The 72,089-nt window shown below is 45.1% G+C and overlaps 2 protein-coding genes across 2 annotated transcripts in view; one reads left to right on the forward strand and one right to left on the reverse strand.

Annotated features, from left to right (window-relative positions):
- Positions 1-4,769: 4,769 nt before the first annotated feature.
- Positions 4,770-37,085, reverse strand: snta1 (syntrophin, alpha 1). The gene is made up of 8 exons (XM_079748679.1): positions 36,704-37,085; positions 28,702-28,887; positions 11,174-11,369; positions 10,399-10,588; positions 9,396-9,526; positions 8,327-8,523; positions 7,076-7,263; positions 4,770-6,763 (listed from the first exon to the last, which is right to left on the reverse strand). The coding sequence occupies exons 1-8, from the start codon at positions 36,984-36,986 to the stop codon at positions 6,671-6,673; spliced, it is 1,464 nt and encodes a 487-aa protein (XP_079604805.1). The 5' UTR covers positions 36,987-37,085; the 3' UTR covers positions 4,770-6,670.
- Positions 37,086-59,915: 22,830 nt separating this feature from the next.
- Positions 59,916-72,089, forward strand: part of cbfa2t2 (CBFA2/RUNX1 partner transcriptional co-repressor 2) — a 22,486-nt gene continuing 10,312 nt past the window's right edge. The window contains exons 1-4 of the mRNA XM_079748673.1: positions 59,916-60,488; positions 71,024-71,173; positions 71,537-71,778; positions 72,076-72,089. The exon at positions 72,076-72,089 is cut by the window's right edge and continues 76 nt beyond it. Coding sequence (XP_079604799.1) covers positions 71,050-71,173; positions 71,537-71,778; positions 72,076-72,089 — 380 coding nt within the window. The 5' untranslated portion in view covers positions 59,916-60,488; positions 71,024-71,049. The remainder of the gene's footprint in view (positions 60,489-71,023; positions 71,174-71,536; positions 71,779-72,075) is intronic.

A 72,089-nucleotide genomic window follows, 5' to 3' on the forward strand; every position in this document is an offset into this window, starting at 1 on the left:
ACACACACACACATGCAGGCACCCACACAAGCAGCCTTTCTTAGATGTATTTTCTCCTAACCATTGATGCACTGAGAACAGAATGTATTCCCTCCTATTCAGCTCCCTAGATCATGGGGGCACATGGGCACATTTTCTCTTTAAGGATGTGTCAAGAGTCAAGTCAAACTTTCAAATTTCAAGTCATTAGAGCCACATGGAATTCCACTTGTTCCTATGGTAATAAGACTTGTCAAGGATAAAAACAGTAAACAAACTTAGTCCGCTGTTCGCACACCAGTGAAAGACAGTTCAAAGGTTCACATGCGGGCCTATGTTGTGGCACAAATCAGGTCTAAAATGTCTGTCAGTGGCGGGGATTTTACCTTCAATTAAATAAACAAGAAGGAATAGACAGGACATTTCCATGACTTTTAGGCAACTGGATCAACTTAAGAACACTATTCCATTTTGGGGAATATAGTACTGTGTTTGTGTAGTTGCAAAGCTGGAGTGAATTTAAATGGGCAGGAAAACCATATGGTTCTACAAGATATGTATTTCATCTCACACGAGAACAATGTGCTTAGATAGTTATTAAAGCACTGAACACATATTAAACAGAATAATATCCCATCCCAGAATAATAATAATGCGTAATATAAGCAAATACATATTTTCTTTGCTTATATTTAATTTAGCAATGAATTAACCCTAATGGAAACACTATTGTTCATCATGTATTGATTTGTATAATTCCATCTGTTAACCATGAAAAGAAAATGACTTCAATCCTATTCCCTCCTCTCTCACACACCCACATACACACTGCTACTATCAAACCCCATTCCCTGCTTTTCTTTCAGCAAATAAAAGAAACACAGGATATAGCATTCATTCCACACAGAAGCAATTTTCATACATTTCCTTACTGGATTATCAAATTAATGGAAACTGCTCAATAAGTGGTGAGAAATGCTTTCCACCTAATTCAATTAGTTTCGTTTTTTTTGCATTTTTGTCGTTTTTTCTTCATTTTTCTATCTGTGTTTGTGTTTGGCAGGCGCCATCTGTTTGCCTGCGACCAGCTCTATTAATAAGCTATTCTGATTGAGATGGGGCTCTATTCCAGCAATGCTTTCTCACCTCCTTCTCTCTCTCTCTCTCCCTCTGTTTCTCCCTCTCTCTCTCCATCTCTCTCTCCCTCCTTCGCTCCACTCACTTGATTGTCATGAAAATCATCAGTAGTGCCAGAACAGAGACAAAAGAAGAAGCGTTTGCGTACACCTGAGCCAAAATGAACAGAACTGTAGTCTAATTATGAAGGGAACAATTAAGACTGTGCATATTTATTGACAAGGGAATCCACACAGTAGCATATGCTCATGAATAACAAAAATGGGAGACAGAATGGCAGAGGAGGAAAGAGAAATATATGTGTGACTATTTGATGTCCTCCAGCAATCCATCCACAGAAAAACATGTAAACTCTTTGTCAGTTATGTGGAGGGTGATATTCTCAGGAAACTGGTGGTGGACACTGACTAAATGTTAAAATGTTTGCACACGTTAATTGTTTTAACATTTATCCACGGTAGGCTAGTTTTCCCAATAATAAGACACCACTTTGGGTCTGATTGATGTCTGTGTGCATACAAGTGGAGGCTTTTCCACCGGCTACTGTAGACAGTGCTTTCCCAGATCCTTAAGAACAAGGAATTCCAATCCAGGCTTTGCTCAGTATTCTGATCACACCCCTCTCTACTCCAGTAATACAAGTCTACTTTAAAATTCATAACTACATTTGGAAAGAATAAAAGGCTGCCCTGATGGAATATTTCCAAGGAGCTTACTTGAGCGAAAATACAATTTGCTTTGGCATATTTAATAACCCTAACCTGGCTCTTTAAGACATACAGTAGTAATAACAATACAAAAAAAATGTAGGCATGAAAGAAAGAAAAAACGTCTAAGCCATGCCTTGGCATGAAATGACTAGCTATAATTTCTGCCTCTGGGAGAAGGACTGAGAAAGGGGGATGGAGGAGGATACAGAGAGAGAGAGCGAGAGAGAGAGAGAGAGAGAGAGAGAGAAAGAGAGTAGAAAAGAGAGTGAAAGAGGCATCGTCAAACTTAGAGCAAGACAGTTAAAGCTCTCTCATTCTCCCACCTTTTTGATTTTTCTGTTTGATTTTCTTTTTCCCATCATGCCTGGAAGGCGGTTTGAATTGGATCAAACATCCCTGATTGATTAAGCCCCGGGATGAATGACTGTTCTCCAATGACACAGGATTCTGTGGAAGTACCCCCCCCGCGTCAGCGTGTACATATTTGACATGGCTATTGAGGGGCTGATGTGGAGGTGATTGGATAGGTTGCTTCTTCATAAGGTAATGCTTCTGGCTGGTGTGTTGGGGGGGGGGGGGGGGGGGGGGGGGGCTCGGAGCGCGCCTGTCTACCTTGACTAACCGTCGCCCATTGTTCCGTCTGCTCTCAAAGTCAAGTTTGAATCCTAGAATGCCTCTCTTTAGGAAGAGGAACACAATGGGGGAAGAGAGGGTGAGAAAATAGGCAACATGGGCTTTTCCAATTGGAATAGGAATTGCGTATAGCTCAGGCCTCGGTCTTAATCTCTTGCCCTCTTTTTCTCAGTTGTCCTATTGTGTGTGTGTGCCGAGAGAGAGAGAGAGAGAGAGAGAGAGAGAGAGAGAGAGAGAGAGAGAGAGAGAGAGCTCGTAAAGATTGTGCATGTGTGAAATAAAGAGGGAGAAAGTGAGGGTCAGTGTGATAGCGTGAGAGAGAAAGAGAGAGAGAGAACTATTGTGGGACGTCCTGTTCAGAATTAGGTCATCTTCAATCAAAGCTTGACTGCTCTCTTAACACTCTCATACTAATTCTTCCTCTCTCTCATATTCTCTCTCCCTCTCGGAGTCTCACTCACATATTCTCTCTGTGGCTCAGTTTCTCTCCCTCTCTTTTTTCTCCATTCCACCCTCTGTATCTCATCTCTTTCTCTCCCAAGCACCATTCTCCTCATTAAGAGGAGATGAAGTAGTACAGGGAGACAGAGACCCCTACTGCTCAAGGCGAGAAATCAATATACAGAAAGGCCTAGTTTCCAGTAAACCCTAATGCTGTACTGCCACCTATATGTGTTAAGACACACTGCCAAAATAATAGGCGTTCTCAAATTAAATGACAATGAATTGTTGAGAAACGGTAACAATGCAAAAAGAAACATTTGAATATACGAGCAGAAATTCGATTATAGATGACGGCCCCTGACATCATTGTATTAATATATATGATGTTCCATATGCAGCTTCTGTAATTGATGCACCAGGACTACCTCCAGTCGCTCTAGTTCTATAATGGAGGAACTGCTACTACTCTAACCACCTCCAAGTAACACTGAGGGGGCGAGGGTCAATCAATGTGGATAAACCAATTAGTGAATAAAGGGTATAAATATTGAAGGATAAGGGGGAAGCAGGCATTACATGTGGTCTATAAACCGTCTCTAAGGATTGGATGAAAAGGTTTAAAGAGAAGGATAGAAACATATTTAGATTTAGAAACACATATATAGTTCCACAAACAAAAGAGAGAGAGAGGGAGAGAGAGAGAGAGAGAGAGAGAGAGAGAGAGAGAGAGAGAGAGAGAGAGAGAGAGAGAGAGAGAGAGAGAGGAACTGCTACTACTCTTACCACCACCAAGTAACACTTAGGGGCCGAGGGTCAATCAGAGGATAAAGATGCAATAGTAGAATCAATAATAATAGTAATGCCCCCCTAATTAAATTTGTTGAAGCGATGTTTTGGACCAAACGAAGGACAATGATGTTTGCTGCTCATTGGCTTAACTAGTTGGAGGGCAGGGTCGAAGGTTTGGGTAGCTTGCCACACAACCACCTTGCTCATGTCACAATACTCGACAATACTTGTCTCTACAGGAAATCCCCTCAAAATCTTGCATGCAACAAAATGTAGCTAATTTAGTTTACTAAGCTCAATTTAGTACTGCAATTCAAGTAATGTCGATAAACAAATTAGTGAATAAAGGGTATAAATATTGAAGGATAAGGGGGAAGCAGGCATTACATGTGGTCTATAAACCGTTTTAGGATTGGATGAAAAGGTTTAAAGAGAAGGATAGAAACACATTTAGATTTAGAAACACATATATAGTTCCACAAACAAAAGAGAGAGAGAGAGAGGTAGAGCGAGAGAGAAAGAGAGAGAGCGGTAGAGCGAGAGAGAGAGAGAGGTAGAGCGATAGAGAGAGAAAGAGAGAGAGAGGTAGAGCGAGAGAGAAAGAGAGAGAGAGGTAGAGCGAAAGAGAGAGAGAGAGAGGTAGAGCGATAGAGAAAGAGAGAGAGAGAGGTAGAGCGAGAGAGAGAGAGAGGTAGAGCGAGAGAGAGAGAGAGAGAGAGAGATGCAGAGTGAGAGAGAGAAATACAGTAAGATTAAGGGAATTCAGGCCCTTGCTCAGACCATTTGAGTCAGTTACTTGTTGACAAATGGATAAGGGTATTGATTTGAATTGATTTTCTGAGTCCCTAGTATTTCCCATTGGAGAATTTATGTTTATTGGCTCATTATACTGAGCGCAAAACTCAAGAATCAATTATTTCAGAATAAAGCAGAATAATTGATGCTTAGTCAACCTAGCTGGTCATTGAAGCATTCACATATTTAATATTTTGATTAGGGTCAGGGGATAGGGATAAGACAAAGTCAAGCTGTCATTTCATTGCCTTGAATTAACGAAGCATATGAACAAGTTAACAATCAAAGTTTATTACACTTTTTTTTATATACAAACAACCCTGCAAGGCACACCTTTGTTTAAATAAGAATATACAATACATTATATTCTTGAAAACAAACACTTTCTTTTCTTTGAAATATATATTTATATGTATATATTAATATAAGTGAGATAAGTGTAATACAGAGAGAAGGCCTCAAGTTGTGGCTGTTCGATTGAAAATAAAAGCGTAAAATGATCACTTAAAGGGCAAATTAACACTTTAAAATGTAAAAAAATAATCAAAAAATTGTAAGGTGTTACAATTCTCATCATCCGATTTTGACAATACTGTATAAAAATTCATCAGCTTTTAAAGCTGACTCGTGGCAAAACCTCACATGATAATATCGTCATCTGGTAATTGATGAAAGCATCAATAACAACTTATACTTTTACCCTTACAGTACAGAGTATCTTGTATGTCTCATCTCACGTTCAAAATGAGAGCTTCTGTTCGGTCAGGAGGTGAAAAGATGTACCTCTTTTTACGAAACTTCTGATCGGCTGCCTCACATAAAATCTGAACTTCAGTCTCCTCAGTGGCCAAAGTAGACATGTCACCAGCTTTAAGGTTAAAGGTGTAGTGTGTTGGATTTAGTGGCGTCTAGTGGTGAGGTTGCAGATTGCATCCAACTGACCCACCCCCCCCCGCCCAGCTATGGGGGCATGTAGTGGCTTGAAGGGGGCTAGTTGGTACTTCAAGAATTATGTTATTGTCTATGACAGCACCGAGTAGCCAAGTGGTAACCTTCCTTGATATTTTTATATTTATTTAACGATTATGATTTTCTCTGTAAAAAGCTCTCTATGTAGATATAAAGGGCTCTTTCTAAGGTAACAAAAACACAACAATTCTTAATCTCATGAGATTATACACTAATTAAAACCTACTTAATTAGATTATTATATTTAATTTCTACCAAATCCGTTTCATTTGATACCTCTAAATTCCACACACTGCACCGGGGAGAATAGTATGTGTTTGTTAAGAAAGGAGCAATCGTTTTAGCTACCTGTCTATTTAACTATCTTGTATCTCAATCTGTATGTCAGTATTGTCTGTCTTTTCATCTTGTTTTTCTTGCAGGTGATTTAGAATGAGTAAGACCACATATTAAGGAGAAAAGGGAAATAAAAAAAATAAGAATCAATTCACAGAAAGACAAAACAGTTGAATACAAAAATAATAATTAGAAACCATGGTACAACATGAACATCCATTCGCTGTTATAAACTGACAGACGTTCAACATTGACAGATGAAAAAGTGGTAAAAACGACAGACTTTGACAAACTGTCGCATGTCACTCAATACTAATAAAAATAAAGAACAATTGCTTCCGCCTCATCAAGCCAAAGCAACTGTTGTGACTCTGTCGCAAATAGAGAAAAGACCGAACATAAAAGATACAAAGATGTTAAAAGTTGAGCGTTATGACTCACTTAACAAAGCAGGGCTAAATAACGGGGCATGTGGATGGAGCTTTGAGATTAGTAACAGTGCCATGCACTGCTTCAACGTGTTCCCCCAATCCTTTAACATGTATGACGCTACACTGGATTGTCTAAATGTCCCACACAGACCGTCCATGCTAACTGCTGGCTAACTGTTAGGTCTACCTGCTCCACTAAATGACCCGAATAAGGTCCAAACCATTTTTGCATTTCTCCTCGACTCCCCGTTGGTAAGTTGCATTCAAGAGGCGCAGGCGGAAAACATCCTCACACCTCTTTCGTCCTATGAGTCTTCAAAACTGTACGTGCGTGCGTGTGTGTGTGGTGTCAGAGAGAGAGAGAAAGATAGAGAAAGACTGAATGTGTTTTCACACGTGTGTTATGCATATATGTGTGTGTGTGTGTGTGTATACTCCTGTCTATTATCATGCCATCAGACCCAGTCGCTTGACCTTAGCAGAGAGGAACGAGTGGATGATGAAGACGATGGTCTTGGGACAACAGTGAAGGTCAAGTTGCTGCAGCAGGAGAGGAATGGACAAGGGGAAGGGGACACATAAAACAAAACTAAATGAGAAAGGTTTTCAAATAGGATACATCATATTAAAACGTGTATTTGTCAGGGTTCTGTATGTTTCATATTTTATATTTAAATACATGACGATAATGAGCGACAGACAATAATGAGCGAAACTGTAACCATCATGTTTTAACATTTAAGGACGGGTCCCTGAAAAATCAATCTGACATTTTATAAAAAGAAGAAGAATAGTAGGAGTATTTTTGTGACGAGTTGAAAGCCAAAGTTTAACGCGTCTATAAGAACCCACGATCTCAGACTCGGAGCCTCCGAAGTCGAGGAAGATCATGCGCACGCCGTCGTCAGAGGACATCCGCAGGCGCTCGAAGGGCTGCTGCAGCAGGACGCTCTTCCTCACGCCCATGTCCTCGGTGAACAGCGTGAAGCCCTCGTCGATGTGGACTCCCAGAGTGCACTCTTTCCCGTTCCAGCTGCAGGCTGTCCCGGATCAGGGACAAAAACAAGCACAGGTGATGCATTATAAACAATCGGTTTCAAAGGAAAACATCTGTGAAGGAGCCGAGAATTTGTATCATTCCCCGCTTCTTTTACACTGCTTTGATATAGGCCTATTGTTTTGTAATACTCCAAAATACCCCAAGAAAGATTTTATTTTGTTGGTAGTTGCAATATTTTACACTACCACCAGGGGCCAGTGTCAAAGCATCCAAACCAGGTTATATATCACACTTTCCATTACCATTTAATATCCATTAGGTTTTATGGTAGTATTTTACAGTAGTAGTGATCAGCTTTTAACGGGCCCTATCATCAGTAATTGGTATCCGTTTCTGACAATAAATAAATAAATATCTCACATGTATCACACAAATTCTTAACCGACAGCTCGCATTCTGTAGAGATTTTCATGGGGAATGCAGAAAAGTTGCATATTTAATCTATATAGTCCTGTATCCATTGTAGTATGTGGACCCGTCCCTGTTTTAGTTTGACTTTTTGCCACTAGGGTTTCTCCACTGTTTAGTGTGAGTACTCCTTTTTAGGGAAGAGTTCTGGTTTGTCCTTTTCGTGAGCATATTGATAGGAAAAAAGACGACACCATTAAGGGCCGGCTCTCCAAGCTGAGTGAGTGACGCATTTCATTTGTTGTTGTTTTTAGTAAAAGGATTTACGTTTAAATCCGAAATGGATAAAGGAGTATGCTATGAGCTACCGTCAAAAACATTTACTTTTTGATAGGAGTACAGAAACAAATGATTCTGCTATTCATTTTTTTTGGACATCTTACAACCAATGCCAAGTAACATTCTGTAGTAAAGTGCAGCTAGTAGTAAAAGGCTGCATCTCATGCTGGTTTTAAAAAACTGTTATCTTCATCTCCTGTTTGCACCTGCTTCGACAAGGAAAGCACCGCCCTTGCAATGCAGTCCTGCGACTGTTTTCAATTCATTTCAGAACCGAAGATCGTTCGCTTGAAAGGGGCCATTGTATTTGCGTCCGTACTTCTGGGGTGTTTGACGGGGCGGGGGGGTGACGGTACCTGTGGTGACCTCCTGGACTAGCTCAGCGGCGTTGTGGCAGCCCTCCACCAGCTGGTGGGTCCAGGTGGAGAGGTCCCGGGTGGAGTCCACCCTGAACACGTGGGTCTCCACTCCCTGCTTGGTGCCCGTGCGCAGGCCGAACGACAGCTCCGACTCCAGCAGAGGGGAGGTCTTCCCTGGTCCCGAGTGGACCAGGCTGGGCACACGGGGTGGGAGGATAAACAGTGAAGGTTTTAACAGGACGCCAGGGCAGTGCGATGACACTCAATGTATGAACGTGAATTTAAAGGAGAACAATTATTGATATGGACGCATGCAAAACAGAAGAAAACAACAGCCTCGGACGGGGTGGGGAAACAGGGAATGTGAGTGGGAGAGAGAGACAGAGAGTAAATGAGGGAAGGAGAGAGAGAGAGAGAGAGAGAGAGAGAGAGACAGAGAGAAAGACAGAAAGTCAAAGAGAGAGACAGAAGGTTAGAGAGAGAGACAGAAAGGAGGGAGGCGAGGGAGGAGACGTAAGAAGAGTAGAGTGGAGAGAAGAGGAGAACGGTGAGGAGAGGAGCGGACAGGAGGGGAGAGGAGATGAGAGGAAAAGGGAGGAAGGAAGAAAGGTTTTGGGGGAACAACACATGAGTCATATGTTCTGGTCCTACTAATCGAGTACAGATGAAGGGATGAGTTTGGTTGGACTTCCACTAGCCATAGTATGGAAATAGTGAGAGTATCCTCTTTTCCTGGGCCAACACCAAGCAATACACATAACTATTACCTCCCAGCCAGGCTGCAACAAACATTACAGCGGGGGACTTTGTCTTATATAACAAATACTTACTCTGACATAGAGTTCAACGCAATCCATCTCATGCTATTGTCATTCTCTGAATATAACAACCAATAATACATAAATCTTGCATGTACGTCTGTTGTACATTTCTCTATGATCATAGTCGAAACAAATACCTCCAGGACCTTCAGACCTATCGGTCATTTAAAAGATTGTGTGTGTGTGTGTGTGTGTGTGTGTGTGTGTGTGTGTGTGTGTGTGTGTGTGTGTGAGAGTGTGTTTACCGTGTAGTGATGAGTGGATGGCTCTTGGTGGGGTTGCTGAGGGACTCTTTGCTGTCTGGCAGGGAGGGGTAGAGGAGCAGATCTCTATCAGTCAACACCGCAAGCACCGGCTTCTCTGGACCCTGGCTGACCTGCACACAGAAAAACACACACACACACACACACACACACACACACACACACACACACACACACACAAGCATGCAACACACACACACACACACACACACACACACACACACATACCCACATGAGCCACCAATATTCAACACACAGAGACACACAGAGACACACACACACACACACACACACACACACACACAAACACACACACTATGAAGACACTTCAACCCGCTCTGGATAATGGAAAAGGCTTTTTCATTATGGAAATGGAAAAAAAGACCTGTGGAAAAAGGGAAATTCTAAGCAGCCTCATGTTCTGTATGGATCCAGGACCCATTGTCTGAAGTACGTAGTATTGTCTATTGTCTAAATGTATGAAACTAAACATAAGAAATTCAGTGAGAGGCAGGCATTGTAAATATATGATGGAAAACGTTAACAGAGGTCAATTCAACACAGTATGATTCCACGGTATAGGCTATCATGGATATATACCATCCAATCGTGGAGCATGGTTATATATGGTTTATGGACAGTCTAACACGACATCGCCCATAGTTATAGAGAAGCAGTGTCGTTCATTGTATGGCTTACTCTCCTATGCATCAGATACCAATTTACGTTTTAAAACAATGTGTCACACACAGAGGTACACACACACACACACACACACACACACACACACACACACACACACACACACACACACACACACACACACACACACACACACACACACACACAATCCGTAATCTAATATCTCAATAAAAAGCGTTAGCTGTGAGCTTCTTTTAAGAAACACTCTCTTACTAAATACACCTCAGCAGTATAAACCCTGAGCATGTTTAACGCGTCTTCTTCTATTCCTGCTTTTGCGCACCTGCTCTGTGATCCAGCCCACGTGCTTGACCTCCAGGGAGCTCTGCATGTCCTTCATGTCCTCCTTGACCTGGGGCAGCAGGTTGGCAGAGCCCGCCTGGATCCCGTTGTACCAGGACTGGGCCATGGCCGGGTCTTTGGCTCTCAGGAACACCGAGTTCTTTCTGCTGGCTGAGATTACCTCAAAATACCTGGGAACACAGATCAGACAGACACAGCTTCAGAGTGGGAGGGATGGGGCCGAGGTGCAGTCAGACAGTATGGTAATGTCAGAAGACGAGAATGGCGAAAGAAGATCAAAATTGCAAGCGAACAATTTGTTGGAAGGGAGGAGATGGTGAGAGACAAGGCCACCACGGTGATTAGGCTGTGGAACAAAGTGCGGTGGAAGGCAGAGCTTCCTCATTTTCTCCTTGAAGGGTAATTTGTGTCATTTGTTTTCCATTTTGGGTTTAAACCTGCTGTTTAACATTTTCACTGCAGCCATCAATTTTGAGTGTCTGGAAAAAAACATTAGTTCTACTCTTAATTTGTATCTCTCAAGAAAACTTTAGTAGAATACAAATATAATCCAAAGGTAAAAAAAAAAAAAGGAAAACGTATATTAGTGTTATTCGATTATATGCAATAATTATTATTTTCTTATATCCGTCTTATTTTCTCATTTATTATTCTTTCCCAAAATACATCCATATTTAATACATACATGGGGATTCAGGTTACGACAGTATGCAACACTAAAATCAAAATAATTAATCCTCTGTATGATGCAGTACCTATTTTCGGTGTCTGGGGGGCACTGTTTCCGTGTAACTTGGCACATCTTGAGTGGGATAGTGCAGGGTTCCCTCAGCGCTGCAGGAGGGGTGTCAGCTCCCCTCTGAGGCGTGGAGGGAGGAGAGTCCCACGGGAGAGGGGCCCCTGGGGACCCCGCGTTCTTAAAGAAGGCCGACATCTCTTTGATGTACTTCACTGGAGAGAGAGAGAGCGAGAGCGAGAGAGCGAGAGAGCGAGAGAGAGAGAGAGAGAGAGAGAGAAGGGGGAGGGGGGGGTTAATGAAAAACAGGGCAACATAAAAAGAGAGATGCAGAGATGATAGATTGGACAGGAATACGAAGAAAGAGACAAAGAAACGTGAGGAAATACGAGAAGAGGGAGAAGAGCGGCAGCCGGAGAGATGTAAGACTTGGGGGGGGGGATGATTTGAGCTGTCGAGCATCTTGCATGATCAGCATCTCCAGTCAAACTGTTCAAAGTCTGCGATTCCACTTTCGGAAATCTCTCAAGACAAGATTCTTGTCACCGTAAGAGGATCACTGCGCTTAAAAAGTGTGACATGTTGCTGTTGTCTCGCCGAGCAAAACCAGTCTCTGATAAAGACACCAGACCACAATCACAGGGGACATTTCAGCAGGCAGGCTTTTGATCATTGAAATGTAGTTCTGTGTTCCCGTCAAGCGGTACGCTGTAGCTCCGTGTCGGGGAGAAGAGCGGTTCAACAAAAAGACTCGCAGGAAGAAAAAATGGCTGTTGGTATGTTGTGGATTTTAATTTAAAGCCCGACATTTAGCAACACACACACACACACACACACCCACACGCACACATACACACACACACACCCACACAAACACACACACACACACACACACACACACACACACACACACACACACACACACACACACACACACACACACACACACACACACACACACACAGCCACCCACAGACCGAGGAGCCAAGAGCTGGGTAAAAATAGCCCTGAGGAAACTGCAAAGCAGGAGGCTTGAGGCGAAAGGCCTAGCTCTGGTTTCACCAGTGGAGCGGAGAAGAACGGCTCTCTCTCCGTCTCAAGCAGCGCAAAGCCCTGGGACCGCAAGACTCAAGCAGGAAGAGCAGCTCCGGCTACCTCCAGTCACCTCACCGTGAACACACACCCCCCCAGTCAGCCCACCGAGGCCCCGGTCATTTGACCCCATAAGTCGGTCAATAAGGCAGGTGACCGGCAGGTCAGTCGGTCAGCCTCGTTCAGTTAGTGGGGCAGTCAGTCAGCAAGTCAGTCGGTCAGTGAGTCAGTCTGTCAGTAGCTCTGGCTCCAGCTCAGACTGCAAGAAGTCCTTCAGACACCCACTTCGATTTTCCATGCGCTCTCACAAGAACGTGTGGTCAAGGCGTAGTTTTCAATAAAACCTATTTTATACCAGACGTGAATTAACATGGGACGGACAGTAACACACAGTACACACGATTCCCTCTGGGATCAGGGGGGCCATCTGTATCTGGGCGCTGTATGCTTTGAACGTTTATCAGTTACACGGCGAGGACATGTCAATGACGTCCGCAATACTTTCCAGTTGTTATCTGACCCAAACCGGTTTACTTTCATACAGCGATGACGTCATCAGGGGCGAAAACGTGGCTGGCTGAGATAAGCTTTGTTTTCCAAACCTCTGCCTTTACCCTATACCTCAGCAAAATCTGTGTGTGCGTGTGGGTCGGTATCGGTATCTGTGTGTAAGTGTCTATGTGGAGGGGGGGGTTTTGGGGTAAGGGTTTGGGGAGGGTAATGATTATTATGCAGCAGAATTATCGCCAAACCCTGGTTAAACAAAATTTGTTGTGTTCTGTTTTGAACTCCCTGACTGCTCACACACAGGCTTGCCCTCCCTGACATTAGATATAATAATGTTATATATCTTCATCTGTCTTCCACTGCAATTACATCATCCCTGCTGAAAGCCCCAAACTCTCTCTTGAGATAGATATATGTTCTCTTTCTTTTCAATTCTCCTTTTTACTCTTCACTCACATTTTCCCCATCTCTGATTTAAACTTCAGTACCATCCAATTTAATCCCTGCAATTCTAAACAAATTTTACCGTTACCAACCAACCAACCAACCAACCAACATCTGTCTCCGTGCACATGCATGTATGTGAATCAGCTGCAAATCTGTGTCTTTCTCTCCTTGGTGAAATTCACTTCAGCTTAACGCTAACATTTAAACATCCACCATGATGGTTGCCTTAGCAACTGGTCCACAAACTCCCAGGGTCTTCACACAGGAAAAAAACACAGTTCACAGCAAGCCAGCCAGCCAGCCAGCCAGTCAGCCAGCCAGCCAGCCAGACACACACACACACACACACACACACACACACACCCGCTGGGTCTGGGGCATTTAAGGCCTCAATGACCTTTAGTTCTGTCTGTGTAATAGATTACCTACGGACATCTTTATTAGCCATGTCAAGTATCCCAGAATTAAGCTAGATATATTTTCCTGTTTTTGCCAGAACATGATTTCACCAAAACTGTGTCCAAACAGGTAATTTATTTGCCCAATCAACCAAAAGAAACATCAACATTATAATTGTTTTAGTTGAGAAGAAAATCTGTTAACTTTTAAGGCTTAATTTATGCAAATCGTGTATATTATATTATGTAACATGCTTGACATTGTTCCTGGCCCTAACCTATCCCTGGTTGCAGCTACGACTTTGAAGCAACATTGAACGTTCCCGTCTAAATGTTTATGTCTATAATTCGTTGGTAGGCCAAGCTATCCCTGTCCTGGCACCAGCGGGTCACACAGGTAGCCCCCCAGGTCTGGACTCAAGCCAGGGTCCTGATGGACAGGGTGGCTTTGGGGGTCTGAGCCATGCGTCCTTGGGTGTGTACCTGGAATCCGTGAGAGATTCTTTCTTCCCCTTGTATTGATAGCAAGAGGACATCCTGTTCCTCCCATCGACTCATGTTTCCATCTCTATCATGGAAGAGGTGTTACAAAGCAGTCTGGCAACACAAGGTATCTCCAATATAGCACCCAGTCCACATATTCCTCACATCAGAGAAAGGAGACTGATGGGAAGTTGTACACGTCACAATTTGAAACTTTGAATGTATTATGATCAATAGAGCTTTAAGGTAAAGATGAACTGAAATTAAGACTGTGTTACATAGCGCACAAATCCACGTTTAACAATGGGAAAATGGGTAATTTTGCTGAAAGAAAATACCCCAAATTTCCCAGTTGAAAGAATCCCACACACCGGTTAACCTAAAGGGTTTTCCCCCCCTGGGAAGGTGGTTATTACGGTCTGTCTCACGTATCACCAACATGAACTGATGTGTCCTTGAATCCTGTTGGTGTGTGACAAGGCTACAATATTAAGTACAGCCTGGGCTGATCCTTTCAATCTTAATGGCGAGGGCCTAGAACTTTTTGGTTGGGTATGCCTGTTTTAAATCAAATGCATGCTAATCAATGCTAGCCTGTTATTTAAACGGCACCAGCGAATACTGACCATGGGAATGGGCCAAGATGATAGAGCCTGCAGTAGTGCAGAGTCATTGCTTTTTGCAGTGCAGTTCATAATAGAAAACGTGGAATCAACAAACGGGGTGGGGTTGATTGAGGACTGGTGATGGTTACATCTGAACATGGGAGAGAGAGAGAGAGCGGGGAGGGTCAAACGACTCTTATTTACCAGCTAATATAACTCAAAAACGTGAAGTGTTCTGCTTCAAAGGAGAGCAACTTAATCCCACAGGACAAATGCTTCTCCACTGAAGAAAAGTAGGCTACATTTCCCCAATTACAGTCATCAATGTGTGTCTATGTGTACGTGCATGCATGCGTGTCTGTATTTATGCGTTTGTGTGTGGGCGGGTGTGTGTGTGTGCATGTGTGTGTTTTTGTGTGTGTGGGCAGGTGTGTGCGTGTGGGTTTGGGTTTGCGCGTGCGTACGTGTGTGTGTGTTTCTCTGCATTTATTCTTGCATTAAAAATCAAATCAAACAGAGCAGTAAGGAATATAATAAAACATCAATTCAATAGCATGAGTTTCATATTCTAAATAGGACATACAGAACACAACGTCTGCCTGTTCGGATCCTGTTGGTGTTTTCCAGATTACAGTTGCCAGGTCTACACTGATCCACGTATTAACAATCATAGGCCATTGCTTTCAACCTCCCTAGTATATGGAGGGGAGGGAGCAAGAACGAGAGTATCGGAAAAAGGAGAAAAAGGCAAGAGAGAGAGAGAAAGAGAGAGAGAGAGAAGGAGAGAGTGAGGGAAAGAAAGAGTGATGGAACGAGAGAGAGAGAAAGCGAGAGAGAGAAGGAAAGAGAAAGAAAGAGTGAGGGAAAGAGAGAGAGAGAGAGAGAGAGAAAAGAGGGAAGGAAAGAGTGAGGGAGAGAGAGAGAAAACAGCTAAGCTCAATTCAACCAGAAACGCTGTCATGATTACTGGTGGCGGCACATTCAATGCAGAGCTAAAATTAGACCAAGATGCCACTGTTATTACTTTAGCTTATCTGGCTGCCAGTGGAACTATTTTTCACATATCGTTTGTGTGTGTACACATTTATCTGTTTGTTTGTGTGAGAGAGAGAGAGAGAGAGAGAGAGAGAGAGAGAGAGAGAGAGAGAGAGAGAGAGAGAGAGAGAGAGAGAGAGAGAGAGAGAGAGAGAGAATGAGTCAGAGTGCGAGGACATGTGAAGAGTTTCTTTGCCTTGGCTGCAGAATCCCCAGCTAAGCTTTTCTCACTAAAGCCTTTTCACTGAAACTCACAACTCATGACCTTACATTTCAGGCCAATTCAGTTTTATTCGATTCACTTAGCTCAGCTTTTAAAAGCCTTGTAAATTAAACAGCATTGAAACTGTTGCTCTTGTGTTTGGAGGTTAAGCACCCAATACCGGGTCAACCATACCAATAAACAACAGTGTAAAGCCACATGTTTCCTCGTAAAACAGTATAATCCCTGCTGCATACATCTGCACACATCCTAGCACACTTGGCTTCTTCCTCACACATGCGTGAACGGGCACAGACACACACAAGTAAAGGTAGGAAGAAAGAAGGAAAGGAAGGAAGAAAGACGAAAAGAAAGAAAAACTGAAAGACAAGAAACAAAGGGGAAACGGGATGAAAAAAGGATGGAATATCGAAAAAAGTAAATAAATGGCCGCTCGGATAGAACCGGAGTCATCCACTGTTGCCCATCTATGCTGCATGCAGAACAGCCTAACAGGCAGAGACGCATGCGAACACACACACTAATGCACACCCACACAGAGAAATCTCTCTCCATCTTGCATACACACGCCCTAGTGCACACACGCAAACACACACATACGCACACACACGCCACCGAAGTGAATACCCTCTTGGTAACTGTGGGAGCCCGTGGAATGTCCTTTCATTGGCCGGCCAGTGACCTGGAAAGCATGCTGTTGGCTCTGGGAACCAAGTCGGCCCTGAAGGCTAAAGCAGCCCCCGCACACTCACTCAGCAAGACACACAGTGGCACACACGACAGACGGTGTACCTAGCGATGTATCCACATGTAGATACACTGCGCCCTAGACCGCGGTGTCCCATCTCTGAAAGGTGGACCGACTCCCGGCTTGAGAAATCAAGTGCGATGGGGGGCATTATGACCCCTGGGGACATTCGGAATTAAATAGCATGCCTAAATGCGGTGCGGTGCGCGTGTGTGTGTGTGTGTGTGTGTGTGTGTGTGTGTGTGTGTGTGTGTGTGTGTGTGTGTGTGTGTGTGTGTGTGTGTGTGTGTGTGTGTGTGTGTGTGTGTGTGTGTGTGTGATGCATTCTGATGTTTGTGTAGGTGAATTGCATTTGAATTATTGATTCACGTGTGTTGCATGTGCTGCCAGTACGTACGTCTGTTTTGTGCGTGTGCGTGTGCATGCGTGTGTGTGTGTGTGTCAACGTGGGCGATGCACTATCCTATTCAAAGTTTCTGTTGTGACCTCTGGGATTATTAAACCCCTAGATCTCCATCCCCTCTGTGTTCCACTGATTAATGTCTGCATCAATCTCTGGCTAAGAGGGTATGGGGGGAGAGAGAGAGAGAGAGAGAGAGAGAGAGAGAGAGAGAGAGAGAGAGAGAGAGAGAGAGAGAGAGAGAGAGAGAGAGAGAGAGAGAGAGAGAATATATAAAGGAAAGACTTACTACACATTTACAATGGGTTTTGTTAGGTTCATCATCCCTATGGCCCATCTCATTAAAAATGTGGACAAATGCCAACCCAAGGGGATAACGGAGAGGATGGACAGGAGCGAGAGAGGGAGAGTGCAAGAGAGAGAAATAAAGGAAATAGCTGGCAAGGTTGTGTATGAGAGAGACAATGGGAGTTAGTGAGCGAGTGAGAGACAGAGCAGATGAGAGAGAGAGAGAGAGAGAGAGAGAGAGAGAGAGAGAGAGAGAGAGAGAGAGAGAGAGAGAGAGAGAGAGAGAGAGAGAGAGAGAGAGAGAGATGGTGGTGATCGGAGGACACTGATTCAGACACATAGTGCCATTGCAGCCATTTGAATACTTTGCATATCAGGATTTACACGTATGTCTGAAAGCATCTAATGTCTCAAAAGAGTAAATTATCCTAATCCAACAAAGTGAAAGACAGCTGATCAAGATCTGGTAGAGGGGTGTGGAATGAACATAACCTTCCAACACAAAGATTGCCACATTGTTTCAACAACCCACCTCCGATTGCGAGGGAGAGAGAGAGAGAGAGAGAGAGAGAGAGAGAGAATTAGAGGGAGAGGGAGATGAACAGGTATGTATAAAGATATTTATTTCTGTAATCCGCTGTGCAACTTGTGAATTTCATTTTGAGGTCATTTTCAGACGCAGCGGTATGCAAATTAAAGTGATGGAGCAATCTGCCCTGCATTCTAAAGAAGTTGCTGTTGCCACTGTTGCAGAAGCCAATGTTATAAAGTTTTCACAGCTAGCCTTAAACACATAAATAATTGCACGGGAAGTCAATTGCTTGTTGGAACCGCTTACATTAGCAGACACACAAACACAAAAACACAAACACACACACACACACACAATATCACCTGCACTCTGTTTGAGTTAGACATGAACACAATTGGGAAAATGGATGCATCTAACTACAAAGTATGCTCACTATTTCCCCCTGACAAATAGCAAATTGTGCTAGACCTCTGTAGTTTTAGGTACAACAGCTATTTTGTTGAACAATCTCTGAACCAGGGGCCCCTGATGGGGGGCCGCGGGGAGCGGAGAGGCCCCCGGGTTAAGCAAACCTGACAGCATGGAGCCTTAACCATGGTTCACTAGAGCCAGAGTGTTATTTTACTAGAGCAGGGGTTGAGGGACTGGGCTAATCTGCTCCCCACGCTCAGCCACCGCACAATATCTTCACAGACCAACAACTCCCATTAGACAAACAACAACAACAACATAGAACTAAAAAAAAAACGCCAAATAGAAACCACATCCCACAAAAGAGAGACAGGCAGACAGGAAGGAATGTCAGGCCCTCCATAGAATAGATCAGCATAAAGAAAGTAGCATCAAGTACAAAGCCCTAATAGCCCTGCTTTGTGAACATGCTACATGGCTACATAGATGCTAGTATGTTATCGGTCCTCTGTGATTTTACTGCTGCTTACTGGCGGTGCAGCCCAGAAAGTTTCATCAAGCTAAATCTGAAATTCATACCCGATACATAAAAAGTCAACTTTGACAGGCAGCAATGTAGTGCAGTGTTTGGACCAGGGCGGGGGAGTGGTAATGTTACTGCTATCATTACAGCTGACATCAACAAATTGGCCGGTGGACTGATGGTTGTGGTACACGAATGATGTGTGTGTAGCTTACAAACATTAGGAATGGGTTTCTTTCAATGCATATTAAATGGCATGCAAAATGGAAGCAGCCAAACACTCACACCCACATGCACCCGGCCACATGCACACATGCGCACGCACAAACACAGACACACACACACTCACACACACACAGGCGGAAAATGTGAAAGACAGCCAGGCAGGGGAAAAGAGAGCGAGAAGCAGAGAGAGAACATGAGGGTGAGAAAGTTCGAGCTCCCACTCTATGATAGTTTATTGTAATGTACTTGGACTAACACGGGAGTCATTCAAAGGATGGGAATAAAGCAAAGCATGGGCGGTTGTCAATCACAGCAGTATATTAAACCCCCATTCCCCTTCTTCCTTATAATATACTGTAATAAAAAGCCAGTGCCAATTTTCCCCCGTCTTGATTTGAATAATGATTGAAAAAAGACCAGCATTATCTGCTGTTTTTGAGTGGGTATATCAAAAGAGTGCTTTATTCAGTGATTTCAAAGTGCTGCAGTCGAAACAAAATGACTAATAATGGGATGAATTAAACAGCTGGGGGATACTTATTTATACTTACTTACTGGTGCAGAGGCAGAGGAAAACGACGTGGGGGGCTTTTGCTATGGCGGCCCTCCCACTGCTCGGGTCAGACATCATACTTATTTTTTATCTACAGCAGGCTCTATCGGCTTATGAAATGCACCCCAGATGATATGCCTCTAAAACAGATCAGAGAAAAATCACTGGAAAGTTAATAAGATGAGTATTCTAGGGTTATGGTATAAACTCAGCGATTACAAGAGGTGTTGGGGATAAATCAGTGATGGTATTTCACAATTTTTTACCACTTCTGTCCACCTCACTCCATATCGGCTAGACTTTATTGTGTAACCAAAACATTATGGAAGCCTCAATATATGGTCAAAACAAATGACAGTAAAGCACACCACCAGTTGATAACAAAATTGCTTATGACATCATTTGTGTTAAGGTAAAGGATGCACACTAGGATGATTGCATGTACTGTTGGCTACAATAAGGGACCATAATAATGATAATGGAGCCTGACCAGTGCAGGCACTGCCTCATTACAATAAGCCAGAACAGTAATGCCCCTCATCTGAACGTCCAGAGGTCGGAGGATTTTTCAATTTGTTCCAAACTGACCCGGGCGAGATCACCCACACTCTCGCCTTATTCTCTGCTTCGGACAAACTGATTTCCATCCTGCTACCCTTCCCTCACCTCCTCAACCCCTTCACACTATACTCCGTCTCAGATAGAAACATAAAAGAGGAGCCTCTGAAAATAATGAGAATCTGTACGGAAGGAGATGTCTGGAGGTGGCTGAAACATGGCGAGGTGGAGGGAGGCTGGTGCAGTGGGCGGGGCCACGGGGGCCATCCAGGAGGTGAGAAGGTTTCATTGGTCATCATGCTGCCATGAGAATTGGGTTGGAGGAGTTTTAATAAAGCGGGCGGTGGGGTAAAGCAATGAGGCCGAGTTATCATGATGTAACTCATTTCACTACTCCACCCAAAACGTAGCATAGCCCACTCCACTACCATGCCCTATTATATTCGAGGAGGACACATTTCAACATGAAAACACTTAGACTAAACAGTTGAATTAAGGTGAAGGCAGGGTTTATTCATTTCATACGTCCTGCATAGTTGCTGTCATCGCTGCTGCAAAGCCAGTGTCTTCTGTGTTTTGTAGACCATGCCAGAATAAAGACATGCACACACATATACACACACGCGCCTGTTGCATGCACACACACACACACACACACACACACACCGAAACAAACACCCACATACACACACACACACACACACATTAACACATTCAACCTCACACACACACACACACACACACACACACATACACACACAGAGGCAATTAAATGTGACAGGCAAGACATATCCAGAACAATTGAAGAAGAGGAATGATAAAGAGACCTATACTCCTACTGTTTGCGTTTCAACTGCTCTGACCGGGTTACGTTCACTGTGGTTTTGTCTCAGCAGGACTATTCCCCACAGAACAATGTAATTTAATTATCCAGCAATTAAATAAAGTACAGTCAGTGTGGGAAAATATGTAAAATAAATGAATAATGAAAGTAAAGTGATAGATATAAATATATATGTATTAGCGATGAAAGATTGCAGCTGAGCGTAGAAGAATAAGCCTGACATATCAGACCCACTTCCCCAGTGCAATATTAATACACATGTAACCACTCTCATCATGGGGGCCCTCAGAGGGGGGGTGACAGGAGAAACACACACGCACACACACATACACGCACGCACACACACACACACACACACGCACGCACGCACGCACACAGACACACACACAGACACAGACACGCACGCACGCACGCACACACAGACACACACACACACAGACACACACACACACACACACACACACACAAACAGACACACACTCAATGAGCAAATTTGAATCAGAGAGCGTTGTGGAGGATGCCAGCGAGCAGGGTTGGCAGACGAGCAGATGGATTAGGGGAACCTCTTGAGCCCGTTACACCGCAGCAACACGCTCTTCATGGCACTGAGAAGATGTGTGGTGATGGTGCCGGGAGAAAAAACAAGCCAGCCGGCACCCTGCTGGGCTCTTAATCACCCCCTCACCGCAGCCGCTAGGCTACATAGCCGCTGGGCCATATAGCTCCAGGCCCTAAATGGGGGAGGGGGGGGGGGGGGGGGGGGGGGGGGGGGGAGTCAGAGCCAGACAATAAGGGGGCTCCAAGATGGGCAGGGACTCGAAAACTTTTTATAGTAATCAAATACAGCAGGGGAGGAGGATCTGTGTGTGTGTGTGTGTGTGTGTGTGTGTGTGTGTGTGTGTGTGTGTGTGTGTGTGTGTGTGTGTGTGTGTGTGTGTGTGTGTGTGTGTGTGTGTGTGTGTGTGTGTGTGTGTGTGTGCATGCATGTGTGCGCGTATGTTTGTGCAAAGACAGATAATTAATAAAAAAAGCGATTTCAATAATAAATAGCATCAACGGAAAACTTTTAAACTATGACATTTTTTCTTTATACAAACCACAAGTGAACCATTAAACCTCAAGGATGACCGCCATCTGGTTAGCTGTAGCCTCAATTACTTCAGGATGTGAAATGTGGTGGAATGTTTTATTTATAAGAGAGATTCATAGCATGGTGTGAATCATGAGGCAGCCATCCGATTGGCTGATCATTTGAATATTGCACGCCTCCGGTAAAGTGAACCTCAGTTCGTGCCTGAATACATTTTAATGGTTATCAGCATGACGAGCAATTCACTGTGTTGTTGACATTGTTGAACTTCACCACAACTACCCGAGCTATCCATCAAGAAGGATATTGAATTACTGGTTCCCTGACTTGAAAGACATCAATGAATAGTCCAAAATGAAAAGCGATTTGAGTGCCTCGTCCACTCATTGACAGTGATCAATACTTTTAAATGGAGTAAGATGATAGTCTGCATTATGCCATTGACTCAAGCCCAATAATGTTTTCAAACAGGTGTGAAGGCATTGGATGTTTAACAGGGTAGCCTTGCTGTATTTGTAATCTTAAAGTGTATTCAATCAAGAGCAACTTGAGAGCCCTAAGATGATGCAAATGGTCAAACAGACATGATATGTTTTAATGCTGCAACTTTTCCACAGAGCTTTTAAGTTCTGCATCGAGCTAATACCCTATGGCGAATACCTCAATCTATCTGACCCAGAAAAAAATTAAAAAGAGAGAGAGAAAGCAGGAGAGAGGCAAAGAAAGAGAAGGAGAGTTGGTGCTAGCTGTGGGGGTTACCTCATTTGGGGTGCTGACAAATCATTTCACTGCTCAGATTTAGTGCAGCTCAAACCTCATATCACCCTAAACATTACCGAAACACGCAATGCTGCTGGTACTTGAAATGTATTCATATTTGGACACAGAGCTTGATATTCCAGGGAGTTATGGGAGTGCAATCTACCAGGAAAGTTTCCCTCATTCGACTCAATGGAATTTCCCCAAGTTATCTATAGTATGTAAGTAGATATATAATACATATGTATTTTTTTTAATGTTTTAAGTGGTCACGCACACACTTTTAGACTTTGTACATGTCAATAAATCCCCTGTTGGATCGTTGCACAACAGTCCAATTATTGGTAACGGAAAAACTCAGTGGAGGGACTCTGGCTAGCATGCCATAATGTCGCAACGCAAAGCACACAATGTACAATCACCACTCACTCAAAGAACCCTTTATTTCTAGACAAGGGAATGTCTACAACCCACACGGCTCCGCGGTTAAGCCCTGCCTAATCTCATGTGTCTGTTCATGGGGCAGGGGCCAAAGCGACCCTAATGAAAAGGACAGAGCCAGGGCACAGAGAGAGCGAGAGTCCGAGAGAGAGACACACAGAGGGACAGAGAGAGAGAGAAAGAGAAGGAGAATAGTGATAGCCTGGCTCATTAGATGCTTTGGGTTCTTGGCTGAGGGCACTGGAACACTTTAATACTCCCAGCAACCAGCCCTCCCTGTCTTGCTCTTTCAAAGTATCTCTTTCAGTCACACACTGATGCAAGCACACGCACACACACACACACACAGACACACACACACACACACACACAAACGTATATGTACATATTCCTATTATGACCCCTACATAAAGTAGTGAAATTATCATTGGATTCAGGCTGACATTCAGCCTGATAATAAGCCTCGTTATACAGAGATGGACCCAGCCACCGTGGGTCCCCTGCCCTCCTAATCAAACTAACACATACATGCCCTTATATATGCCCTTATAGGGCTCTGAATGCTTAGTTTCTTAGACACCAACTGAACGGTTTGGAAGCTAACATTTTCGCTAACACAATAGCATGAGAGCTAGTCATCGCATAACACTGATGATGAGACTAAAATGCTAAATAACAAAACAGTTTGTCTTAGGTTTTATGTTCTGTGGAATCTGAAGAGAAGTCAAAGAGAGGGGATCATGCATAATAACACCATCTTTCAAGGGTGGAGAAGGTGTGGTTAACGTCCATCACAGAGGCCCAAAAACCCCTTCCTTCTTTGGCCTCCATGCCAAACAGCACACAGTGTACCAGCATTATTAATCCAACAGCGAAAGTAACAGACACATACACTCACTCACAGAGGAAGACAGGCAAATACTTGCAAAAAAAACCTTTTTTTCTCTCTCTCACACTCCCTTCCCATGCACTAACAGCCCGATATATACACCCATGGCAGCAGTATTGAATTGACTAGCATTTTGAAAAGTACAATTCGCCCAGCTACTGACACATGCACCCATGTATGCACTTATGACCACGTGCACGTCTTTCTAATGTCATCCCTGTATGCTTACATCCCATCCTGAGCACCAAGTGTATGTTTGCGCAGGCCTGCTGTGCAAGTTTGTGTTTGTGTGTGTGATAAATATTTATGCGCATGAGTGTGTGCATGTGCGTGCGTGTGTGCGTGCGTGCGTGCGTGCGTGCGTGTGTGTGTGTGTGTGTGTGTGTGTGTGTGTGTGTGTGTGTGTGTGTGTGTGTGTGTGTGTGTGTGTGTGTGTGTGTGTGTGTGTGTGTGTGTGTGTGTGTGTGTGTGTGCATGACCATCAGACTGGTGGTTGTCCAGGGAACGGTTCAACCATTCAGCCAGCCAACTGGTCAGCCAGCCCTCTGCAGTAATGGAACGGGTCCGGTGTGCTTGACTGGCTGGCTAACTGGTGGCAGTGATGAATGGTGTTTCACTCCGGGGTAGAATTCCAAATGGGACCCAAGAAAGCACACTTGGCTAGTTCAAAGGTCACACAAGACATGTTCCCGTCCCTGCAGACATTTATGAGTTTGTGAGACATTTATGTGTGTGTGAGAGAGAGACATTTATGTGTGTGTGAGACAGAGAGAGACAGAGACAGAGACAGAGACAGAGAGAGAGAGAGAGAAATGCAATTTATGAGTTTTGTAGTTTAGAAATTGGTGGATCACCACACTTTGTACTCATATACAATATTATGCATTACATGTTTTGGCTTATTAATCTGAAAGCATTAACATATAATAGGCTGCGCTCATGTTCAGCATGTGATTTGCCAGCAGGAGATTGGGGGACAACATTTTATTATAGCGGGTTGGGAAGCAAATACCGGTGTAATTTTCATAAATTTCCCTTCTCGGACTACGGATTAGGGTGAGAAAATACCTTAACCTTGCATCACTGCTATGGTGGTATCCAAATAATAGTATTTACAGACTCTGAGGGTATTGGTTATTGTGCACAGACTGAGACACACTGTATATCACAATTACAACTCTCTCATGACCTCACTAGGTGTGGCATTTCTTTGGAAAATAATAACCAACAAGTCCCCACTGTCATTTTTTTCTTGACTACACACCCACCATGTGCACAGAAACACACATTGACTCATCCACACACACAAACAAACATAGACACACTAATGTACACACATGACTACGGATACATTTACAAACACACACACAAATACATACAAACACAAACATATTCACCCATAAATAGAAAGAGAGAGAGAGATGGGAGAGAGAGAGAGAGAGAGAGAGAGAGAGAGAGAGAGAGAGAGAGAGAGAGAGAGAGAGAGAGAGAGAGAGAGAGAGAGAGAGAGAGAGACAAGTATGCACTTGGGCAGAAGCACACATTTTTTTCAAAAGCACAATCACACACACAGACACACAAACAGACGCACACATTGTAAATGTCAGTGGCCGGAAATGAGGGTGGCTGTGGCTTTACGTTTTCATCTTCCCTGTTATATTTATCTGACCCCATTAGGTGTTTACAGTGTCTCTTCATCTCGCACCCATTGATTATTCCATCTCCATGTTGATAGAGTAGGGTGTGCAGAGGAATACAGACGGGACGAGGACGAGGTGTATTCATAGTGCGGCCGGCTGATTGAACCCCACCCCGCCCATGGAGGGGAAATGCAGAGAGAGCTGGGAGACGTACCTGAGGTCACAGCCATGTCGCATGACCCCCAACGCTCACTGCTGATTGGTTCGGTTCTGTTCCATGATCAATGCCGATGTCCAGGGCATGCTTGTGAAGGATGTGGTGCATATACACTGGTTTTTGGTTTCTCTGTATGATGTTTGATGTGAACAGTAAGTCTTATCCAGCGGCAGCGCTTTGGATCATTATTTAGACTTTGCTGAGCTCTGTGTGAGACAACAAGATGGTTCCAGTGCAGTGACAAGTGCTGTTGCGACCGCACATCTTGTGTCAGCCCGCTGTTTATAAATAGATCTTTGGTTGATCATTGCATCTTGACATCTTCATTCTTCACACGTGGACATTTTTTAATTGGTCAAAATATCATTAAAAACCATACACTGAAGGACTTGGAAGGTAACATCCTGATGGTATCTGTGTGTGTATGTTCGCATGTCAGGAATGCGTCTGATCAATTACGAGTTCATTCATTTGTACAAATTTACATGGAAACATAATCCTCAGCACTCAAAGTTACACGTGCAGGTACTTGCAGCCTATATTGTTTGAGTTGCCAATCCTTTATGATAAAGAAAGTACAAAGACGCTTCTATGCAACTCTGTGGCGCCTCACCCTGACTGACTCAATCAAAACAAGAGCACACACTCCCACGCACACACGCATGGGTGTGTGTGCACGGGCATGCACGTCTCTTAAGGAAGATTGCACTCCCTGAGGTCATGGTGGAGGGAGCGGTTAGAGGTTGGAGTTTTGGTGAGTTGAGGGTGCGAGAATGAAGCCGTGAAACGGTTTCAGAGACGGTGGATCACTGCACACCGCCGGTGGAGCTGTCTTGATATCAAACATTGTGTGTCAGAGTGTGGGGATGGTGCAGTGATTTCCCCTGACTGTACGGCACACATTGCATCTGCAGCACCAGGCCGGCATTACCCAGGCACCACCCAAAACCACCCCAACCTTGGAACCGTGGTTTCATCACAACCATGCGGTAATAAAAGCATTCGGCGTTTTCCGCAAAGGGTTTTAATTGATGAACCAGCAGCCTTCATGGCGTATAGAATGTGTGAGCATGCAGACCAAAGGGTCCCATCGGGTAGGAGTGAACTTAGATAGACATAACCCAGATGCACATTGTGTGTGTGCTTGTGTTTGTGTGTGTCTGAGTGTGTGTGTATGTCATTGTGTGTTTGAGTGCATGTGGGTGTGTGTGCATGTGTGTGTGTGTGTGTGTGTGTGTGAAAATAAGATGGAACTTTGGTCTGTCCGTTAGAGACTGAACATACAGATCATAAATAGAAAGATTGAGCAAATTGTGTAAAAGCAGAATTTTTTTTGCTTTAGTGCAGCCTACTTTAATAATTCCCACAAAAGAAGTAATCTTCCATTCTTTGTGAAGTTGTACAAATGGCTATGATGCAATCCGTTGGCAAGCAATCTTCATCTTTAATCTGTGTAGGCCGCCAAGTTAGATTTACTAAAAGCCACACACCTGACTTCATCATTCATACACACACATACACACATGCTAACACACACAAAGACGCACTAATACATTATACATTACTCTAAAGCTAATACCAGGGAGAAGAAAAGAGAACAGGAAAAAGGGCGGTGAATAAGTGAGATCTGAAGGGTGAGATATTAGATCGCAGTGGGTGAATGTAAGCGTTTGAGAGGGACCTTGGGGCGCGAGACAGGGATCAGACCTCCCTCTCGGTGAGCTCTCTCTCCCACGCCTCTCTGTTCCGACACAGAACGGAGAGAGGTATTCACGTCAGACGTGTTGGATGCCCGGAAAGGAATCATAAGCATGTTCAAAGATCTGTGTGTGTGTGTGTGTGTGTGTGTGTGTGTGTGTGTGTGTGTGTGTGTGTGTGTGTGTGTGTGTGTGTGTGTGTGTGTGTGTGTGTGTGTGTGTGTGTGTGTGTGTGTGTGAGTGTGTGTGTGTGTGTGTGTGCATGCATACGTGTGTGTACCAGAACAATATATATATATTATTTTTTTATCACTTTCTAAAAAAGTATGGTTTATGCTTGCTGTTTGAAATTAACTCATTATTTGCATGATTCAAGGTAGTTTAGAGATCAAAGATCTGACCAAAGCTCTCCAGCTCATCATATTGGACCCAAAAGGATAAGATAGAGACCCTAAGAGTGAATTTAGCAGTACACAGCAGTAGTAGTATTTATCCTGAATATGCTTCTCTCTGTCTTTCTGTCTAGTCACCTCTATGCAAGTAGCTCTGGAGCTGTGTGTTTCTTGTTGGTCGAGACGGGATTATTCGTCCCACTTTGGATTTTACATTTCCCAAGTGATTCAAGTGCTTAATTCTCACTTCAAGTCTGAACATCGTGCTCTGGGACCTTCTTCCAATGGCACGCCAGCACAAACAATACAAACCCGAGTCACGGTACGACGTAGAAGTCAATAATAACTCTACAATTATGTTTGTATATATAGACGGGTAAAGGACATCTCTGACAATTAGTTATTCGCCCTGGTATCCGGTTAGTCCACGGTTTACAAACAGAACAAATCACATCACTGTACCACAGTACCCCTCGTAGCCCTGGGGGATCCGGCTGGTGCACACACATCCCTGTGCAGTACCACTCGTGACCATAGTGGGGGGGCTTACCTTCGAGGATGACCTCCTTGCCAGTCTTCTTCAAGGCCTGCACGGCCTCGTCGTGCGTGGCCTCCCTCAGGTCATAGCCGTTGACGGACAGGATGGCGTCGCCGACATACAGGGCCTCCGTCTGGTCGGCCGCCAGACCCTTGAAGATCTTGGAGATGAGGATTGGCATCTTGTTCTCTTTGCCCCCTGCAAGGTGACAATATGCGTTTCACGGTGAATATGCAGTGAATGTTGGTTGGTTGGTCTTCAAGCACATTTCCAAGCAAACGCATTGAGTAAACAAATGTATTGGATAAGATTGGTATATTGCCCTTAAAATGTATGATGACAAATGATGTCCTGAAGCAGAAATCGCATTTGAAACATGAGTAAGCATATTGTGACATAATCAGACATTTGTTTGTAATGTTGGCCCCATTTTCTTAATCAGATCTCTACGAAGCTTGGATACATGTGAAATTGAAGTTTTAATCATAGCAAATAAATACCCTTTGATTTTCAAAAAAAAAGTAGCTTAAAATCACAACTAATTTAAACATTTCACCGAGGACTGAGCAAGAAAACCAATAACACCAATCAACCGCAAACAGTCTGGCCAGAAACCAAAGTTTTGTATTTCAACCAACAATGCAGCTCCACACCAGGGCCTCTTTGTGTTCAAGCACAGCCTTCTACTGTTGGCCGGGCGGGTCGGTGGGACCCAGCAGAGGTGAAAAGACATTGATTCGATGCTGTGATGGTAGTTATGGAGAGAGGACAATTGAAATGGGCCGACTAACAACCAGCATCTGAGCACACTCAGATGCTCAGATGCTGAATTTAATATGGATGTGATTACAATCAAAAAAGCCTTCTTCACAATACCTAATAACCTTTGATGTAACATTTTGTTTAGGTTTATGTTTAAGTTTAAATTTAAGTGAACTGATCTCTTTCTCCCCATTTGGCCATTATGAGGAACTGTGTCATTTAAAGTAGAAGTGGACTCGTAATAACATAATCCTCTACATTTGTTAGATCTACCTGTATCATGTCTAACCTGCTCAAAGTGTAGATTAGGATGGAGGCAGACTGCTGCTCCTGTCTTACCCTCACAGAGATTCTTGCAGTTTCTTCTTTCAACTTTTTCTCCTCTCCTCTGTACCTCCCTCTCCCAGTCTCTCTCTACCTCCCTCTCCCTCAGTCTAATCAGGTCAGATAGCATGCTGATGGATATGTATTGCTTTGGGCTTCCACCACTCTTCAGCAGATATATATTGTCAATAATGTCTACTGCCAGTTGGACTCTGCCCTCAGGCCACTGAGGAATCGTCCAAAAGGGGTTTCAATCACATTCATTTTGAATACATTTTCAAGAGGTTGCCACCTCCTATTTTATTCCTTTTTGCTTTAATTCATGTATTCTCCTTTAGAGACCAGAGCGAAATAAAAGGGTAGAAAATGAAAATCTTGGACTGAAATACTATTTCCACTGCATTTTAATCATCTAGCCCCCATCAGGTTAAGATGCACCGAGCCAGAGGTGGCTCCCACTCCTCCCCCAATGCTTGTGAAGGGACGCGTATGAGAACATTTCTGCTGGTCATTTCCCTTAATGCATTTGGAATAATTAAGTGCACTATACGATTTAGGATGCAGAGTTTAGAGTTTGAAATAGTGGCCTTTATGGGTACAAAGCTAGGCATAAGGTTACGTTTAGCTAAAGGGTTTGGTCTAGTTAATGTCAGGGTAAGGAAAGCAATGCATCATGGAAACTGACCACACGGATAAGTGTGTTTGGTTACATCCTTGCTACTGACTTGATGAAGGAGGCCCATGGGCACATTGGGTCCTCCTCTAGTCTGTAAGGTCTTCATGGTGGATCAGAGCTCCATGTCATCATACCTCATACAACAGCTACATCACTAACTGCAGTGTTGCAAAAGTGTGTGTGTGTGTGTGTGTGTGTGTGTGTGTGTGTGTGTGTGTGTGTGTGTGTGTGTGTGTGTGTGTGTGTGTGTGTGTGGTCGGTAATATGGTTCCTTTCTTAACCGATTTTACAGAATTCCCTGTTTGATATTTGAAAAAGAAAAATGCACATGCAAGCCATTTCACCCTTAGGACAAACAAGGTTCAGAGCTTCATCCATCAGGGAATATAGACCGATCACATTCATTTCAGACCGGCTATTTGCTCTTTTCCCACATGAAGAATGAAGACAAAAAGAACAAGGAAGGAGAATGAGGTAAACAAGAAGGTGTCACCCAGTAGAATAAATTGTAACTCAATAATTTTGATTAAAAGTGCAGTAATACTATACTGACATGGGCATGCTTTTTGCTGTTAAAGTTACAGTTACAACAGGCATAGATTTGGAGGGGTGGATTTCCCAACTGCCGATTTCCCTGTGAAATATTGGTCCTATAAAAATATGACACCCCTCCTACACATATCCACACCTTAAAAGCTGCTGACGGTACGATTCGAGAGTACTTAAGAGAGAGAGCAAAAAAGAGAGGTAGGGTTTTGAGATAAACCACGCCGAAAACACCCCTCCTTCTCGGCTTCCTCCCAGTGGGCAATATCACGCACGGTTGATTGACCGGTCGGATGGATTCCCCATAGGGATCTGGGAAGAGGTTGTTCATAAACGAGCCGGGAGTAGTCTAAAATCGGAATCAGCTTCTACAGGGGCAGATAGTGATGGGTACCGTAACCCGGTATTAATCAGGCCTCGGGGTAAATTATTAAAGACTGTAGTATCGACAAGGTCCGACGTCCAGTAATGCAAGATTTATTTGGGAAATTAAGGAAACGGGTTAGGGTTATATATATTTGCCCCATGCATTATCGCATGGGGCAAAGGATTGTGGGAAGGCTCGAGTGCGGGCAACGGCTTGCGGCCCATTAAAGAGGGGGAACAAAAGTTGCACTTTATGCTGTTATCCATTTGGATGGTACGCCGGTACGAACGACCAGCTTTAGCGAGAACGTGACGTATTTCCCTTGCTCCAGCCTTCCAGTTTGTCATTTGTGTTTCTGTCGAGCCACGAGGGGGAGTAGTAGCAGGCTAGTGGTGTCCGGATTAAAGCAGCAATGAAATCAAGTGTGTAAGAGGATTTAAAAACTACATTAAAACCACCAACGTGGTACAAATACAAAGAAAATACATCTCAACCCCCATTAACTATGGGCGCAGCCATCTTCTTTGCGAGTTGTACAGCTCTGCTCGCTCTACTTTGAAAGCGACGAGATACTGCGACCAAAAGGGGACGTGCCTCAGTGAAATGCCGCACGAAAGCTGGGAGATTTGCAACTTACCACTTGCAAGTACCAGCGTACCATCCAAATGGATAGCAGCAAAGTTAACGTTATGTAAATGAATGTGGCGAGTGTTGGGCCATGTGATTTGACGATCGACCTTTACTGAAATGTGAAAGACCATACAGACAGACCAGAAACGTTCCTGGTTTCAAGCACTTCCATCAACAACGTTGCAACTCCCATAAACAGCAACTAGGGGCGCAAGGCGGTGCAAAGCGTTGTCAATCGCTATGCATGGCGCCTGCTCGGCTGGGTCCTAGGCCAGAAGAGCCAGAGAGCGCTGCGTTCTTTATGTGTAAGAAGCTCTTTTATGTGCTTCTTTAAAGAACAATGGAATCATTAGTAATATAAGACTGAGCAACGTTTAACAAACATTGGCTATACAAACATAATTTCACAGCCTGAGTCTGAAGGCATTCTACTTTTTTTACAAAAATATTTAATTATTTTATTAAATGGATTCAATTTATACAATTTTTTATATTCAATTGACACATGGATAAGGACACAGCTGTACTGATATACTGATAGTTTCTAAAAGCTACGCACACTGCTTGACAGTACGAAATTGTAGTGCTACTTAGCTCACACTAGATCTTTGGGATTTTAAACCATGGCACTTAAACACCTCGCTAAATGGCCACTGAGGATTAACAATAAAACACTGAAACACGGAGAAAGAGAACACTGACAGGTAAAATTCTCCTGTTTTCTGAACGACTTCTACTAAAGTGCTCTCCCAGCACATCCCATTCTGTCAACACACCAATCACACCTCCCTTTTACTGGAAAAGGGACATCACGTCATCCTATAGGGTCCACCAAGAAGCTATTTTAAAGGGAATGAATACATGCAGGCATACGTTGGGAACAAAAAGCACCCTGGCTAATGGTGAAAGTGGTGACAAATTGAGGCAGGCCTGACACAGGTGTCAGCATGACACAACACCGCTTAAACAGGAAAGGGACAGCGGTACGCTTTACCAGTAAGTAATTTGAATCCGCAATGCAATTGAATTGAATAGGACAATGGTCTTTGCTTTAAGGATGCAAGGCTTTAAGGATACAAGGCTATATACGTGTTCATTGTGCAGGTCAATAACTGATCGTTAAGCGACATGAGTGCATTACTTACAAGAACCCAATAACCTTTTTTAAACCCATTTCCCTCCTGAAAGTTTTAAGTTCTCTCCTTAAATACAAAATAAAATCAAGAATGGTGTAAACAGCCCCTAACATCTGTGTGCATTGTTACCCACTTCTATCCATCTCTCTCTCTCTCTCTCTCTCTCTCTCTCTCTCTCTCTCTCTCTCTCTCTCTCTCTCTCTCTCTCTCTCTCTCTCTCTCTCTCTCTCTCTCTCTCTCTCTCTCTCTCTCTCTCTCTCTCTCATCCTGTAAACTCTTCCAGATCTCCGCTCTGCTCCCACATCCCTCCTCTCTTCCTTCCTCTCTTCCTTCCACCCCCCGTCCGGCCTCCATCAATCCCTGACTCCCTCCCTCGCGCCGACTTTAGATGTCCAACAGAGAGCTGTACAGTCGGCCTGGCAGAATGCCACTCAGAGGTACCAAGAGAGGGAGCGGGTGTGGGGGGGGTCAGACGGCCCGACCTGACAGGTGACGGGTGAGTGATGGGCGCACTTGGTGTGTGATGCAATTAATAAGGCAATTACGTGTGAAAATGGAGTGTTTGTTGTGACACGTCTTTATGTGGAGGAATCTGCATGTTCAGCAACGCGCACTAGCCAGAGAGCCCAGACGCTGGTGGCTATGGAATACTTTGACAAAGTACTCCGAAATATCACAAGTATTACAATAAGACCTTATCATATAGATTGTCTGGCTGGACATACATATAGATATATATATATATACCACATATACCAACATATACCACACTGTATCAATCAGACTTTTAATTGCATCATCGACAGCTGCAAATAAGGCCGCATAACTGCCATGGTTGCCATCGGTGACCCCCAATCATACTCTATAGAGAATAAATAATGTGTAACAAGTGCATGCTAGCAAACTTCAGTCAACTTTGCAGACCTCACGTTTAAATGCGCACAGAGAATTTTCATCTCTAATGGACACCTGTATAATAGTTAGATAATGAATAGTCTGAAATGTGCTCCCAGGTCAAGCACGACATGTCTGCAGGAGCCTTCACACTCAGCTTTCCAAGACTACTCCTTAAATTTAGACACTAGAGTGAAGGTCAGCTGCCTCCATGTCTTATGTGTGTGTGCACGTGCGCCTGTGGGTTCCAGTGCGTGTGTGTTCCTGTGTGTGTGTGTTTGTGTGTGTGTTTGTTGTCTGTGTGTGTTCCCATGTGTGTAACTGTGTCCAATGTGTTCCAGTGTGTCTGGTGTGTTCCAGTCTGTGTGTGTGTTTGTTCCAGTGTGTGAGTGTTTGTGTTGTGTGTGTGTGTGTGTGTGTGTGTGTGTGTGTGTGTGTGTGTGTGTGTGTGTGTGTGTGTGTGTGTGTGTGTGTGTGTGTGTGTGTGTGTGTGTGTGTGTGTGTGTGTTTGTGGCGACGTGGCGTGCATGTGTTTTCCCAAGCAGGGGTGGGCTCCCTAAAATTAAACCCAGTGGAGAGCAGGACTGGCAGCCACATAGCTTTCATCCTTGGCCAATGACAACTGCCTGCTGTGGACTGCTACTCTCAGCTGTTCACATTGTGGTGGGTCAGCTAGCCCACCAAGAGCCCCCCCCCAGCCCCCCGACACCGCCTCACACTCTGGGTGATGTTCTCCCTCACTCACTCATTCCTTCCCCCTTTCTTTCTTTCCCTTTCTCTCTTTGTTTCTCTCTTTCCGTCCTTCCTCCATTCCGTCTTCCCTTCCTTTCTTTCTTGATGTTCAACTTTCTGGCTTGCTATTCAAGTCCCTTTGTATGAACCAGCTTCTTCTTTCTCTGTGTGTCTGCCTCACTCCTTCAACCCCCTCCTGTTGCTCCCACTCCGGCTCTTGCTCAGTGCCTTTGAACAACCGGCGGTGGTGACGCTTTCACTTCAAAGAAATAATGATCTTCTATTCTTTTTTTACAAAAGCCTCTAATTTGCACAGCGCTGGACGCCGCGATTGTGTCATTGAGCGTCTTCCTGTGTTGCTCAGGAGGTACGGCGGCTAAAATTAGCATGTCCGCCGCCAACCGTCACCACAATGAGGCAACTTTGCATCATTGCTGCGGCACAAGGCCAGAGTTGCCCGTCAACCCGGCTGCCTTCCCCTGGCAGCGGGCCAAGGAAGAGGTGACACCTAGTCAATACACAGATAGACTACAGACACTTCAGGGTGGGGAAGCTTCTTAGACAGACACTTAAGGATGCCTGAATGTGAGGTGTCCTCCCAATCTTACATGGCACACACACAATGCACCCACAGAGGGGGGGGTGACGGGAGACACACACACAAACATACACTCACGCACGCACACACAGACAAACACACCCGCACGCACACGCACGCAAACGCACATCGCACACACACACACACACACACACACAATTATAATAGCGGAACATAAACATAAAGCAGCTGGAAAGATGGTGCAAATGCTCAGCCCAACAGCCGTCCTCTGTGTTGATTATATCCATCACAACCACAACAAACAGGAACCATGCAAACTATAGGCCTATGTCTTTACCATTACACAATAAGGTTACAACCATATGCAATATAAAGCAATTTGAAGAAACTCGTCATATGTGCTCAGACAGATTTAGAGAATACACATCTCCAGCTTGCCTCAAATAATTAATTCAGAATACTATAACCGAAGGGCAAAGAAAAACACACGCATATTTAATGCCTTTACACATAGCTGGGGGGAAGGCGGCCTGCTTTGTGCATGCCATGTGTGAAGAAGGAGTTTGTTATTCTTCCCTTGCAGGCTTCCGTGTGAGATCATCTCTGAGATAGCTACCTGTTGTTACAGGTGAAAGAAAGCCCTTTCATCAGCCCCTAAACCCACTACACTGCAGAGCGCACAGGTATGGAAGATAGGCCACTACACATATCCTTTCCCGAGCGTCTTCCTAAACAATAGCAGTGACAGTGGAGGGGTTTCTCACATATTACAATAGAAATATGTGGCCTACTTTCTGAACAGTCTTTGTTTTACTGCTGCAGCTGTATTTGTGCTATATCTAACGTTGTATATCCATTTTTGTATTATGAACATGGTTTGGGGACACAAACACACAGATATATTTAGGGGCCTATATTTTTATAAAAGTATAATATGTTAATTTATATATAATTGCAATAGATAATAGTTTGACGAGCATAATATAAATCAACAGAATATAAAGAAGCATGGCGTTGGGTTCTCTGGAGGTTAGTTGGTCGTTTATAATGGCAGAAGGGGATTTAGCCTACAGCCATTTCCTGGGACTGAAAATGCTCCACGGTGAGATAACTGAGAAAGAATCTCAGCTGTCAAATCTTTTTGCGCCAGTATAAACAACTCTACCGCATATGGTCGCAAATAACAGCTTTGACTGCAGGAAATTAGACAGACGAGCGCGCTATGTCGCACTTTGGTGAGCAACTATTTAAAGTTGACTGCTCTCCGAGACGCCGTCTCGCCGTCGTCGGATAACTCAAACTTCATTCAAACTCGGCAAACGCCGTCGAACTTGATTTAACAACGGTGTTTTCAATTCGCTCGTATTTTTTTTTTTCGAGTTGCTTACCTTTGATACTGATCCCAAGTCCTCCAACATCTTGTTTGGTGACCCGCACGGTGCGCTTCACGTTAGTGATTGTATCTGGTACTGGGGACAAGCTGAGGTTCGGGGGGTCACCGTTCACGGCACCGACGGGAGTCTGGTTTGGTTTCACCGAGTCTTCGTTCACCTCCCCGGGGCTTATGGTTAAAGTATCGTCGCTCAGCGTGGCCAACACCCGGATCCAGCGGTCCACGGTAACTCGAAGTTCCAACAGTCCCGTTTTCTGTGCTTTCATCGCGGCAGCCATGTTCAACGCATTCCTGGAATAACTCTAGACGGGTTGGCAGTCCTGTAAAGAGATAGGGGTGGGGGAGATGGTAGGAAGGAGGGTGGGTGCATACACCCCACCATCTCTCTCTCTCTCTCTCTCTCTCTCTCTCTCTCTCTCTCTCTCTCTCTCTCTCTCTCTCTCTCTCTCTCTCTCTCTCTCTCTCTCTCTCTCTCTCTCTCTCTCGCTTTCTCGCTCTATTTTCTCTCTCCAAATTCCCCTCCAGAGGTTTACACAGTAGGCTTCAATAAGTAGGCTACAGTTAATTGAGGAGGATACGATTAGTTACGGTGTTGACATACACTCAAGGTTCACAGAGACGCATGTTGAGTGTATAATTAATGAGCTTTCGCGGTTGGTTTAGTGATGGGTATATCCCAAATCATGATTGAACGCCGAGATCAATGAAGTACTTTGCAATGTGGTTATTTACAGTGCATATCCGTGCAGTGATATGCAGACAGATAAATCAATAATTGTATACAACTTTGAATGCTAAATAATTGCTGTTTCTATTTTTGCCTATTTTGCGCCTGTTGAATCCTCTTTTTTTCTTCAAATAAACTGTTTTTAAAAGAATCGAACTGAGAATCGCTATCTGGGCTGATGTTTGGTCAGATGGGTTATCGACTCAAAGTCTGAAATGAGTTTGTCAGAGTCAAATACTAAAGTAAATATTAACAAGTAAAAAAAAAATCAACCTCAAAATCAAAAAAACGCGTCTAATCCCAACATATATAAAAGATGATATATATCTGCATTGCATCTTAAAGTGTAGTAAAGTTCATCCCAGTAAAGTCAATGAGCAGGCAGCAAACAACACATTGTAGCATTGACAGTGTTAGATCAATAATGGCAAATATTGCTCCATTAACCATTAGGACCTCCTGTGGAGGAACTGAAAAAATACATTGGGGCCAGAATGCATCTAGTAGGGACTTGTACTCGGAAACCATGCCTGATCTCTGGTTTCTGGGAGGATTCAAACAATATATTGTAGAGGTGTATAGCATGACATTTCCGAACCTCTGTACTCCGACAGGCCCATCAGTACATCGGCCTAAGTGGTTTCCCCGTGATCAACACCAAATCACAAATGTTTACCTTTTAACTTATACCAAAATAGTATTAAATTAATATGGCATATGGCTAAATCAGCAATCACTGCCGTATACCAACACTGCTGGCCTGTGTGGCCCATTCCCTGTCAGGGTTAAAGGCTGGAATAATACGTGCACTCTGGCGCTGCAGACAGTGTCAGAGGTACGGCACATGTCATGTTAATTTAAGCAGAAGTCTGCCATTTCAGCTGTCTTGCCCCAGCATTGCACCATGCTTAAGGGAGTTCACCCAGTCTCAACAGTAGTGTTCAGCGGCCTCCATTGGTGTAGCAGCAAATATTTTTCTTAACTTTTTGTTATGTTGAATCGGTTTCCAACTAACACTTACATTATTACTATATCAGAAATTTTAAAACTCATTTTTTTTTAACATGCCTCCTCTTTGAGGGGTGCCTGGCTCTAATGCCTGGGATGACTAAAACTAGTCTGGCTTTGGATGGGATGCAGAGATCAACACATATTTTGATGAAAGACAACATTTCTTGTATTGATTTTGGTCTTTTGTAAAATGAGCACATTTGTAAGGGGACCTTCTTAATTATGTAGAATGGAATTTTTAAATCCAGTTGTACTGATTATGAATCCTTCCCTCATCTGTATACCTTGTTTAGCTCGGGGAGGGTAAAAGCTCACGTCCTTGACATCAAGCCGTGGTAAGATATCAGCCTGTCTGTTCTCTAGGCCTGCACTCCATGGAGCCCTCAATGCATCTGCAAGTAATCTAGCCTGACGCCTCACAGCTGTAACGGCAAGAGGGAGACCTTCTGCTGCATCTGCCGTGCAGCAGGTGAAATAGCACAGGGGGAGAGATGGTCCATTTTTAGAACACAGACAGAGCCCCTGGGTGGGTCTCTGCTCTCCGGTGATAATAAAACAATAAATCAATTTAAATTGGTCAGAGACTAGGCTTTGGACACATAGAGATGCCTGACTGTCATGTTTTCTTTCGTTTTTTAGCAGACGTGGGAGGACACGATGAAGACTAAAAGTCTGTGGTGGTTTCTTGAACTATTCCGCCCTCTAGTGGGTATTGTTGTACATTACTCTTTGCGCATGCACGTATGAAAAGCTCCCTAAAAATACAACAGACAATATTAGTACAATACATTTGATATGCAGGATTTTAAGGGGTTTTTTTTCCACACAAAGGCATTACACATAATTTTTTTATTTATAGTGTACACATCTTCTTCTTTTTTTTACAAGCGTTTCAAAAGTCATTGTTTTGTCTAACATATCAAAAAATATTATTTCTGAACAGCACTCATTAGAATCACTTTTTGTTTGTATATGAATTTTTTGTTTTATAAATTATTTTGTGTATATTACCAATGAGATTATAATGTTTTTATGTCATTAATTAGAATATATCTTGAGTAATAATAATGCAACTTGCAAATTGTCTGGTTGCGCTTACTATTTTCCACCAGCAGAGGCGCTAGGGCTACGTCCGATCATTCCAACAATGTTAAAATAACGTCAGAGCCCCGAGTCAAATGTTCATATGCCAGTGATGTCCTCTCTCTGACATGATTATCGGGATTAGTTATCTCGGAGGTCCAAAAACAAATCTGACAGATTGATTCAAAATAGTCTTGCGCTGAAAACATTCTTACTGTCCTGCACCCCCGCCCCGCCCCTCCTCCACCCACCGCCAGATGGCCGAAAATCTAAGAGAGATATGAATTAATTGTCTGCATGTATCGTCAAAGATTAGGCCATCTTGAAGTGCAGTCTAGCCGAAGCTTCAGCCAGCATAAGATTACATTTAAATTTATAATCAGAATATTTTAATTTGAGTGTCAAATTACATCCCAATGCAAAGATCTGCAAGATAAATAATCACTGTTGTTTTATGTTGTTGTTTGTCGTTCAATGTAACACAAGGAACAAGTACCTCCTAATTGTATAATATTACAAATATAGTAATATTTTGTACTTTTTGATATAAAAGTACAAAATATTACTAATAAATTATCCTTCAGCCTTTATCCTTCAGTCTACATTGTGAACATGGTTTTGTGCATGTGTATCAGTGGGTACATGTTGAGTTTGTGTTTGTCTGGTTGTTGTTTTCCTGCGTGTGCAATGATGGTTAGAACTATGACAAAGTCTTTGACCATTTGACCCCCTGCCCATACATCTGTCAGTCCCTGCCTTTGTGGTTTGAGTGGCAGGTGGTGCAGCCAAGCTCCATCCACAGGACCCAGCCCTAATATCCTTAAAAGCCTCAATGAATGGAATGACAGAATTGGCAAGGGCCGGCCTGCTACACAAAAGAATAAGTGTACACTCCTAAAACATAAACCATAAACAAAACCATAAATTAACTTTTTTTATTTTAAAGGCTACTTGAGCTGGTGTAAAACAGTTTAAGAGTGCTTCGGCGGTTAAATAAAAGCAACAATATAAATAAGGGGATATGAATAATAACTGCCTTACATTGCAGGTTGCAGGTATATCAATGTTTTATGTACAGCAACAGGGAATATTAATCATAATTTCATCTGCAATTCTTATTGCAGATGACTGGCCAAGTACTCTATCGCTCGATGTCGGAGTGTACAGTCCAACACAAGCCCTCTTGTTTATGCAAAAAAAAATAAGCCTTTTGGTTTATGCAGACCCACAACATGCATCTCTCGTTCTCCTGATTTTTAATCTCTCTGCCCTTCTTTGTAACGTGAATACAATGCATGGATACACAAAGACACCCTCAGTCACCATCTCTACACAAGAGCCCACCCCCCCCCCCCCCCCCCCCCCGATCCCCTGCCCCCCAGTTCAATCAGCCACATATATGCATGTCTCAACTCCCCAAAGACAGTGGACGGTTGGGATGGCCCTGCTGATTAATTTCAACCACCCTCCCCTCTCCCTTCTGTCAGGCCCCCTTTCAACCTCCCCCACCAGCCCCTTCTCCCCACTTCTCCCCTTCCCCCATCCCTCAGCGGAGGGCAGGCGGTCCAGAGCCCCACCATATGGACCTGTGTCTGAGTGGCCGGCTGCCTGCCTGGCCGCAGCCGGTGGGTGTGTGTGTGTGTGTGTGCGTGCGTGCGTGTGTGTGTGTGTGCGACTCAGGTCCCTGCTTTGACTGTTAGCCAACCCCACCTGTTCCTCTGTTACAACGGACCAAAGAGGCGATATCCTCCCTGGACCACGCAGGACCGGACAGACTGGTGGCAACCGTGACAATAGATGAAGGGAGGGGAAAGATGAATGAGTGGGGATGGAGGGAGATATGAACAGATATGCAGATGTGACAATTTCATCATGGGATGCACTGTAATCAAGTGGTAAGATGAGTGATTGTTTTATATAAATCCTACGGATAATGTTGCGGACAACACCTGCTCATTCATTCGAATACATTTGATAGATTGGCCGAAAGATTGAATTGAATATATAGCATCTATAAAGAATATTTATATGGAAATATGTGGCGATATAGCAAAAAACATCTATCTCTATCTGTAAACAATAGATTGATACATTATAAAAATTGGGTACTGCACATTTTCTGTGATGTTCCATATTATGCGTCTGTTTTGTTAAGATGAAGCTTGAATTCTATGTATTCAAGTTTTCTTTAAAAAATATGACCAGCTTCCTTATTCCTTGGTGATAATAAATGTGAAATTACATTTTACATTTTTTTTAAATACTATTTCTATTTTTCTAGAGATGAATGAATGAGTGAAACCAAAAATAAGCATGCTGAATGTTGTAGAACATGAGTATTTCTTCATTACTATCTTGAATGATGGCCTTAGTATTCCTCGGCTTCAGTAGGAGAAAGAAGCAAGGCGATATTGCGGTAACAGACGCCGACTCACCACAACAACAACAAAAAAACAGACCAACAGATGGGCTGGCAGATTAGCAAATATATATATATATATATATATATATATATATATATATATATATATATATATCCACACACACCAAGGAAAAGAGAATATTATACATATATTCAGAATAATTCCTCCTCATAAAAATGTATACGGACAAGTGATGAACAGACGGTGTCCACAGAGGCCTAGCCACGCTGCTGGCCTTGCACCCAGGATAATTAACCAGACCCCGGCCTGATAATGAGAGGTCAGATACAAGAATAGAACCGCAAGCCAGTACACCTGTGGCCCCTGCACCTTCTGTCACCTAATCGCCTTAGTTGAGCGAGCATGGCAAGGGGCCCTGGCCGACCATTAGCGGGCTCTCATTAGCACCTATTGAATAATGTAAAGGTAAATATATATGTATATATGTATGCAGAGAGGAGGAGAGCTAGGGAGGTGGAGGGGGTCTGAATAATAGAGGCTATCTCTCTCTCTAGCTAGCCTCTGATGATCTGTCTCTCTCGATCTCTCCATATGGTCATGTACATTTAATCCCTGCCCCCCCCCCCCCTCCTCCTCCAGTCTTGTATCTTTCTGTTTGTCTGGAAACAGTTTATAACGTAACTGTCCGAATCCAAACACCCAAAGAGTCCAACTCCCCATCCCCATCAGGAAAACGAAAACCGAGAGACACCAGGATTGTTTACTCTTTGTTGTTTTTGTTTTCTCTCTAGATGTACTTCTATTATACACTGAGTAATAAGTGACGCGGGATACTTCTTTCTAGCGTCTGTGGCAGTGCAGCGTCTGTCTGTCATGTGAGTGTGAGAGGCAGCAGCCTCTGGCAGGAGGGGGGGGGCGGGGAATGAACCAGGCGGCTGCCACCTGACCCCCGGTGACTCCCAGCGGTCTGCGGGCTCAGCTGATACGCGTGCCGTGTGGCCCGGACATGAGGAGGGCCAGGACTGAAAGAAAGAAAGAAGAATGGGAAAAAAACAGAAGGAACAAATGAGTGACAGAGGAGGAGAGGAGGGGGGGGGGGGGGGGGGGGGGGGGCCAGCAGGCTATGAATGATGATGATGATGGTGATGATGACGGCTAGGGCCATCTTGCCAGACCGTGATCTCTCCCCCACCCCTTTCCCGGCTCCCACCCCCACCCTTGGCCTTGGCCCTGGTCCTGCCACACACACACACACACGCACACACGCACGCACGCACGCACACACACACACACACACACAAATGCACACACGTGGAACCACAGGATCTGGCCTGGGTCACCACAGGTCACTATAGGTGAAGTGTCACCACCAGGCAACGGTCTGGCCAGACAGTTGCCGAGGGGGGTGGAGAGGAGAGGGGGTGAAGCAGGGGGGGAGAGAGAAAAGAGAAGCAGAGGACATGAGCGAGGAGGATTGGAGAGGAGAGAAGAGAGTGGAGAGGGGATGGAGAGAGAGAGAAGAAGGGGTGGGTAGGGAAAGAAGAGGACAGAGGAGAAGAGATAGCAGAGGAGATAAGAGATGAGGTCAGGAGAGGAGGTTAGAGAGTGGAGAGGGGGAAGGAGAGAGGAGAGGAACGAGTCCAGGGGAGGAGAGCAGAGAGGGAGAGAAGAGGGGAGAGGAAAATTACAGAGAGGAGAAGAGGGGAATTAGGGTGGTAATGTAGATAGAGGGAGATGAAGATGAGATAATAGATAAAGTTGAGAGGTGAGATGAGACAGGAGAGTGAGGAGGAGAGAGGAGATGATGGTAGGGGAGAGAGTTCAGGCAGGACAGCAGGGAGAGAGACAAAAAGGGAAAGAGGAAAAAGACAAGAGGAGAGGAGAGGGGGATGGGAGTCAGGAGGAAGGAAGTGGTACAGAGTAGTAAGAGTAGAGGGCAGAAGCATGGGAGTGAGAAAAGAGAAGATGGGATGGAAAAAGACAAGTGGAGATGATAGGAGAGGAGAGAATAAGGACAGGGACGAGGTGAGGCCAGAGCGGAGGATAAGACGTTTGCATGGTGGACAAATTAAAAGAAAGAAAATATCTAACAATTAAAAAAATAATTGGGTAAGAATAAAAAGAAGGGTAAAACAAAGACCGGGACAACGTTACAGGGATCAGACGGTAATTGAACAGAAAGCAAAAGGCCAACGAGAGCATGTCTCACCCGGAGGTGAGATGTTTGCCAGGTCTTATGCAACCAGGAGCGATGGCGCAGATGGCTCTAGCTAACACAGAGCAAGAGGACAAACTGTCACTGCTAATGGCTTGCCCCCCCTTGACGTACACACGTACAGTGAAGCTAAAAAAGAAAACCTAGGTAATTGAAGTAGGTTTTACCCTTGGGGTTAACGAATGTCTCACCCACAGTACAGTTCAGAGGGTAAACACACCCAGCAGCGTGAGGGTCAGTGGATCCTAAAATCAAGAGTGCTGCCACTGTTGGTTATGGCTCAAAGCCAGTTATGACAGCCTTACAAGCATGGAGTTTGGGTCGTTATTATGGGTAACGTAATTGGGATTCATTAAATGTATCTCTGATACCAGGTGAAAATAGGTATTGGTGTAAAGGAATGAACAATTACAAACATCCAACATTGAAAGAATGTCATGTGATACTCAGCTATTTCAACAGATAGAGGCTAGATTGTAAGCCTATCTGATGTCAACATGGATTAAAAACTCATGTTCTACTGATTTTTATATTTAGGATCCACGCAGACCAAAGTAAAGTGGTATTTGTGTTAGTTCTAGATGGAAAAGGCTCTTAATTTCTGAAAATGTCCTTAAATTCCTTATTTCAGTTCATACTGCCGCCTTATATTAAATGTATAGGATCTATAAAAAATAATAAATGCATTAAAACTGATAAAGATAATGCATATGTTGTCTTTTAGTAATGCAACGCTTTCCAATTTTCAGATGCATTTGTCTTCATTACAGCAGGGTGGTAGGCTACGCATTTCGCTCCCTTGCCTATAGTTGTAGTCAGCAGGAATTTCAACCATGGTTGCCTCTTTTTCAACAAACATTTTTCCACCATTCCGCAATATCTATACATAGCCGCAACAATGAAAAGTGTTTATGGGTAGTGAAAATGTTTCACGAATACAAAAGACTTCATAAACCTTTGGGCAATGCGTGAACCGACGGTTCACGCATTGCCATGTGTTTCCTGGTCCTGTAGATAGTCCGATAGACATAATTTTAAACTGATTAGGTTCAAAATTTTAGATTATAAATGGGATCGATGGTTTCATAGAGTTAGAAAAATTGTAATTGAAATCTTTGAAGTGTAATAAGTATACCATAGATATGTAGACAAACAACGCAACAGACAGACGGACAGAAAGACGGATATATATAGAGAAAGATAGATGGATAGAAAGATTGAAAGATAATAAGATAGATAGATAGCTATCTAGATAGACAGATGACAGTTATACAGATATATACATCAATTAACCACATATAATAGAGAGATAAATAGATAGATAGAAGATAGATACATATACAGACAGATAGATAGATAATTTATCATATATAATAGATCATAGATAGTCAAATAGAAAGATGGACAAACGAACAGACGGACAGAGGAATATAGATAGAAGGATAGATAGATAGATAGATAGATAGATAGATAGATAGATAGATAGATAGATAGAGAGAGAGAGAGAGAGAGAGAGAGAGAGAGAGACAGACAGACAGACAGACAGACAGACAGACAGACAGACAGACAGACAGACAGACAGACAGACAGACAGACAGATAGACAGATAGATAGATAGATAGATAGATAGATAGATAGATAGATAGATAGATAGATAGATAGGTAGATAGGTAGATCCATGTAGATAGAAAGGCCGATAGATAGATAAAGGCTCAGTCATTCATATCCACAGATCATCTCCACGGCAGACATCCTCGTTGATTAAAAACCAGGGGGCTTGTGACAAAGATGGTGAAAGCAAAGGGCAGAGGGTGGCTTGTGGGTGGAGGGGCGGCCAGCTGTCACACAGCAAAGGACCACAATGGCCATGAACAGATCCTACTACCATGACGCCTGAATCAGTCTCATTTTTTTGTGTGTGTGACTTGGGCCTCCTGCTAACCGACGTCTTATCTCTTTGTTAACGAGTCACTGAGCTGGTTGACCAGATGAGTTAGATGCTGGAGTTGGCGTAACAATTAAAGGCTTGTTTGGTGTGATTAATTGTCTGAGCCCGCCAATGAATACGTTGCATTAGCATTAGATTGATAGACCGTTAAATCGGTTGCACTAATGGTCGTTTGAATCCATGCAATGAAATAGAATGAAATGGGTATACAATTACGCTTTCTTGTCTTTTTAGTTTTTTGTTTTTGTATTACCTTATTCACAATCACATTGGCCATCAAATATGTCATGCATAGTATTCAATCTTCTATTTTTTAACTCTTCATTTATCATAACATGCAAAACTGAAACCAAGGTTGCAGTTGTACATGTTTTGGTTGTGTTATATAATTTATATATGTTTTTGAAGGTCATACACTGTTGGTTTTTCCTTTAATGTCAGTTGGCGTTAGCCTCAGCTGGGTCAGGCTTTGACTAAGCTGGCACTTCTAGGTTCACTGTGAGAGAAGCCGACAGTCTTACACTCAATTAACTACACTACACTACAATTAAACATTAAAAAAATCATGCAACATGTAACATGTTGTCTGTCATTATATCTTCATGTTTATGTATGCATTCCCATAAGAATGTCAAAATAGCAACATAAAAATACATAAAGAATGACCAGGCCAACATTTCACCTTAATGACGCATATCTTAACACAAATTAGGTATATGAAAGAGAAGACCATGCCCGTTTATTTTTGATACACTGTATATTGCTGAAATTGTAGCTAGCAAAACAGACATGAACTACATTATCTAGGACGCTTTGTCACTTATGGGCAAAGAAATGTGTACTATAGCGATGCATTTGGCATCTTGCATGACGCAAACATCATGCAGCAGCATCAGCAGCCACCAGAGCCAAGTCTTTGATCGTACGGTGATTCACCAATGCTATGTCCCATGGAGCTATATCACTCCTGGAGCTGTTTCCCACTGGCGGACAATCAGCTGAGTGCTGCAGTCTTCACTGTAAACCGCACACACTTACTTACTACCACTGCAGCAACTACTTACACTGCATTTTCATGCAACTCCACCCAGCTGTCCCTGTATTATAGATCTTCCTTCATGTGTACCTAAAGGGGGAAGGGCAGAGAGAGTATGAACGCGTGCGGTTCGTATATAGGCAAGCATAAAAGCAAAATGATTTGGCCCGTGCACTGTGGCTTTCACTCTTCCCTCCTAAACACATTGGTCCCATTGACCCCCAGCCATACATGAACACAAGTGGCCCCTGGCCCCCTTGGTGCTCACTGGGGAATAGGAGCATGCGTTCTAGCATCCACCCCCCTCCCTCTCCCTGCACAGAAGCAGTAAGTAGCCGACGGTCCCTCCGCTCTCTTCCTGAGTAGTAGCAGTAGGTATAATGGCCCCGGCCTGCCGCGGTGGGCCTTAATTTGTTATTGTAGCGGAGCAGCTGTGCAGCATGCAGCAGTGAGCAGGTGGCTGCCTGGCAGGAGGACGGAGGATGGGGAGGGGGGAGAGAGGGGGAGGTGGCATATGTGGGTGGCTGTGGGGTTGGTGTGTGTGTGTGTGTGCATGTGTGTGTGTATGTGGGTGGGTGTTGGGCCATGGGGGTAGGGTGGTGCAATAGGAAGCTGGGGCGGGGGGGGGGGGGGGAGAGAGTGGAGAGGGTGGATGCAAGGATCACAGCTCTCTTAGTTACACAAGACCCAAATATTGTGCTTGTAAAACAGAATGACACGAGAGATTCTGGAAGGGGTCCAGAACCAGTCAGGGTGCGCTGGTTTAAGTGTCTGGGGATTCAAAGAGGAGCCAGGCTCAACAGATGAGTGACAATACATATATATATATATATATATATATATATATATATATATATATATATATATATATATACTATAATATACTATAATATATTATAAATAAATTATAATGTAAATAATGTCAATTAATAACACAACACAACACAAATGCATCGTATATTTAGGGCCACTCCTACCTGTTATTGGTCGTTTAAACGACATTTTTGGAGTGGCATTTCAGAATATGGTTTTACAGGCTTACAGAAAACTAATCATAAATCAATACATCAGCAGTTGGGGTTATAAAGGACTTTGCTGAAGGTAATGGAAGTGTGTCTGGTGTGAGGATTAGTCGAGCGCGTAGGGTCCTATTGTTGTCTCGTGGAGTTAATCATCACCAAACATTGTCGCTCTCATTTCCCTGCTGTTAGTGCGGCGTATTTTTCTGATTCAAATATTAAGTACTATTATGTACCGCCCACTCCAATATTTACTATGCGAATGTCGTGCATGAGATATTGGGATATCTGCAGTTACTTTCCGGAAAGATCCATTCTCTCATAATATTTGTATATTCCCAACAATAAATATGCTGCCTACGAACGAATATACAATTTCCAATAATGAAAGATATCAAATACTATCTAAGGAGCAGGATGCTAGCAAAACCGTCGGTGTTTCATTGTAAGGTAGCACATGTTTTTTCGAGTTTAGTTAAATATTTGATTTAAATTGCCATTGCCACTCAATTGCCATTGAGATGTTTTAGATGAGATAAGGCTCAGGTGATGCGTCATGTGGCACCTGGCCTTGCTTCATCAACAAGACAGCCTGCCCTCCAGGTACTATCAGCAAAAACAAATATATGTATACAGCCTATCTCTGTCTACTTGAAAATACCTGCTATTTTATCGTACGGTCATACATAACATCCAAAAGTGACAAAGAGTGGTCAGCTAGTCTTACCTACCGGGACAAGAGACACAGCATGAGTGCTACTTAACTAGTGATTAATGTATCATGATATAGTTTAGATATCGCTTTGTCTTGCGAGATCGTGCGGTCATTATTATCTCTTAAGGAGCGAGAATAAACGATGAAAACAATCTCAATTGAGCGCATTATACTTTATATAGTGCTGGCGGCCTATTATTCTCTCATTGAATGAATAGCAGCTCTTCGTCTATGCGTCTTTTGAGTGTAGGATTTACTGCCCTTAATCCACCAAGTTTTTTTCTCTGTCGCTCTCCGCCATCTGGAGTTTAATGCTTTTTAAGACAAAAACACCAGGCTGCGTGAAACCAGGCTGAGTGCAGAAATGGTTCCAGTAGCCTCCTTCTTCTTTTTTCCTTACACAATGAAGACGTGAACAATGGACTGGGTTCAGACTGGGATCAGATGGACCCAGTTGCACGTGTGACTATATTTCTTCGTGCCTCCCCCTGGGAAAATATACATTTATACATTCATGGGATAACAGCAGATATGAATAACAGTTACCAAGCCATGACCAACTGTAAGACACGCTTTACAGTGACCACCAGGGGGAAGCACAGAGTATACTTGAAATAATTTAGCATTGTATATTATGTATATGTTACGATTGAATTGTAATTGTATTGGGGGACGTGTGGGGCAGCTATCGTTTTTACCATCATTGATTTTAATCACGCAATGGCATTTATAGGGGCCAGCCCCCATGTGGAACTTAATGGCGTGTCACTAGGATGAAATGTGCTGTCACACAGCGCCAGGGCGCCAAGATTTCTCACACTACTAGTCAATAACTTCCATTCTTCCCTGATCCAATTAGATCCAATTGAAAAAATGTGGCCAATTTGGAACTCTGGTTATTTTCCCTTTTTCGTTTCCCCCACCTTGATTCTTTGGGGCTGGTTACAGAGTCGGATTCCAATCCTCTGACATTAAAATGGGAAATAAACAACAAAGGGGCCCCTGCAGGTTTGCATTAGAGACCTAATTGGTTTTGGCTTGAGTGTGCTGTCAGCCTTGCCAGACATGGGCCCTTTGTGTTTTGCCGTGTGGGAGAATTTGCCTGCGTATGCTTTGCTCCTCGGCGCTGGGCTGACGGTACTGAAGATCATCTCTGAGTCACTTCTTAATGTCCAGCCTCTGCAGGCTCTGTGTTTGTGTACGTGTGTGTGTGTTTCTTGTACAATGTGTTGGTGTGTCCCAGTGCATGCGTGCGTGTGTGTGTCCTATCCTGCCTTCTCCCTCTGGTCTCAGTGTGGGTCCTTCCACCAGGCCAACCACCTGTTAGTGTTTTGCTGGGCCCCTGGGTTGACGCCGGCATGGGAAGCGTCCATATTTGCTCATCAGTCCGGTTACATCGGCATCCTTCTCACCAATCTGGCTCCCATTATCTATTAAAGGACCCATCTAATTTGGATTCCCCCCATGAAGTAGAGCCAAGTTAAACGTTGTGCGGTTTAGTGTGTTTGAGGTCAGGTTCTTTTCTTTTAACTAATCACTCAATGTGAAAAGTGGTGGCTTGCAAAAGTTTGTGAATAGGATCGTTTAATTTCTTTGTTCATGGTGACACATTGTTGTAAAATGTTACCCCATATCTAAACTAACTTCCTTGTACGTATCACATATGCAGTAGGGGTTATGTGTTCTATTGAGTGTAAATGAGTTTCATTTAAATTTCTAAACAATTTTATATTGCAGCTCCCTCAATATGTGGAAATCACAATAAAACCCACAGACCCGGGTCTCTATGTCAACATAGAGACCCGGGGAGACCCGTGTGTGTTATGCACACACACGCGTGCATAACGCCTGTGCACACACCACACAGAATATACTTAAAGTGATTGGGATCAGATTTATTTTGGAAGTTTCCATAGTCCAAATTTGAATGCATTTGTTTGTTTTCCATTTTTCAATCCCAGGTACTTTGCTGCCTGCGATGTTCTTAAAGACTCAGTGGTAATCGGATACAAAAAAGCAAAACAAAACAAAACCAGGGGGAGCCAGAGAAACGGAGCAGAAGGGATTAACTGTCAGGGAGAATGTGAAGCTAATTGGAGCCAGTTTCACACAGCTGTTTCTTGTTGCCGTGCAGCCCGGCGTCGAAACTGGGGTGGGGTGGCGGTGAGGCTGGGGCTATGAGTTCCAGATGTGGTCCTGCGCCGACGATCACCCGGCAATAACAATCTTCCAGAATGGCCGCCGTACAGGAGACAAGGGCATTTAGCGGCGTCCTCGCTCGCTTCTCCATGTCAAAACACAATTTCTCCAACCTGAGAGCTGCTTTGAGGCCACATGCTGAACGCAGGTGCCGGTGTCAACACCGTTCATGGCAGTATTCTGGTCGGACCCTCTCGTTGGGTTGTCCCGGTATCATCACCCACCCAGCATAAACATTGCTTTGACACATTCTACCAGTTCAAAAGAAAAATGCTACTTGCAGCGTTTGAAACTGGTTTAGCATATTTATCGTAGGTCTTTTCAAAACTTTTCAGCTGACCGGATTAACTCTTCTATTGTGAGTTGGCCTGTTAAGTGCTTCATTGAAAGCATCATTGAATTGCAATGCTTCCCTGGTCGGCAGCCTGGTGCGCTGCCGGTGCGATGGTTTACTGCAGCCGTTTGTTACTGCACTCTGGGCGGAGGGACATTGAAGGAAACAAAAGGGCTCCTCGATCAGCAGTTAATCAGACTGGTCACAGTCAAGAAAGGTAAATAAAAGAAACGTTCATCACCATATAATTCCTTTTCTAACCATATAATCATTTTTTGTGTTATTTCTTCAATTTAGATTTTATCGCCCCGCTCACACAAAGACTTGCATTTTGTTCCCACTTCTATATTCATCTCTTACATTCTATTCATTATTTTATGAAGCCTATTCAATCTTCTTTTGCATGAGTCATCCATCCCTTTCTTTCATTGATTCCCTCTCAAATATTTGATATTTTCCTGTGTCCGCATTTAACCCTCTCTTGGTTATCTCTTGCTCTCTATCTCTTTCCATTAGTGGCATCCAGCACAAGGTCCAGATGCAGCTGGCCTGTCATCACTACAGAACACAGCTGAGACCCAGTGGTTGCTGAGCTGTTATTAGATATGAGTGGCCTTGTGTGGGAAGTCTTCAGTTAATGTCTCATGTTTAGGCCTAATATGACAACCAAACACTGCGATTTGAAAAAAACGCTTCCTCAGAAATACCCCACGCAGTTTCTTTGGTGTCGCTGATGCTTTATTTACAATAACACATATTGTGATATCAAACTGTTTGACAAGACGAGCACTGGGTGTAATTAGCTAAACAAATCTCGGTGTCAGTACAGTAGAGTTTAGAAACCAGGCGCCCTCGTAGGCATAAATCATTTGACTTACGGCTGACCCAAATACCTGCTTTGTGTCAGGACAGCTTGGCGTTGGAGAGGAGTCCTGCTCAACATGGGTACCCATCGATCATTCAGGATGTTTATGTATACATAGAGATACACACATAGTGCTGGCCAGTGTAACTCCAGACCTGTCCTCCTCCACACATGTCAGGGGGAGAACAGATTTAGTTCTTGGTCTACTTTCTAGTACGGGTTCCCTGCTGTCAGAGCTGCATGTACACATCTATTTGGCAACATTCTTTATGACTCGGATATTTATAAATCAAGTGTGTGCGTGTTTCTGTGTGTGTGTGTGTGTGTGTGTGTGTGCACATGTGCGTGTGTGTACCAACTACATGCCATCGTCTCCTTTGGTTTGTTCATGGTGGGTAATAGAATATCATGTTTATCAATACAAGATATTGCACTTAGCAACAGGCTTATGTTCACAACAATAACAGTTGGCCAATGGTAGAACTATTGACTTGAGTATTCAGCACTGAGCAGCCACATGGAGAGGCTAGTTCTTATTTGCATAGGATCATATTTGAATTGTAGACAATGCAGAAGGGGAACCATAAAAGCAAGACTGTTGGAAGATCCCCATGTTGTTTCACAAACATGCACAGAGAGAGACATTATTACTGTTGCACTGACAAGCCCAAACATCTGCAGTGTTTATTTTGATGAAGCGCCAGCAAATGCCAGTGAGAGAGCGAGTGAGATAGCAGGCGCATACACACACATTCTATCTCTCTCTCTCTCTCTCTCTCTCTCTCTCTCTCTCTCTCTCTCTCTCTCTCTCTGACACACACACACACACACGCACACACACACACACACACACACACCCAGGCAGACACTGGTCTATGCCTGCAGGCTGTGTGTGTGCCTGGCCAGGTGTTCCAGGAGGAAGCACCTGCAAAGGGCAGGTGTGGCTGTCGCAGGCAAGAGAACAACACAGCTGCTCTCTCAGCCTAGGGGGCAGTGGGGAGGGGTGCTAGTAGGGTGTGTTTTTATCACATGTATATATAGCCAATACGTCTATACTTAAAAAAGGGTAATTCGAAAAAGAGTAAATAGCACACGCATATACATGTAGACAGCTGCCAAAGGCATGCAAAATACACGCATGGAGTTTAAAGTATATACCTCTATATTGAACTCTGTAATGCTGAGCCTTTGTGGTCGTTTTAAATTTGGACTTTCCCATTTGGGTCACAGAGGATGATTTTTGCATGAGAACACAATTTTAGGAACCATCCAGGGCCAAATGGGATCTTTTGCTGTTTCCCACTGTTTTAAAGCTCGGGTCATAATTATAGTAAGTACACATCACCAGGTTGATTAAAGATAAGACCTCTCGTGCTGAACATAATTTGAGAGCTACTTTACTGTAATGTCTATTACATATGGGAGCTGGGTTTGTGTGTGCATTTTTTGACTCTGAAAGGAGAGCCCACACAGACGCACACACACTCTGCACACAAGCTCTGACAGGTCTGCTCTCCCCAAGATGGCATTGTTTATGAGAGCCTTTCGTGTTTATGTGCCGACAACGCGGTGCGACGGACATGCGCGGGCACTGTTCGGAGCCACTTCTGTTCCAGGGCATCGTTTTCTGATTAACCAAATTGTTTTGATTTGAGGATTTAACTGCAAGGGATTTGATTCCATTACACCGCAGTGTGTTTGCTGTATTAGTTAAACGGGGTGAGTCGCGGAGTGGGCCAGAGAGGCTGCTGGTGGTTGCATGTAGTTTAAGTGGAGTTATTAGAGTGGAGGGTTTGGCGACGGCCTCTGTTCTTGGCCTCCTTCAGTGGAAACTTTAGGATGTTGCAGCCAAGTGAGTGTGTGACATGGCTCTCGTAAACTTTAAGTACACACACACGCACGCACGTAAGCACGTGCACACACACACACACACACACACACACACATAGCCTCTCTCTCGTTCTCTCTCTCTTCCTCTCTGTCTCTCATTCTCTCCCTCTCTCTCTTTCTTATGTCTCGGGTCATTTGATGCTCTCTTACCCAATGTCTCACTCACATTCAGCCCTGTGCTGATGTCTTCCCATCACGTAAACTCTCACTCACTCTTGCCGTCGTCGTTGTTTCACATACACAGCTTGTAGTTCACTTTTCCACACATGCCTTCATGAGCTTCCATTCCCCCCCCCCCCCTCTCTCTCTTTTCTCCATCTCTCTTTATTTGGCTTAGACTCACCCTCTGACACACATAGCCACAGACACACACAGACACACAGACGCACACACACACATACACACGTTGCACCCAAAGAGCACCCGTGTGTCTCCCCTCTCAGGGAGCGGAGTGTAACAGGAGATCTGAGGGTTTTCCATGGGTGAGTAGGCGGGTCAGGCCTTACTTAAACTAATGGCTCCCAGCAGTGTTGAATAGCCAGACACACTGGAGCCGACGCTTGAGGTTCTGGAATGCCACTGCGGGCTCAATGCCTGCCTTTCATCGGCACAGAGCGAAGGAAGGGAGAGAGAGGGAGAGGGGAGGGGAGAGGGGTGGGGGGTGGGAGGAGAGAGGGAGAGAGGGAGAGAGAGAGGGAGAGGGGAGGGGAGAGGGGAGAGGGGTGGGAGGAGAGAGGGAGAGAGGGAGAGAGAGAGAGGTAGAGGGGAGGGGAGAGGGGTGGGAGGAGAGAGGGAGAGAGGGAGAGAGAGAGAGAGGTAGAGGGGAGGGGAGAGGGTTGAGGCGGGAGGAGGGATGGGGGGGGGGAGAGAGGCAGAGAGGGAGAGAGAGTAAGCGAAGGGAGTGGAAGAATGAGAGAGACCGAGAGTAGAACCTACGGGACCCATTTGTTCAGGGTGATTTGAGTATTGGTGAATTGGAGGGCACAATGGACCTGGGGAGGAGGGAGTGAGGGGGGCTAGAGGAGAGTCGTGGTTGGCTTTATTCTTTACGTTGTGGTGTGGGGGGGGGGGGGGGGGGGGGGGGGGGGGGGGGGGGGGTGTTGCCGGTGGTTGTGGACAATTGGGGGCGAGGGGTGGAGAAAAGGCGTGTTCTGGGCAGTGCGCTTGACGGCAGGGGGGTTAAAGTACCAGTCAATGGTTGTTTTGTGTCGGGAGGGCCGGCAGGACCCCCGCCACCAGCCAGCCATTTGTTTTTAATGTCGCGGGAATGAGCTGTGAATGACCACTTGAATGAATCAATATAACTCTGAATTGAGTCTAGGGGAGGTGAAGTAAGAAGCAGGCTGCAGGACTGAGGGGGGTTAGGGGGGAGGGTGGCAGTGTGTGTGTGTGTGTGTGTGTGTGTGTGTGTGTGTGTGTGTGTGTGTGTGTGTGTGTGTGTGCCTTCCCTGCTCCTATTCTCCATCACCCCCCACCCCCTCCCCCCTGCCTTTCCCAAACACTACGATAAGAAAATCACATCCAAAAACCACATTTAACAGTTCCTCAACGTGTCCCCTTTTAACCCTTTAACAGACAGCAGCGTCTCAATCTCTGCCGAGAATCCCCTTCTCTCATTCCATCTTCTCCACATCTTACTGTAAATGCTGTGCCAGGCGGTGTGTTTTCAAAAAGAATCCCTGTTAAATAAATATGCCATGACACATAATGGAAAAGGAAACGGACGCTCACGCATTGAGAGATCAGACAGGGAGATCTATGACCACATAAGATCAGCTAACATCAGGAGTCTGACCAGATAATAAAAAAAGATGGGAACACAGAGGGAGAGACACACACAGGCATGCTGGGAAGCTGGAAATCACAGTGAAAGAGATTTAAAAGAGAAAACAAAAGGAAAGAGATGACTCACAGCCATCTCTGATGGTCGTTTACGGTCTTACGGCCTCCTTAAGATCATAGAGAGAGAGGGAGACAGAGTGAGGGAGAGATAGAGATGGGGGGAGGGGAGAGAGTTGGACAACCAGGTGTGAGATTATTTCATTAGTTTCTACAGGAACCTTGGCCAGCCTGAGAGGATGGTAGGAGATAAGCCAAAGAATGAGCTGTGCTGCTGGCGCAAGCCCTCACACTATGGATGAGCTGAGATAAGCATGAGGGAAACAATGCAGGGAGAAACATGTGCAACAAGCCAACCAGCGGGCCGCAGTCATTCAATGCCTGCAAATACACAGGCATCACTTCAACACTGTTGTGGGTTGGGATGACTTTGGGCTGATAAACCTCAGCAGTTAACTGCCTCTTTCTACCCTTCAGATCTGTTGACCGTCGTCATTCCTATAACTTTGTTCCTGCCAAGAGTCTTAATAGAACCCTGATTTTGGGGCGGGATGATGAACACTGAGGATTGAGAAATGAAGCGCCATGCCGTATATTCTTTTGGAAATGCAATACAAAGTGTGGTGACCATCGGTGTTATGCATTGCGTGAAGCTTGTGTCAACACAACCTCATTAGAATATAAAGGTCTGCTTACCGCAGGAGCCCGGTGTCTTATCTCAGAGGCGGCTCCTCAATATGAAATGTTTGTAAACACTGGGGCTCTAAAGAAGCGCTGAATGTGCCTCCTAGAGTCAAATCATTTGGTTAATGGCATGCATGAAAAGGCCATGCAAAGTTGACTACCCATGCCGGAAGCAATTTGTGAGATTGCGTTTATTTGTTAAAGGTAATTCTGACTTCACCACTTTCGGAGATGACCCCAATTCCAAACCGAGCTTGAGTGCATGTCTGTGTGGTTTTAGTCAATCCCGTCCTACATTAAGAGGCTCACTCAGCCCTCGACTGCAACCCGTGTTTGAATTGTTTTGAATGACTCAGAGAATTGGCCACACGACTAGCCATGGAGAATCCATCTCTACAAAAACACTTTAGAATGGGGGCATTAAGGAAAGCACATTTGATGTAGTCAAAAATGATGAGACGTATCCTTGAACTATGATGTTAAATGATGACAAGCAAGCATGGCAATGAGGACGTTTATGGACCGGGTTCAGATGTTAAGTGAGGTTGTTGGTGTCTTATCGCTGATGTCGGTAAGACTGCTACAACCGGACACAATCCCTTCATTATAAAAATAATGGTTGTGTAGGTAGAGACTCCATATGTAGGTTGCAGATTCTCTCTCTGCCTCGGCCCCAATTGGTTGAATGTATCACAGTGTTGCTTGGTCACCCACAGGCAATTAGCTTGCTAGTTAATGAAGGCTAGGCATCGCTGGCTCATTGTGGATGCAGCGCCCTATTCATTCTGCATGCACTTTACCATTCATGCGGCCGCTGGCATTGTTCATGGACGCCTATTGTCATGATAATGTCCGTTCCTTAGAACGCTGTTTATAGTACACACACATGTATACACATGCAAAACTATTGCTCTCTCTCCCTTCCCTCTCTCACACACACACACACACACACAAACACACACACACACACACACACACACACACACACACACACACACACACACACGCACACACAAATACAATATTAACTAGTATATTAAGTGTACTAAATTATGTATAAATGACAGCCTTAAATACATTTTGAATTGCAAACTAGTTTTTTCAAACGTGTCAAAGGACTATTTTACACACACTCAAACACACACAGGCCGTGTGCCATGATGTCATGCCGGCCCGACAGCTGCAGTGCTCAGAATGATATTCATACAGCATGCAACATGTTGACTCGGAGGTTATAAAGATAAGCAAGTGTACTGCACTTCCTGGTTCTCGCTCTATAAAGAATCGTTTTGTGCGGATCGACATATGGTTTGCATGTGGCGGTGATTAATCAAGGCTGTATGACTTTCCTTCAGGGAAAGTCTGATATATTATATGAAAATAATTGAAGACGTCTGTGTTTATCAGCCAATATCCCCCCCCAAAAAAAATTATTCTCTAACAATCTGGTACTTTGGCCTAATAAAAAGAAAAAGTGAAATACTGCAGTAGTCCTAGTAGTAGGTGGTACATTCGTGGTGTCATGAGTACAACACTCTGGGAAGAGATTAGGGTTGGCCCTCTAACGCAGAGTGATTCGGCAGAACATGAATGTCTGCCATCTGCCCGTTCATTACACCTGGCCATGAATTCAACATGGCCGTCTGCTATTGACTAACAGTGGCACGAGCTGCAATCTGCAGCAGCCGGCCGGGCTGTGTGCTACAGTAGCATCTGTGGAGCATGGTTGCAAAGGCTCCTGCTGAGTCTCTCTCGCTCTGCCTCTCTCTCTCTCTCTCTCTCTCTCTCTCTCTCTCTCTCTCTCTCTCTCTCTCTTCTCTCTCTTTTCTCTCTTGGCCTCTCTGTCTCTCTGCCACAGCCACCTGGTCCTGACTCTGAGCCGGCTGGCCTACCAGATGTACCCTGAATAGAGTGGGCAGAGGAAGGGATAGGAACTATAGGTTTCCCTGTTAAGTTACACTCCAGACTGCTTCATCCAGCGCCAGAGTTATATTCTGCAGTGGCATAGCTCAGCATTCCCGTCCGTTTTACATGGATCCGATATGTTGGAAGCGTGGCCATTGGGATTTCAGCCGCGTGTCCTTCGAAGGTTGAACATTTTCACCCCTCTTCACTGGTGTTGAGTCCATATTTTTGTTTTACATGGCAAGACCTCCAAACATGTTGTCAAAAATGCTGCATTTGATCGTTTGTCTCTCCTCTCAAAAAACGTGTAAATCCCAGTTCCTAATGCTTTCCGGGTGATACATAACCACCTAATTAAACAGTTCAATTTCTCATTGACCCCTGGCCCACGAATAAACGGAGAAGCACGTGCATGCGCACCCACACACTCTCGCTGAAACGCTCATATCCTCTCCGTAGCTCTGAGGAGCAGTAGAACGATGGAGGAAATAATAGCCTGCTGCCAATAAAGACTGTGCAGGCTGCCCAGTGTTCATTATCTTAACCTCTATTGTCCCCCCAACACCACTTATGTGTGAATGTGTTTGAGAGAGAGAGAGAGAGAAAGAGCGAGTGAGAGAGAAAGGGAGAGAAAGGGAGGGAAGGGAGACCAAAAGGCTCGGCATAAATCAGCTGGCGATTTAAGTTTAACTTAGCGAGGACGAAGCGGCAGGCAGACGAGGACAGAGACGCTGCTCATTCATGCCCCCTAAGTACCCCCCCCCCCCATACCCCATGGATCGCTTGGCAGGGCAGCCTTGAGCGAGGCGCATTAAGCAGACCCAGACAATGGAGATTAAATAATAAAAGGCCCTGAGGAGGAACGGAGGTGTGCATGTGGGTGCGGAGCGGCGTCAGATAAAACATTCTATGGAGGACTTCCACGCTCTTCTCAATGGATCCATAGGTAGGGGGTGACGCAGCATCCCCGGCCCTCGGCCCTCCCCGTTACCCCCCCACCCTTGTCTCTCCTTTGGCATGACTTCTTGTTTAGCCTTTAGGTGCCAAAGCAATTAGTTATGTTAATTGCAGGGTCCATTGCCGATGAATGCAGCAGCTTGAATAGAGCCAGTCTGCAGTGGATGATTGGCTCGGCTCCATGGTTGAGAGGGGGGGGGGGGAAGGGGGAAGGGGAAGAGAAGGATGGGGGGGGGGGGGGGGGGTGAGTGGAGGTGTGGCCTGCGTGCGTGATGTCACCGGAGTTTGGCCAACCCCATTCGGAACAGAGGAGTAGAGTGTGTGGGAAAACGGGGGTGGAGCCTCGGCAGTGAGAGAGCGAAGAAAGACTATTAGACTCTCAAAGCCTGAGCGCACTAGCGAACGAAAGGACACAGGTCGTGTGTGTCTGTGAGTGTGAGAGAGAAACAAACCGACGCCGAAGGGAAACCACGGAGAGAAACGCAGCAAGAGAGCATTGATAACAAGGGGACAGGAGCTCACATTCAAGAGGGAGAAGAAGAAGAAGAAGAAAAAGAAGAAGAAGAAGACGAAACTGCCGGAGGAAAAAGACTGATTGAGCTATACGGACAGCAGGAGAGAGAGAGACAGAGCGAGCGAGTGGGAGTATCTCTGTGTATGTGTAGTGCAGTGTTACGCTGGCCAGCTCTGGATATCTCCCATCTCCATCTGGGTGCCATCTGTGTCTCTGACTCCGGCCCCCACCACCACCACCCACCCTCTCCCCCTCCTCGCTGCGGTGGAACGTTCACATATGTGGGAACGCAAACACATGCATGACACATGAAGCCGTGGAGCGAAAAGCAGAGAGCGAGAGAAGGAAAGGAAGCGATAAGAAAGTAGACTGACAGAAACCGCCGCTGGAGCCGCCATCACGGTTCACTTTTTATCCCGTTTCAACATTGAAGACTGGACTCTACCAGAGAGGAGGTAGGAAAAGAGATACACATGTGTTTGGGTTGCTTTAGCCATGAAATAGTATGATTTTGTTTAGTGTGTGTGTGTGTGTGTGTGTGTGTATGCTTTTTGTGTGTCCTCAATTCCACTGGTGCATCGGTGTCGTGTGTGGATTACACAGTATGTTCGCAAAGTCTTTTAAATGTGACTTTGTAAACGTGAGCTCAACTTCCCAGTGCAGAGCTCTGCTGTGCAGATGGCGCTTCATCCTGTTTAGTTTTTTTCCTCCCTGCTTTTATCCCCTCATCTCCTCATCTCCGTCTGCTGAGGTTTTGCTGAAGCGAGGGAGACACTTATCCGCTAGCTCTGTTTACCAGCCCCCACCCCACTCCCCCCCTCCAAATGAAAAATCCCTACTCCTGTCCAGCCATATGGACACCATGATTATTGTTGTAGTAATCCCTTTGATTGCATCACACTGGCGCCTTGACGTCGCAAGTTTAGAACTCTGTGATGGTTGTGGTCAGTTCTGACAAACACAGCTTGTGATAACCACCAGAGAGAGTCTCTCTCTCTCTCTCTCTCTCTCTCTCTCTCTCTCTCTCTCTCTCTCTCTCTCTCTCTCTCTCTCTCTCTCTCTCTCTCTCTCTCTCTCTCTCTCTAGTTCTCTCTCTCTCCCCCTTTCTCTCTTCTCTCTCAGCTGTCATTCTTCCTGAGCAGTGACCAGTTATTCCACGTGGCACAGGCAGAGAGAGGGAGAGAGAGAGGCTGCTAGGTGAAGGGCAGGAGCATACATATGTCCTCACTGTCGCAGACATATGGGGGGTGTATGGGAGGGGGGTGGGGGGGTCATGCGGCTGTGTCTGTCTTTCAAGCTGTGTCTACACGTTACACAACACTCTTGACATGGGTGTGGGAATGTGAAATCCAACTGGGAACAAGTGTCAGTGGCGTGCCACACTGTTTTGGTCTATGGGTATTATGAATAGCCCTTTTTTGGATGGGCTTAGTAACACTAGCTAAGTTTTTCGGTGTGTAAGTCACGCCCAGTGAGTTTTTGGGATAGCTGTGGATCCCTACAAAGGCAAGGGGCGATGTTAGTGTTTTGGTAGGTAGAAAGAATAGCTGGAGGGGGAGGGAGGGTTTGAAAAGAGAGGCTGCCAGAGAGAGAGAGAGAGAGAGAGAGAGAGAGAGAGAGAGAGAGAGAGAGAGAGAGAGAGAGAGAGAGAGAGAGAGAGAGAGAGAGAGAGAGAGAGAGAGAGAGAGAGAGAGAGAGAGAGAGAGAGAGAGAGAGAGAGACCTGGATAGTGTCAAACCCAGCCAGGCCAGTCGTTTAGGGAGATAGGGGAGACTGACTGTCGACTGGGCAGCCTCAAACCAGAGACCTCTGCCTGCATGGCTGGACTCTGTCACACTCCTGATGGCAGGAGCCTGTGTGTGTGTGTGCGCGTGCACGTGTGTGTGTGTGTGCGTGCGCGTGCACGTGTGTGTATGTGTGCGTGTGTGCTAATGTACTAGGTAAGACTAACTTATTTATGTATTTGTTCGTCCTATTTGGATACTCTAGGGCGTGTAATTTCCCAAAAATTGTGAAACACGCGCACACGCAGACATACATGCAGAAACGTACACACATGCACACGCACTCAGCGGGAGTTGTGCAGCTGTCTCAGGGGTTGGGTGCAGGAAGCACTCTATTAGTTCCAGTGGTTAGGACTGTGATATCTGGCCCCCGGGGGCTCTTTCATTGTGTGCGAGTGTGTGCGTGAGTGTGTGTCTCAATACGAATATGATTGCTGCTTCTATGCAGAGCTACAGCTGTATCTACCCATTGGTAGACCCACACCCTCTCCGCCGATCATTTCTTTCTCTCAAAGAAAATCCCCAGGAAGGTGTATATTTGTCAATGTGCATTTAACCACCTGCGGTCCCTCCCTCCCATTGGCTCCAATCAGATATTGTATGGGAGTAGACCCCCCTCCCCGCACACCCACACACTCACACTCTTGTGCTAAGTGCCTCAGTCAGAGGTCTACTGCAGCGGTCGGGTGACCCCGTGTTGGCCCGAGAGCAATGCTCAGTGACCCCTCACCCAGTGTGGTCCCAGCAGAGATGGGTAGCTGTGAGATAAAGCATTTTTATGTCTTCTTCACGGAGGAACAAGGCATTATCGTGACAGCCACCAAGGAAGTCCATGGGAAAAGCTCTGTAGATGTTCTCCCTTTCTGGCGGTCGGTTGTATAAGTAACTTATCAAAGCTATACAGCCAGCAATGGTGGTGGTAACGGAGATGGCTACAGGTGTGGCCATCTTCTGCCTCGGATACGGTTAGATGTGCTTAAGCAGCATGGTAGGAAACAATACTAATGAACATCAATTATCAAAACGCATCATAGCCTCCAAAGCTGCGGGATTGCATACTTCAATCAGTGGAGGGGGAATTTGCTACTACAGCATCCTCTATCTTTTTTTCAAATGTTTTGCCAAGCCCCCTCCCCAACACACACACACACACACACACACACACACACACACACACACACACACACACACACCTTATCTGATAGCGCACATGCATAAGGTACACTTATCCCCCGCGGCCGTCCCACTCATCCCATCCATTGTTCTGCTCACAGCTGGCCTCTTTGTTTTACTTATCGCTCGCTCTCAGCCACACTGCGGCTCGGAGCCCGTGTTCTGCTGAGCCAGGCCCGCCCACAGCAGTCCTTCACCCCACTGCTCTGCTCCTGTACCTAAGGCTCAGCTGGCTCTCATCTGTTGCTCCATCAAACAGCAAAACCCTGCAGCGTTATTTTTTGTTGGTTGTGTTGAGTGTTTTTTCCCTGTTTTTTTTTTTTTCATGAGCAAAGCAGAAATGCAGGCTACTTGTTTGCGCCGTTGCTTGCGCCGAGTCCAAACCACTTCAAACGACTCCTAACTGAAACTACTCATTCAGAGAGCTAGCTCAATCCAGCGTTGAAACGGTTTATCAGAGCACTCCTTAATTGGTTGTGAAATCGGCAAATGTCCTGAAGGAGCACAAGTGGGCCTCAAGCTGTTTAGAAATTGAGCTCTCTAAACCTTGAGCTAAATCAGAGGGCAGTTACCATTTGTGAGCTAGTGTTTCTACGACATGACGTACAGCATTGTGTCATTGTGAAGCATTAGTTTTTGTTTGTTTACCTTGGCATGTATGCTGTTACTTTACCACAAATAGGAGTCCTTCACAGTGTCCCTTAGTAAGGCAATGGAGACATCAGGTTCCAAATACCTATTTTCCAGGGCCTTTTTTAGTTAGTGTTAGTGTTGCTGCTATTAGGGCTATTTCCACCTGGTCTGAAACGCTCCACTGTTCTCCTCCACTTCCTTTTTTCTGGAGCCTGAATTTAGTTTTTATGGACTACTGTAACTCACTGCCTCAGTGCGTCTATGTGTATGGCGGTCACGCCCCGTGTGTCGTTGCGTGACAGGATAAGTTGGATGCAATGGGGTTTGTAACATAGGAGCCACACAGTCTGCGGCCTTCAGACAAACTCTCACCCCCGCTGGTTCATTAGTCCCACTCATGTCAGGGGAGCTTCATGCATGTTCTACGGTTACCTCCCCCCACCCCATCCCCCATCCAGATGTGGACAACACAATGGATGAACGAAAAAACAAGCAGCAGAGCTTACTGTTATCACGGTATTACAGCCAGCTTCGGTTGCGGGTGGTTGGACGAGACGCTAGCGCGGCCGGGGCTTGGAAGTGATTGATGGGGCAGGATAACCAATTAGCCACGGAGAGGTGGGAACCTCTGTAACCTGATAGGCAGAAAATGTCTCGCTGCCGGGCTGGGAGCAGGGGCACTGCTGGCCGAGAGTGTGTTGTGTCGAGGCGACGTGCCGCAGCGCGGTAGGGTTGAAGTGATGATGACGGGTGAACTCTGTGTGTCGGTCCGTGTTCGCTGTTGTGTTGTGCCCTGAGTTGAGCACCCCGGGGCAAAAGCAGTTTCACAGGTGTAGGCTGCCGCTGTCCTCACCTGATGACTGAACGAACACCTGGTGAAATGGGGTCAAAGCACAGACAGTCAGTCACACACGCATACACATCTGTCTTTCAAACAGCTGTGCCAAACTGGACGATTTGTGTTTGTGTGTGTGAGTGTGTGTGTGTGTGTATGTGTGTGCGTGCACTCTTCCCTGTAACATCTGTTCTAAAGTAATGAGTCAGATGTGCAGTGCAGTCCCAGGGTATTAAAGATGTTTTCTGCAGAGATGGACAACAGCAGGAGCCGCGTTCTAATCCTCCTCACACTCTGCTCCAGGGTTTCCCCCTCTATAAACTCCTCTGAGCTGTGACCTCCGCTGCCCGTACCGTCAACCCCACGGTCAAAAATACCCTTTGTCAGTGCCTTTCTGACCTTCTCTTTCCCTCTCTCTCGCTCTTGCACTGTCCTCTCTCTTGCATTCTCTTTCTTTCTCTCTTGCTTGCTTGCTTGGTTTATTGCTTTCTCTCTCCCTCTCTCGCTCTTGCCCTCGCTCTCTCTCCCTTAGTAAGAAGAATTCCATTTCTTGGTCAGTTTTTACCATGTGGCCGCGGGATGGGGATCTGCTTTAGTCGTTATGTTGCTGAGTGACAAGGTTATTGCAGGGTGAGCCCAAGCTGTCTGCATGGCGTCAGAGGGACCGAGCGTCTCGCTCTCTCCATATATTTATATATATTTTTCTCCTATTCCTTCTATGTCCAGCTCACTGAACCACAGTGCGGTGGCCTCAGCAGCACATCGTTTCCATTTCCAAACACAGAAGTTACGTTTCTCTCGCGCCGCGCGCTGTTAGACCGCTCGTCTCTTGTCCTTCTTCATTTTCCGTCTGTACGTCTGACGGTTTGCTGTCGTTCAGGCGGCGCTCTTCTCCCATTTCACCTTTTCTTCACACACACACACACACACACACACACACACACACACACACACACACACACACACACACACACACACACACACACACACACACACACACACACACACAGCGAGTACTATACACTGTACAGACTCCCTAGTAGTGTGTTGTGCTTGGGTCGGGTCCAGCTATGTGTTCTGCGGTGATGGGAGCCAAGACAAACAAGCCGTCCTTGACTTTAGACAGCTAGAGGTTTGTCTTTCTGATGAAACTATTTTTTCTCCCCTTGTTTTTCTCCCCTCCTGCCCTCCCTGGCGGGGGCCTCCCTTTGCACTGCTGGCGCCACCAATTTGCAGACCAATTTGTCATCTCCTCTCTCCGTGCACTTTTCCCGTCTCGTGATTTGGACTAGTCATGGGAGCTGTTGACGTCACGTGGATGGCAGACGATGAGAAATAAAAGACCGGCGAAAGAACCTGCACGGAACGAAACCAACATGTGCGTGTTCAAATTGCAGTACTTAATTTTGGCCAATGTAGCCAAATCTCCATTAAGCATAAATCATGATGGAACACTTAGAGGAGGTTAAGTGTCTCAGTGGTCTCATAATGGGTCATGGTGCTGAATGGATGGAGAAGACCCCCTGCCGCACACCATCAAATAGACATGCAGCAGCATATGAGCATGTAAGTGTTGGCTGCTGAGAGGGACAGGTCTTTTAGGCCTCATGGGGTTGGAACTAGTCTATGGAACTAGTGTAGGACTACACCCATCATGGCACCGCCTCTATCTGCCTGCAACGATCTAAGGGGAACAACATATTCATAAGCAAAACAAGCGTGGAAGCATACACAAAAAGTGTGTGTGTGTGTGTGTGTGTGTGTGTGTGTGTGTGTGTGTGGAGGCAGAACAGATGTGGACTGTATTGTGGTGGTGCGTGTGGATGGACGTGGGACCAGGTGCTGCCTTTGTCTGCACGGCCTTTAAGGCCACTTGCAATCCCCCCACCCCCTCCCTCTTGCATTCAGTCCTCCTCTCCCCTCCTCCCTCTTCACCCTGTCCTCCTCCTCTCTCTTCGCCTGGCCTTGGAAGGAAGGCAGTGTGTGTGTTTGTGTGTGTGAGGGCCATGGCTGGGTGAGGGGGAGGAGATATCGGCCCCTTCTGTCCCTCTCTCGCTCTCTCCCTCCTCCCCCGGCCCCCTCACAGGTGACTGTTGGAGGTCCCAGCTGGCCGGCTCTTGGCCGATTAGATCCATATGGTCTAGGAGAGAGCGGGGGGAGGGGGGTTGTAGTGGGAGATGCAGGGGGAGTGAGAGAAAAGAGCTCATCTATTTGCATGCGTCCTGCCATGGCCCACAGTTGCACTGATTTTAGCCCTAAAATCTTTCGAGTCTTACCCAAGTCTTTGAGAATGCCAATGGTGGAAAAGCTGGCTTATACACAATATACTTCAAAAAAGTATATTTTTTATTGAATGAATTCACTGTAATAAACCTATAAAAATATATATATTTTTTTTATACATTAATAAGCCATGAAGATAGTGATCTTATGAACAGGCTTTTTTTTATACAAATATTCAAATAGTCTCAAACCATGCAAAAAAAACTGCCAAGGCAGATTACACTGGCAGGGGGACAAAATTAGGGATTTAATTTACTATCTTAATATGAACGGTAGGCAAGCACGGTTAAGTGACTCTCTGGCAAGTCTTAACTTGGCATATAGGCTGTTATCCGGGATCTTTATTCGTGAGTGTGTGTCTGTGTGTGTGTGTGTGTTTGTGTGCGTGTGCGTGTTTGTGTGTATGTGCCTGTGTGTTCTGGGTCGACGGTTACTGCTCACACCAGTGCCTGTCTTGGAGCTATCAGTGAGTCAGGCCTGTGTCATCTCTCTTCTCACCTCATCAGCAACGACAGGAAGGAGATAACAGAATACTGATGGAAGCTGTGAGGTCTCCTCATGTGTACCAACACCCACCACACACACACACACATAGTATGTTTATACAGATCCAATCATTCCTTCTGCTTCTTGTGAACTTTAGAAGAAAAACAAGGGTTTCCCTTGCATTACTAATCATGTCCGATCCGTGTGGTGACTATCGTGTGAGGTATGAAATGTAAATAAACGTTCAATTCAATTTTAGGTTCTTGTTTTCCCACTCTCACTTGCAATCATTAGCTGTAGAATATGGGCAATGAAGTATAATAATGAAATATAAGCTAATATTGACACAGCTTATAGCCAGGTGTTATAATTATTTTAATTATAGGCAAATTGAACTTGCGCTATAAACACCAGACATAAAAGGACACAATAAAATCATTTTAGTTGATATGGCTCTCACTTATTCTCCACTGTATTTTTATGGATGGTAACAATTGTATCCAAACCCCTTGTTGTTGTTGTTTTCATTTAATCACTTCCTCGTAAAAGGCAAATTCCCTGTTCTTCACGCGTTGCCCGGCCAGCATGGACTTCGTCTTTAGTCTGCTGACGTGCGGAGGTGGACTGGATGCTGTTTTCTTTCTAGTGCACACACAGCCTTTGTTCCATTAGGGAGATGGTGACAGGTGGCATTTAGCGTGGACAAACATCTTACATCCTCCTCTAAGCCAATATTCACCTGGGTTAACATCAGACCGTGTGTGTGTGTGTGTATGTGTGTGTGTGTGTGTGTGTGTGTGTGTTCGTTCTCTGGTTGCCTTGCCAGCTGCTTCTGCTGTGAGTATATGGGGTGGTCTCAGGTGTCTACAAATGAAGTCATCCAGCTATCATGCGCCATCAAATTGACAAGCAGAGGCAAATCTCTCTGGGTCACACACACACCTGATGTCGCTCGCATCAATGCAAGGCATTGCTGTTTACATCCTAAAATGGCTAAATACATATATCTCAAGATTTCATGGACACAGCTGCAACCTAATTTTTCTATTGCCCACGTAGATGGCATGCAGGATAAGACCACATGTGCAGCAACAACAGCACCCCAATGTAATGCAGATTTATTCATGCTTACCGTATTCTAGTAGTTGCTTTGCAAAATACATTTTCATTCATGAGTGATGCTCACCTAACTGGCCTTTATTGTGGACATGGCATTGAATCACATAATTAACAGGTTACAGTTTGGGTCAGTGTGTTGTTTAGACTGTGTGGTTGTAAAGCAAGCCACACTATTGTTATGTTTCTTCATATTATTCTTCCTCCTTATTTTCTGTAATAATCTACTCCTCCTGTTTTTGAGTGATAACTCTCCAAGGTCACGTTCTACCAAACTGTGCGCACGCTTCGCTCATCTGTGCTCATGGATTTACGCTTTATTATTTTTGGTCATTTGACCCCAGGGGCGCTGTGTACGAAAGGGAATAAGTCAGAATTGCCAAAGTTTGTACATGTATAGAAACAAAAGTAAAGTGCCTCATTTCGAGTTATTATTCATATTATCCTTCACATTATTATTATCATTATTATTATTATTATTATTATTACATTTAGCCACTGTTGACTCTTAGGCCATATGCCACTATGTTGATTCTGTTATTGAGATGTCATTCTAATTTCCTGGCGGTGTGTATGCGGTTTGTGTGTGTGTTTGTGTGTCTGCTGAAGGCTGCAGGCTTCCCGCACCGGGCTGGCTGTGTGTGTGTGTGTGTGTGTGTGTGTGTGTGTGTGTGTGTGTGTGTGTGTGTGTGTGTGTGTGTGTGTGTGTGTGTGTGTGTGTGTGTGTGTGTGTGTGTGTGTGTGTGTGTGTGTGTGTGTGTGTGTGTGTGCACGGATCCCTCCTTCCTGCCCCCTGTGTTGGGGAACAGGTGGAGTGTTGGCAGGCAGGCTGTAGGGCTTAAAAAGCGGCACATGGGGAACGAGTTTCTAGAGGACTGTGAAATGGAGTAGAAAGTAAAGACTGTACAATGTGTTACAGATAAAAAACATGGACAACTGTGATGGCCCATTGGTGTAGTAGTCCTATACATATTGAAGTAGGCCTATTCATATTTGAGTGGGCCTATGCATATTGGATAAGGCCTATACTAAATTGGGTGGCTGCATGAAAGAGCATCCAAATTGTGTTTTATTTACAGCCTTGCATTCCACTGGCTGGAGGATAGAATGACGCAAGCATAGCATAGTAAACAAATGATGACATAGTTCAGTAATACACTAGAGGTTTCATTGCACTGCTGTTCCCTATACGGCCCAAAAATAGTAATCGGACGTTATCTGACATCAGTACTAAAATTAGTTTTTAGTTTACGCGTCGCTGTCTTCACAAATCCAAACCGCACAGCCCGTGACGAGTCCAACGCGGCTGATTTACCCCCGGTTCTTAGACGAATGCATCAACCTCAAAACCAGGTTTGAGTAAATATAGACGCGCTAGGAGCCCGTGAAGTGGTTCGTGTTCAGCAGCGTAGCCATCTTGAGTGTCAGATGCATTGTCAGTTGATAGCCAACCGTAAGCTCCCCGCCAACCCCCCCACCACCTTCTACCCCAAAGCCCCTATAGCTTGACCGCACTCAGTTCATAGAAGCGAAAATACTTTAGGGCACTGTCACCCAAATTGTAAAGCCCCGAAACCGTGGCAAAGCACTCTGCTGACCCATGACCCCCGGAGACCTTAGCTGTCTATTAATCGTCTTTCTTAAAGCAGTTAGAGGTGTCTGATCCACTCTAAAAGGAGACCGGGGGGGGGGGGGGGGGGGGGGGCAGACTTCATGCATCCCCGACACACACAAAGACATCTTCTGATCCTCCGGTCCCGTCCGTCCCCCGTCCTCCAGCCGCCCTACCGCCAGCGCTCTCCCCCGGCCCCCTTATCTGGTGGTCCCATTCAACGCTACATCCATATTGAGTATGCGTTTAACATTCAAAAGCGTTGGCGATCTTGTTAGCAAAGCGTGAAAATGGCTCCATGCCTTTCCTTCTTTCTCCCCCCCCCCCTCCCCCCCGGCCAAAGCCCACCCCCAAGCGCCACTCCCACTTCTTTAAGGGGTACTGCAATGAGGGGGAGGGGGGCATTCTTCTACACAATGGCCTTCTTCAGCACTTCTTCTGTTATGGATCTGAATAGTTGCGAGCGAAAGGCCTAAAGCCCGCGACATCTGGTTCTTTTATGGGAGGGGATGCGGTGGTGGCAGGAGGGGGCTGGGTGGTCAGCATGGGGGTACGTCGTGGGTCCGGGGGGGCTGCAGTGTTCTGCTCACTGCCTTCTGTAACAAAAGCTGTAGAAGTGAAGTTCATGCGTTGATGGAAACGATTGACGTGCAGAGGGAGAGTAGGGCTGGCCCTTTCTGAAGTCGTCTTTCTTCCCTTTACTCACCAGCCCCTTTCACCCAGACCCATCTGCTGATCTCAGTTACTGGGTGTTGTTGAAACTGTGGACCAGGATTGGCCAACTCTCGCCCCGTTTCTTTATCATGCACCTCATAATGGACAGTGCCTCATTCACAATATGAACAGGAAACAAACGTTATATTAAAAAAACACAAACTTGTATGTGTATGTGTGCATTTGTTTATTGACATTGTAGGGGTCAAAATCCTATGACATTCTACACCTCTACTGTGGCGGTCCTGCATTAGCTCTCGACCCAGTGTTGTTGACCCAGCGTTGACCTCTGTCCTTCTCTCTCCCCCCTCTCTCTCCTCCCTCTCCCTCCCCCCGGCCTCCTTTCCTACCCAGACAGTAGAGAGAAGAAGAGCCCTGCCATGCCCGGTTCTCCTGTGGATGTTAAGACTCATTCCAGATCAGCCCATAGCAGCTCCACCATGCCTCCTCTGCCCTCCGTCAACCCCAGCGGGCCCCGCCCGGCCTCCTTCTCCACCACAGCGTGTAAGTCTTCTTGTCCTCCTCTCAGACCCCCCCTCGGCCGTTCTGAGAAGAGCCCTGGCTGAATCTTCCCCCTAGAAAGGAGTTCAGTACAATGTTAAGGGGAAGGCTCCTTTCATTTGGAATGGATGATTGAGGAAGGGTTGGAATTCAAGTGTTTATCTGCACGTTGTTGCACGCGTGTTTACACCTACAAATGCACATAATATGCAATAATACAAGCAATGATCCACATAATACCATGCAAAACATCTGAAAAGTGAGATCCTAAAGGACGCAGCGGTGTAGGGGGGCACCGCCCGCATGTCTGTTCCGAAGCTACGGCTGGATGACACTTACTCCCCCCCCCCCCCCCCCCCCCCCCAGTAACCAACGGCAACCACCATTCGCCGCCCACGCTGAACGCGGTGCCATCGCCACCCCAGCGCTACAGCAACGGGCCGTCGTCCTCGTCCTCCTCCTCGCTGGCCAATCAGCAGCTGCCGGCCACCTGTGGGGCCCGCCAGCTGAGCAAGCTGAAGCGCTTCCTGACCACCCTGCAGCAGTTTGGCAACGACATCTCGCCCGAGATCGGGGAGAGCGTCCGCAACCTGGTACTAGCTCTGGTGGTACGTAACCCCCCGACTCTCTCCCCCCCCACCCCTCACCCCTCTTGTTGGTCCTTCATCGCCACACGGTAAAACAGTGGAGTCTGTCTGACTTCACTTTGTTTTGTGCGGCGTTCATGGCTTTGATTCAATCCACATTGTTAATACACTCGTATACGGAGACATTTTCTTTGTATTTGATTGATTGATTTGTATTTTACTACTGTTCTGTATCTACTGCTGTGGAACCCTAATTTTCTTTCCGGGGATGAATACAGCATTATTCTACCTTATCCTCTCTCTTCTTTTCTCTCACAGAACTCAACGGTTAC

This window comes from Pollachius pollachius, assembly GCF_949987615.1.
Source record: "Pollachius pollachius genome assembly, chromosome: 12".
Lineage (NCBI taxonomy): Eukaryota > Metazoa > Chordata > Actinopteri > Gadiformes > Gadidae > Pollachius > Pollachius pollachius.

What these genes read in the sequence shown, in the direction of transcription:
- snta1 (XM_079748679.1), bottom strand. Translation starts at nt 36,986, where the DNA reads ATGGCTGCCGCGATGAAAGCACAGAAAACGGGACTGTTGGAACTTCGA. An exon ending in CATCCACTCATCACTACACG is followed by an intron (nt 8,524 to 9,395) that starts GTAAACACACTC and finishes CCGTGTGCCCAG; the next exon opens with CCTGGTCCACTCGGGACCAG. An exon ending in AGTCCAGGAGGTCACCACAG is followed by an intron (nt 7,264 to 8,326) that starts GTACCGTCACCC and finishes GATCCGGGACAG; the next exon opens with CCTGCAGCTGGAACGGGAAA.